Below are 72,089 nucleotides of genomic sequence, written 5' to 3'. Positions count from 1 at the left end.
ACTGCAAGCAGTTCTATTTGTCACCTATTGTGGGAGAGTTCTCGGAAAAAGAGCTCTGCTCCGCTCTGAGGCCACAAAAAGATCTAAAAGAGAAATCGAGTTCACGCTTGTACCGCCCATATTCCGAGTGCTGCAAGGACCACTTTAAGTAATTTTGAAAAATATGATTTTTGAAGGAAAATTATGGCTTTTTCGGCATGGTGTAGCTATGGTGCGCGGACACTAGAAAACAAGTGAATCATACCTTAAATAGTGAGATGAATAATTATTTTCTAATAATTCACTTTTTAACTATTACAATTAGCCGTCTTGTTGCAATTAGAGATTTGTAGCCGGCTCTTAGTAACCCATATCTGTGTTTGAAATTTCGAAAACGCGATTACGTTCGACACTGTGGCTCGACAAAATTTTGCGGCATCGTGCGAAAATACACGCGCTTTCAAAAGCATTTTACTGGGAAAATAGCCACTCCAGTGCACGCAACTAAGCGACAAAGCGATATTTTGTCGAGCTACTACGGCAAGAGTAATCGCGTATTCCAAATTCGCAAAACTGATATGGCGGATACTAACAGCCGGCTACAAATCTCTAATTGCGACTAGACGCCTAAATGCAATAGTTGTAAAGTTAATCATTGCAAGTTAGTTAACCATCTTACTAGTTAAATGATTCACCGGCTTACTGGCGTCTGCGAGCTCTAGCAGTACCTGCCGCAAAAGCCCTGTATTTGACTAAAAATGTTTTTTTTTAATTATTTAGTCTTCCTTGTAACACCCGTTATAATTTCTCGCACAACCCGATGAGGACAGACTGGGTACTAAAGTGAACGTTGTGTTGTCAGTGCGTGAAAAGATGACAAATCTTCGAGACATTGTTAGCCGTGACAAGAAAAGCAAGATACTGCGTTACTGGTGTTGTATCTTCGACATCTTATAGATCGCAACTATTAAGCGCCCATTACTGTGGTTGAGCGGCACCGGCGTTGTAACCGGCTGTGCCAACAACCTGCAAAACAGTGTATGAAATCAGAGCGATAGCGACGAGAACGCCAGAGAAAGCAGCAAAAAAAGGTGCAACTATTCACCCAAGACAACGCCAGGAGGAAATGAAGGGCGAGGGGAGCGCGACAGCGGTGGGTCACGGAACGCTCGGTTTCCGATGGTCACGGAATCGTTGCGCTTACAGGTGAGAGCCCCTTCTGCACTCTGTGGGTTCATAAATAAAAAAAAGCATTTCGGCCAGTCGCAAAAAGGTAAATAAATTAATGTTGTCTTTTGTCTCGTCTCTTGTTTTATTATACACGGTATTAATATTTTGCTACAACTATCAAGAATTCGCATAAAATGATGTTTTTTTAGTGTGATCACCGTTACGTCAACGACGAGAAGGAGATGGCTGAACATCTGTGAACGTGGGGGGGGGGGGGGTTATCACGAAGGATGGCCTCGGGCCTCTTCATCGCATTGATGGTCGGCTGTGCTCCACAGCTTTCCGGGTGTTGTATATTGGTGTTGTGTACACTCGGTATATTGCCATCATTGACCACCAGCTCCTTCCTCACGTGCTGGATGGACCCTACAGAGATGAAGAGTTCCTGCTAAAGCATGATCTGTCACCGATTCACACGGCGCACGCCGTGACCGCGCACCTCGAAAACATTGGACTCATGACGCTAGATTGGCAGTCCAAGGGCGCTGATATGAGCATTATTGGAAATTCTTGAAGCATTTTAAAAGCCAACATTTAAGAAATGGGCCTCCATAACACTACTCCTCATCAGTTCTGCGAGGCCACCAGCACATAGTGTGAAGAGCTGAATGCCGACAGCGACCTTGTACCTGCGCTCAACGACTCCCTGCCACGACGCATGTCCGCTGTGGTCGGCAATGACGATGACTTCACGGCCTGTGTGCGCCCATTATTGGTCACACTATTTTTTTTATTTCGTAGCATTTCAGCTAGAATGAAGCGCAGAGTAAAACTGTTTACGACCTCAATTTCCGCTGTTTCACTCACATGCAGGCAATGTGCTGCAATATTTTTGACATTATGAAAGAATATTTCTCACGATCCTCGAAAATAATGCGCCAGAGAGGCCGAGTTTTTAGCAGCTTCCCTTTGCGATGACGCCCCAATTTCTTTGTCTTTCCCCTTGAGGTATACGGGGAGCATTGTGATAACTCTCGCAAACTGCCGTGAACACGTCGTGCAGAGAAGCGTCACTGAAGTTTCACAGCGGACTTACACCTTCCCAATTTCTTTCTCCAAGGCTTCACTTCCGCTCGGAAGCATAAATAACGTAGTGTGTTAACTGCCTTTTTCTATGGGATGAAAAAAGTGTTTACGTCAGGGAGTAACAGACGAATGATCCATGTTCTTCGGTTTTTCACGTGATTCAGAGCGTTCGGTCTAGCTTTGTATTTTATTTCCTTGCTTGGTTTCTACGACGCTGATCTTTGAAGCGTAAAATGCGAGCAAAACCATTCGTCTAATCACGCTGCCTATTCGTCTCAAGTGTGATAATGTGGGGTGACGTCCTTAAGAAGGAACAGCCTAGCAGACGACGGGCCCTGCTGAGCGCGCTCTGTCGGCATGCGCTCAGCCTCAAACTGTTTCCAGCCTCGCCCCGTAATAACGTGCTAACGCCCGGAAGAAAGGCGCCGCTCGCAAACGCCTGTTAAAGATTTGGGCGCCTGTACTCTCTTCCGTCTGTATCAAAAAAGGAGAAAATGTAAGTTTCTGAGTACATATCGTTTCATGCTTTGGGCCATCTCATCCGTCAAGATGAGATCAAATTTTTCATAATAATTAAAAGCTTGAATATATATGGGCATATTTCCCGCCCAGTTAAGATTTGCGGAGTTAAAAGCACTAACATTTTAAGCCCTCATGTAAAGCCTCTACCCAATGGCCCTTGAGGGTCTATAATAAATAAAATATACATAAACATGAACGAAATTTCATAAGCTGTCATGCTCGGTGTACGGTTTGTAGAACTGAAACCAATTTTACTAATTGCCGCGATGATCGTCTGCTATAGGCTCCGTGCGGTGAAGTTTGGCGCGCGAATGGCGCCATCTGGTTAACAGCGGTGGCAAAAGGCGGGCGCAGCCAACGCAGCTCTCTGGTTCAGTTTGCAGTGAGCGAGGCGACCGGTAAGATGTGTCGTTCAAAGGCGGAAACAAACTTAGCGGTTATGTGTGTCGTTCAAAGGCGGAAACAAACTTAACTGTTATGGGTGCTCGGCCTCATAACAGCTATAAAAACACTGCACTCAAGGTACTAAATATATTTTTATTCTTTCCTTGAAGATTGTACTTGGTTGCTCATGCACAGTAGGTCAAGTGGAAATGAGTGCATTGCGGAACTGAATTCATGAGTGTGAACTAGGATGGGGTTTACACTGAGCGGGATGTTTTGAATGTGCCACCACTGGTATGGGTCGGGAGCTGCTTTATGTCTTTATATAAATGGAAGGAATGCACTCAGTGAGTCACAGGAAATGGTCTACCGTAATGTTCTTGAAGCTAGCATCTCAAGTTTTTCTTTGTTTGTTATGCTGATCTGTGGTTCTGCGAGTCAGTTTTGTTCCGAGTTTTATTTTCGTGCCTGTTTGTTTCCTGTGGGTGCGACGTAATATTTTGAGAGTGTTTATTTCGTTTTTCACATTTTTCACCTTAGCACTTTTGTATATATTTGTGTCACTTTATTGCCTGCAGTGCTTTAAAATTTTGTATCTATATTTGGCATTCCAGAAATGTACACTCGTGTTCTGGTTAAATAAAAAGTAAAATAGAGAGTGGTTCATATTTTCGTATACGTATTTATTGCATTTCACAAATTGCTAAACCCTTAGTTTGAAGTTAATCTTCATTTTAATGGGGTTTATCGTCCCCATCTAGCTCAGACTTGAAACGGCGCCTTAGTGCAAGGTTCCAGATAAATTTCACCACCTGGGGTTTTTTAACGTGCACGGACATCGTTCAGTACGCGGGCCTTTTGCCTTCATCAAAATGCAACCGCCGCAGCCGGGATCGTACCCCAGTCTTTGTGGTCCGCAGCTGAGCACCATAACCACTGAGCCACCGTGGCGGCTTTTCTAGAGTTAAGTATTTACCAGGAAAAAAATACGACCTAAGTAATTAATTTAATTGGTGCCTTCATGTAATTCCTAAAATTAAAGTCCTGTAACTTTGCAAGATACTCAAATGTTTTTTCTATGCTCCCCTGAGGGGAATAAACAAAGTAAAGCAGTGTCAATGCTGCAGGATGTATAGCATTATCATCTGATTTGCAGTAGTATTTGCGTTTTTCGCAATTCTAGCCGACCATTCACATAGTGGATGTCCCAGTGATTGTAAGTTACATAGATATGATTTCATTATCTGGGTCAATCAGTCTTTTCTCAAACTGTAAAATGACCTAATTAATCTCACGAAGTTGCACTGCGCTGCCCGCTGTAGCAGTGCCGTCTGGACTGCAACACGATCATGGTCGCTCGAAATCGGTGACCAGCCCAACCTGAGCGCTATTGAAAGCTAATGTAGCAGCGGTGACGCAGCAGTGGCGTAAAGGCTTTCATTGCGTTCAAATCCACAGAGAAGCAGGCGTTGACTCAGAATAGCAGCGCGGTCAGTGCGCGTCTGCTATGGGGCAGGGCTGACGCGGACGCAGTGAGCATGGAGGAATGTACAGCGCCACCACGGTCAGTCTTCTCGAGGGGGGGGGGGGGTCTCCCCTCGAGTCCGGCCGTCAGCGTATGGTTAACACGGCGAGTGCCGCGAGGCGGCGCTGGCGATGTGGCCGTTGCCGGCGCCCCCATACCAGCGCACGGAGCACATAGCTTTTCTGTAACTTTTGGACGTCGCGTAAACTAAAGAAAAAGCTAATCGATATATTGGTTTCATTAGCGCTATTTGTTTCATTCTGGCACCAGCAGCCTCCATCAAGCTACACAGCCCTGACGGTTTGCTTCTGAGTCGCGTAGTGGTGCTCTTGTACCACGCACAGTGGTCACTGGAGGAGAGCTCAGGGAATTGCAGATGGTCCTCTCATATTCAGAGCCTTTAAAACGCCAACGCTGCAATCGAAGCTACACTACAGGTTCAAGATGGGAACCTTGCGGGGTTTGTATTTGGGACCAATGCGGTATATTATTCGCACAAAAGGAACCTGTCCAAAAGGAACTGGAACATCATGCGTGCCGTGCTTTTCACTTGATTTCTTGGGTCTGTCCCCATCTCTGTGCGGCAAGATACGCGAATACAAGAACGAAATGTAAAAGTGTAACTGCGACAACTGTAACTGAAAAGCTTAAGGTAGCGAAATTTTGCACGAGTCTGATGATACTGATTAGTCTATTGGAATAGCATATATTCCGGATAACACTTGTCAAAAGGTTTATGCGCCTGTTTTTTAGACATGACCCCATTATGTTCATTTATTTTAAACGTTGTGATGATAAGATAAAGCAATCTCGAAAGAAAATGTTTTCTTGGTTATATATTGCACTTTCCTTCACATTTATTTCAGTCACCAGCCCAAAGACCTTTCCAATTTTCTGAAAAATTGAGGTCGTTAATATTAACACGGCAATATCAAGCTTTCAGAGATTTTATTCAATGGAGCCATCTTAAATGTTTTTCAGTTTATTACACGAGATACAGCCACATCAAATATGTTACAATTATTGCTCGAATAAGCTTTCAATTTCAAATAATAATGTAAAAAACATGTTTTATATTAATTATTAACAAACCGTTTCGAGCCACCTAAATGAGCTAGCCATGTCTTGTTAAGATTCCGACAGCAAATCATTTTTTTTTGCGCGGGGAGTTGTCGAGAAAATTTTTTCGTCCTAAAGACCCAGGATGATCTTCCATTTGTTTCCAGGTACGTGTATCAAGTTAAATAAACAAGAAGCCTAAATTAGCAGTGTCAACGTTTTAAATGCATGACGGCGTTTGCAAGAGATTGCAGCCTTAACGCTCTGACATACCTCAAAATTATGAGCAGAAACTCAAATAGCCCACACTTTTGATTTTATCCTTGCAATTAAACGCGTCGGATTTTCAGTTTGAAGTGTCCATGACAAATTCAGATTCATCGCAGGCCCGGTCCAACCCCCTCCCCTACATATTCTGTGCCCACTACGAATCAATCAGCGATACAAGCGTCCCAAGTAATCCACGCGTGTCCGAAACCGACCTCTTTGCAGAAGCAAGTCGTCTCCATCTCGCAGCGCATCAGGCAGAAGCTCGGCAGGAAGCCGATTTCATCCATCAGTGCACGCACCGCGGTAGCAGGGTCAGCATCGAGGATCCAGTAGTGCAGCACGAGCAGCGTCTTGTCCCGAGCCGCGCACCGTGAGGGGAGCCCAACGGCCACCATGTAGCGGCGGCTGAGCGAGAGCAGCATGGCGACTCGAGTGTCTCGCGGCTGAGCCGAACACTCGCGCGTAATGGGTCGAGCTTATCCAGTCCGGGTAGAGTCTTTGTAGCCCCAGTTACGCGTCGTCCGCCTTCAGCTTCAGACCGGCGGATCAGAAGCGCCTATATGAAAGAGCGCTAGACTTCAAGGGCGCCCGCTGTTGCTGCCACGAACACTCATCGGATTGGCCGGCTATTCACGTGACTTACAACCGGGGCTTCACATATTATTCCTTCCTATTGTTGGAGTTCTTTTTCTTTAACGACCACAACCGTTATTGGCAGTAGAAATGAAGAGAGACGAAGAACATGAACACTGCTTAGTTTATTATTGTTGTAATTATTTTGAAACATTTTGAGCAATTGTCAGTCGCCGCCTCTTTGTTGGCCATTTCTTCGTGGTGGGTACGCGCCATTATCCTCTGGTGGACAACAATAACAACATGCAGCCGGGAGATCTTCATATTAACTGTGCCCAGAAATGTTTTCAATAGTGTCGAGCATTTCTCTGTGTTTGTTTTATTATTCCAAACTAATTCTGTCGCTCAGCCTCCTTCAGTTTGTTTTTCTCGCTCATACGCGCCTCATTTCAGATTGCGCATTGCGATCACTTGAATCATACCCTGTGGCATTCCACACCAAGCTCTGGCCCGTTCTCCTTCGTCGGCATGCGACATATCTGAAGAGGCATGCAACAACCACAAAGGCGCCAGCAGGACAGGCAGCGGTTCAAGCTAGTTTAAACACTTGTGTTCTGCACCATTCATTTCAGATATTAATTAACGATGCGATGCCGAAATGTGAGCCTGGCATATTTGGCCGAGCTGGCTTTGGTATCAGAGTAGATCATCTGAGTCACTGCTGTGTTTAGCGTGATATGTACGTGTGTGTTGATCAGTATAGAAACTAGGGAGGTGCTGTGTGCATTAATCCGCAACTTGAACAAGTTATGCTTGTGGAGAATTTGGTCACCCGCAAACAGAAGTTCACCTCCTTTGGAAGCCCACACTAACCGAGGAGAAGGAAACTGCAAAACAAACCGCACAGGAGACATGAGCAAAGAGTCGCAGCTGCAGGTGTTATGAGAGCGACAAACCAGGCCAACTGAGGCTCAGTGGAACGCGGGCGAATGGAATGAGGTACAAGGCTACCACAAGCAAGCAAGAAACAATCTCATGGGACTGGACTTCTTGCACAGAGAGTACCTTAACTCTGTCAATCATCCAGACATTGCGGCACATTTATTTCACTTATGCTCAGCAGCGGTGTTTTGTGGCGATAGCTATATTACCGTTGCATTTCGAGCCTTTAGCGGGCGGAACGCAAGCCAGTCTGTGGTGGCGCCGCCACCCTGTGGCTGCGTCGCCACGCTGTCACGTGGTGCGGAGCACCTGCTGGCGCCGTGGCTGATCACGTCGTGATAACGTGGACCAAGTTCCACTCGGCCATCTGTAGCTATCGCGTCACACCAGGTTTAACCAGAGCTAAACCACCCCTAATTTTTTGGCTAGTACAGGAGGATGTAATAAGGCAGTTGTGACAAAGGTTGGCCGGTGAACAGATAGACGTGCATTGAGATTGAATTACAAGGCAATACATGTGGCCAGAGATTTTTTTAGGATACATAGAAATGGGAAATTTTATTTGTAGTTGGACATTCTTACAGACGGAGAAGTAAGGGCTGTCTTGGGAATTACTGGCGAGGTTTTTTCCTAAAAGTTTAGAAAGTAGTCTGTCATACCTCCAAGACCACAGTAAAATATAGTTCGAGATTGTTGTTCAAAATATCTTATGCCTCATTTTCACACAGTGACACCAGAGTTTACTCCCCTCGTCCATAAGGCAACGAATCAAAACGTTGTTTCTCTGCTTGTGGTTCTCAAACTTTCTCAGCAATGGTTTTATATCTTTTATTAACGTCAGCATACTAAATCTTTACCTTTATCATCGATGGCCGTGAGAGCGGATGAGACGAAGTTTGCTTTTTCGCACTGTACGTGGTTATCGAACAATACCTAATGTGTAAAATTAAGTACGTTAATTATATGGAGCAACTATATTTCACCCTTCAGCCCATTCAACAGGAGTTCATGTTATCATATCGCGAGCAAAATCAACATGCTCGTAATTTTGTTCTATAACCCAACAATGCAAAATTATATAAGCCACGAAGCACAGAAAAGCAAAAATAACCCTCTTCACTCTGTTTCACTGCAGCAGGCCAAAAGAGGCGCAGCGGATTCCTACGTTTAGCCTGCGTAAGTGCGGAGACATGCTAGTTAAGCGTGGCTGCATGCACGTTCCAGAAATTTTTGATTTCTTTCAACTGAAAATCCTTGAAAGTCCCCTCCGTTCAGATGCGTGCCAAGCTAGAAGGGGCCAACAACGGCAACTACAATTATTGCTGTCGCTTTTCCAACTTACGTTGCAGAGAGGAGCTGCCGGTAGTTGCCGTGAAGGTAACACGAAGAATAAAATGAAGACCATAGTTGAGGGCCAGCTGAAAAAGGCTGGCTCGCGCAGCTGTGTGCTTGGATTTTATTCGCGCCCGTCCTTCACAAGAAGGGCTGCCTGATACGCCATAGTTAAAGTCCCTGGAACTCCGCATGTAGCACAATAAGCGGACGGCGCCCGCGACACATTCAGCTGTATTTGACAAAAATGGTTCAGCGCGGTGCACGCGTCGTCAGCTAGGCAACAGGAATCCCGGCGCAGCGCTTGGTTCGTTCCCCGCAATGGCGTATCGATCATTTTGGAGCAAAAATTAGCAAATGAAAGTATTGGAAAATGAAAATGCAGAACAATAACAGATGAGGGATTATCTAAGCTTTGAAGGAATGGCAAGACGCGCAAACTGTCGCTTTATCGTGTCCCCCGGCGCGCACAGGTAACGAATACAAATAGGCAATTTCAAAGGTATCACACATCCTTTTGCTTCGATAACAGCAGCGCCATTGGCGTTCCCTGATACTGGTGAAGCATGCCATTTTAATAGATTCGCAAATGCACGCTCAGGGAACGTGACGCATATTCCGGCCTTGCTCCGCCGCCCGTCGTTAGTTCAGCCGGTACGTATGCAGTTATACATTCCCCGTCTCTTCGGTGGATGTGGACACACTTCCCATTCAGTGGAATGCATATTGTGCACCAAGCTGCCGTCTCTCTGTGTTTGTTTCCTTTCTTTGGGTCTCCTTTCTCTCTTATCATCTCTTATCCCGCGTCATTTTTGTTTAAAGGGGACAGGTCTAAGGAGCTCGTGAGGCGTACAAGCCAGCGTCGTCGTCGTCGGCTACGCCACAGTATAACGCTACCACGGCACCGTCCCGTCGTTAGTGCCTCAAAAATCGCGGCGGCCACCAGGAGCGCTGTGAGTGTGACCGCCGTATTTCGTCCTTGACGAAGCGGTGTCGAAAGTTTCTTTGCGCACGGGGCCTTCCAGGAGCAGTGGAGAATGATGGCATCATGTGAATGGTGTGAAGGTAAGCGCTATCGCGTGTCTCGCGTAAGAAGGAGCAGAAGCAGGGTAAAAAATTCGGCATGTCGTTATAGATTCATAATGGTTACTAAAGCGCGAGAAAGGCGGGCACACAGAAGAAAGGGCGCACACGACAAAAAGCGCTTTTGTTTTGTTGCCTTTCTTCTGAGTGCTAATCTTTTTCGCGCTTTAATTTCTATTATGGATCTTAAGTGTCTGCCAAGTTTTTCCTTTTCTCTCCAGTCTTTTTTTTTGCCTCCACCGCCCTGCGACTGGATGCACCGCTCACGTACACCAGAAGTTATGGTTCAGGACGCATTGCTTTTCGACTCTTTACGCTTCGCGTCCGCAACCCGGTCACTTTGCTCGTCCCTCTCGGCTGTTCAACGCTGCCCGTGTGAATTGGGAATCCGTTAGCAGGGAGCAGACTTCGGCCGTTCGGTGACGTCACGCACCTACACTCCACATCCATCCGCACCAATGTCGGCCGTCGAAATACCGCTTAACACCACCGGGAGGGACATCATTCTTACCATACGGCCCATTGGCTCGAACTGGGGACGCCACTAGAGGCATCCCGTTGAACACGCCCTGTCGACCTGCCAGGCGCCAAATGGTCTCTTAAGCCGCGCTTCTGAAGAATAGCCGCAAAGGAGGAAACCGTTTATGCATACCGAGCAAACAATCTCCGTCTCCACCGCCAAACGAAAACAGCAATATGCGTCAACGCACGGCGACTGGAAGCCGTCATGTGTCCGAAGGATGTGGTGGAGTAGGAGGAGGGCCTTTAATGGAACCGGAGCCTGGTGGTCTGCCTGGTTGTCGCAGTCGAGGCAGAGATTCTACCTCCCCTTTGAATACCTCTAATTTCTTCTGTGGGATGCGATTGAACGAGTTCAGCAGTACTGGTGCACGAATCAACCACTGCGCGGCGTTAAGGCCCCCTTTTAAAGTCACCTTGCGACGACTTGCAAGGCCTGGAGTCCAGAATACGCTGGATATCATTGTTTCATTGAGTGGTGCTGGTTATAATTTGTACTTGACGGAAAGAGCAATCTACAGAAAGTATCAGTGCAGACTTCTAGTTTACGTTCTAGAACAGCATTTGAAGCAAAGGCAGATCAGTAAGTAGGAAATTCGCAAGGAAACAGTGGCTTCCTTTCATACTCATTCATAGTGCTGTGGCACCTCAAAGACAAAGACGTAGACGGAGTGACGGCAACACAAGAGCTCTACGTAGACACCTCCGTCTAGTTTTTGTCCTTGTGGTGCCACAGCACTAAGAATCCGTAGCAACTCGTACAATGTTCAACCCATTTGAACTATTTTCTTTCATATTTGGGGGGTGCATGAATTAAAGTGCTAAGAACTGCAGTTGTCTTCTGTATTATAAGTCAGTCGGGAGGAAAATTGCAGTCGATAGGAATTAACGAGGCGAGTAACGGAAGCAATAATTTTTCCAAACTGCGCAAATATGAGTAGCACAATTGAGGAATTTATACAGAAATAAAATACTATGGCATGTGCTATATTACATAGATATGTCCAACACTCACGGAATAATTTTGAATGTCAGGAAAATTTAAGCTACAGGTGTACCACTATTGAAGGAAATTGTCCATTATTATGATATGTAGCAAAATCTTCCTTTATATTGTTTCCGTCGCTCTCTTCGAGCAGCTAAGACTGCTTCAGACGACCAATGGGGAACGCTTTTGAAGATAGCGAAAACGTTCATAGGAAAAACATGCAGCCCTCCCAATAGTATATCTCTGGATATATTGATTGTTAGAGTGAAATCTTTCAAAATTTGAAAAAAATTGCGTTCATAAACTTTGTCGCGCTCAAAAATGCTTCAGTTCAGAATGGTTGGTTATGACCTGCCGGCCATTCCAGAGTAGTGTTTTCTAGAATGCATTAACACTGTCTCAGTGTACTAGAGCAAGGGAAGAAATCCACGCGAGCAACATGTATTACGAAAGTTGAGATTTAGTAACGAGCCTTGGCATGCAATATCAATGATCAGCATAGAGGGTAATCTCACAAAAACCGCCTCCTAAAAATGAAAATTTCAAGGGTGCCGCAGAATTTCATGCGAAGACCCGACCGTGAGAAGAAATTGGTAAAATGGAGGATAAATTAAATAATGACCCAAGTGACGGGCATTCCGTTCACACTACATTTATCTTGGACAGGCGAGTGTTCATTGTTGAGTCAGATTTGTCGTGCTGAATGCGATGCGCCCAAACAGCCATTCGCTTGGTGCCTCCTTTCATGTGTTGTTTTTCATTGCTTTATTTCTCGTGTACTGTACGAGAGGCAGTGATAATTACTAGTGATTCCTAAATCACGAGCTTAAGCACACATGCCCTGTCGACCATCTGATCATGAGAACCCTACCAAAGGGATACGCAGGTAGCCAGAAACAATTTCAGGAGGGGACCCGGGGTAACTATTTCTATTAAAGGCAAGAGAAGGGTGGGGGCGGTGTGTGCTCGGGCAGCACATTCCAAAACAAAGCACGTCCAAGAAAAGCGGACGGAGTAGGTGCGGTAGATTTCAGGGGGAGGTCTGGAGCCCTTCGGGTTCCCCCTCCCCCTCCCTGGATACCTGCCTCCAGAAGGGTGCTACAAAGTGCAACCATTTCGTGCTTCCCCTGTGACAAGTCTATTTGCGCCCTTAAGACTACAAAAGCAGTTAGTGTGTAGAATGTCACGTTTTTCTCGCCTGATACAAGTGCCTATAGAGACATCAGTGCTATAAGCGTCCTAATTTGCCACCTGTTTTAATGCTGTGTCGTTGAATTACCGGATGTCTTAAAAACCACTTTATTTTTCTATTGATGTTGAGCGAACCGTATGCGCGAATCGTTTGTATCTGAGCTAAACATCTACCTCTGCAAGATTTCACAGGCGCTCTTTTCTAAAAGTGAATATATAGATTCATATTTGAACAGCGCAATAAAACAACTGAACACAAACAAGAATGGACACCACAAGCGCTGTCTTTTTTAACTAGATTTTTATTCACGTCAAACTTATCTTAAATACTAAGAACAAAAAACACAAATCAGAGGGAAAAACAAAACAAACAAAAGAAAAAAGACAAAAGATAATCATCATGTCCACAACGGTGACAATCGGCACGAGCGCAAAGCTACACATATTGGCCGGATACGCCGGCTAAGAACATCATCTCTTTATCAGTTAGTGTGACAGAAGGATCACTAATTCAACTATCTGATTCCAAGTAGATGTGAAAAGCCTCCAATATCTTACGCGTTAGGCTGTCATTTTGTTTGCCTAGGATGACAGTGTTAGAAAACAGAGGGATGCAAGTACCTTCTCTCCAGTGACGGGCAAGGTTACAAGATGACCCATTATCTCGGGACCTCTGGTGCTCACCTAGGCGAGCGTTTACGCAACGTGCAGTCTGGCCAATATAAGTGACCCCGCAAGTGCAAGGGATGCTGTAAACAACACCGACATTACAGGGCACAAAAGGCTGTTATGGTTGGTATGACGTGAATAAAAATCTCGTTAAAAGAGGCAGTGCTTGTGTTGTCCATTCTTCGTTGTGTTCCGTTGTTTTATTGCGCTGTTCAAATATGAATCAGTACCAACTCGCCCAGTTCGCAGCCTTAATGAATATATTGTTTCTACGTGTTTTACAACGCCAGTAATGTGGAAATGGCGTAGAAGCGCAAAAGGCAGGAACGCTGCGCGAATGCCTGCATTGTAAGGCAAAAAGCTAACTTAATTGTGGCGTGTTGGGAGCAAAGAATGCCACCTTGCTTCTCAAACAGTCATCTTAACGCTGAGATGTACCATCAAGGAGCCTAGTTCTTCCTTCGCGTCAGCGCGAATCCGATACAATCCAGAGTTCGTGCTTATGCAAGTGTTGACTGTTTTGGCTGTTTACATCAAAAACAGCCAGGGCCTCACGTTTACATGGCACGTAAAAGTTTTCTTGAAGGATAATCTATGCTTGGCGTGGAATCCTAGATCTAAAGAAGGATTGTTACCTCTTGACAGAACCCATTCAAAGTTCGTAAATAGACCGATAATTTGCAATTTCTTGAGAATGCTCAAGGAAATTCATGGCATCACATGATGTTTAAAAGCTTCCGCACCTACATTGAGCGGCAGTAAGAAGCAGAGTACCCGCCCCTATTGATTTAGGTTGTTTCTGTAATATTTATGCAGAGAGTGAAACGACTGCATTATAACAGATGTCCGGAAGTACAAAAGAAACTTGTACAGGTCATCCCTTACTTTCAAAAAGTGTATAATTGCATTATATAAGATTCAAATAAATATCTGGTTCAAGTTGTGTTTTCTGCGCCATCCTAGCTTTCGAAAATTTGCGTTATGAGTAAGCCAGAAGAAAGACCGGGTTGTACTATTAAACATCAAAATAACTTTATCATCAAATGTAGCCCACGAGTTGTGTACCAAATTCTTCTCAGCTTCGGTCTCATTTGCATATGGCAGACCAGTTTTTAACTAAAGAAGCGTGCCAGTGAGCGCTCGCGGAATGTGTGCATCTATCTTGGATGCTTCGCTGCACACCACTGCTAAACTTGCCAAGGGTATTGAAGAAGCGTAGCTTGTTGGGCCAGATGTGCATGGTACGTGGAAAACCAGCGGAAAAGACGCGTTCATAAGCAGGAGAAGTACACAGGATAACCTTGGTCATCTGCAGCAAATGGTTTCCATCATTTCTCTTTTGCTTTCCTTCATTTCACTTTGCTTCGGTTTCCATCATTTTTCCTCGGATTTCATCACTGATGGATGATGAAAATGATGGAGGTGACACTGCTTTCCAGCATTGTCACCTTGCAGCTCAACTTAGTGAATCTTATTGGCCTTCTGTTTGGAAAAAATTGCCAAGAAGGAAGGGCATCCGAGCCATTGGCACTGCTGCGACGTACCTACTTGGTGCCTCGGTTCCTCCGGATATTGACGCCCCTTGCAGCTCAACTTAGTGAATCTTATTTGCCTTCTGTTTGGAAAATATTGCCAAGAAGGAAGGGCATCCGAGCCATTGACACTGCTGTGACGTACCTACTTGGTGCCTCGGTTCCTCCGGATATTGACGCCCTGTTGAGGAAAGGCCCTAAGTATGCCTCAGAACCTACCGTAAAAAAGCACGAAATCCTGGCCTTACTCCGCCGCATTCCAAGAAAATCACCCTCCGAAGAATGAGATCTTTGCTTGGCAGAATGTATCGACTCCCTCCAAAAGAGCCGACCTAATCACGCTTCGAGCCAAGCCTAGCAAGATACGTCGGTGAGTATTTCCATAGCCAGGACCTAAGTTTATCCATGTAAGATAAGGAGGGTGGTTTCGTGGTCATGCCGAACTGCCTTATATCCAAGAAGGCTCACGAGTATATCACAAAGAATTTCAAGCCTGCCAACACTAAGCCTGCTCGGATAAAAAGGCACGCCCTAAAGCTCTTGGAGACTCTAAGCTTTGACCGTTTGCAAATGACGTAGAAACAAAAGAAAACGCTAACGCGTAGAGAATTTTTCTTTTTACACGTATAAAACCGGCTGCCCTGTTAGGGCCATTGTTACATAGGGCAGTTCGTGGCAGAAAGCAGTCGGCCAGTTTTTGAAACGACCATTGGACCCCTTGGCACCTGACGGCTGCTTTGGCGTCCGGACCTCGATGGACGTTGTGGAATACTTATCCACTAACTTTATGAGTGCAAACTGCGTTTTTTCCGTGGCCATTGAAGACCTCTTCTATTCAGTTCCCCAAAGAGATTTGCTAGTTACTCTGCAGGGTCTCATCGCAAACCGAGGTGCGGTGGCCTTTTAGAACAGCTCGGGCCTATTGGTGAACTCCTTTTTAGAAGTTTAAACTTGCCACCTCTATTCTACTCTGGTAGAACATGAAAACCGCAGGTACATTTAGAAGCAGGGCGTTCCAATAGGCTCGTGTGGAGCTCCTGTTTTGTGCCACGTATTTTGTTCCATTTTGACAACCTGTTGCATGACAAGATTATTGACGATCGGGTAGTAAATATTTTTAGGTATGTGGATGATTTATTAATATTCTTGAAACTAACTTCCCATGAGAGGGCCCAAACGGCCGCAATTGACATCTTGTCCTTTTTACCGATACCTGTCCTGGCATGAGGTTTACTCATGAGGTGCCCCTTGATGATTCAATCAGGTATTTAGATCTTATTCTCATCTTCTCTGACGAGAGCCACGTTTGCTGGAGCTGCTTTCTTCGGACTAAGAAAATCCTGCTGCCTTACTCCTCTTCACATTGAAAACATGTGGAGAGGCGTTGCCTACCTTTGCCTCGGTAATGCCCTGAGGAGATATTGTTCACACAGTACCCAGAAGAGTTTCTTAGGGAAGCTTGACCCCTTGCAGTCAGCGGGCTGCCCTGACGACGTCCTGGTATATATTGCTGAGATTTTGTCCCGCAGGTTTAAGTCACTGCACATATCTAATATAGATGAAATTCCTTGTGAATAAACTAGACCTGCTGTTATGCCATACTTGCATAAATTCTCACATAACGTCATCAAGGTTGGCATGAAATGTGGTGTTAAGGTTGACTTTCCTGCATCCACAACTGTCGTTACTCTTTTTCCCTATCTCTAAAACAGCTGCACAAAAAGGAAATGTAATATTTAGCACCACAACATATTCAACAAATGCACAAGAGATGTTGTTTATCGCGTCCATTGTCCTGCGGAAAGGCGTACATAGGTCAAACTTGTCAATGCAATAATGAGCAAATAAGGCAGAACCACACTTCGCTCCAGCCAGGCAACATAGCAAATCTCGCAAAACATTGCAACCACTCTAACGACTGCACCCCTTTCTCCAAAATGCCAGAATCATCGGCCGCAGAAAAAAGCAGATCAATCGTGAAAACTTAGAAGCCTTTAAAATCAAGCAGTTAGCCACTGAATTCTTCAGCGACAGCTCTGTCAGGTTGACGGAAAAATAGTACAGTTTCATGAATGGGACATATGTTTCCAATTATCTTCTGCCGCTCAATCAATATTTTCTTCCCGCTGTTTTGATACCGTGTGTGGTTGCTATCGCGTATGTGCGCCCTGTTCTGTTGTGTTTCAAGGGTTGTCCTGTGTACTTCTGCTTGTGAGCTCGTCATTGCCAAGAGCGTCGTGCGGAATAAGATCAGACAACTTTTTTGAAGAACTGTAAAGGAAAATACAGGAAGAAATAGTTGAGGCTTTTTATCATCAACAACGCGGGAAGGATGAGCGTTAGCAGGCCACTCGTGTTATCATTGACGCGGATGCGGCTTTTCTTCAGGCGTTCCTTGAGGCATTGGACTTCTGAAATTTCGTGTGAATTTTTCGTCGTCATTAGCAGTGTTTTATTTGATATAAGCTCTTTTAGGTGCATATGCTTCGTTTATTATTGCGTTTCGCGCATGATGGGCATAGCTGCCTATGTTCCATAAAAGCCAACCAAGCACAACACTTATTACTTTAAAGCTGAGACGATTTCTCGAAGGATTTAAGCTTTCACGTGGACTTTTTTCCCTAATTCTTGTTGGTCATTTTTTGTTTTTGCACTGCCGCTTGTTTTTTTAATGCAGGTGTCTAGAAAAAATTTGTCATTTTGTCTTGAACAAGTGCACTTATTTGACGCGCGGATCAATTTGCGTTACATGTTATTTTGCGCTCTCTCTCTTATTCTTACGACTCAGTCCAACACGTCTGTTTTGATTTGTTTGGAGTGGCGGGATCTGTTGTGCAGAGTTGATTTCCTGCCCGTCAGCAGCAGAGTCAACAGGCTGTACGATGATTGTTGTGTGTGTGTGCGTGCGTGCGCGTGCATGCGCATGCGTGTGTGTGTGTGTGTGTGTGTGCGTGCATGCGTGCGTGCGTGTGTGTGTGTGTGCGTGTGCGTGTGCGTGCGTGTGTGTGTGTGAGAGAGAGAGAGAGAGATAGGCTGTTGTGAAACGGCTCAGGTGCTTCATAAAAATTCAAGGATTTGGGATTATAAACTGCAGTTGAAAGTTCGCGTCGGTCCCGTTGTTTTGTTGTACCATCCTTGTCCCTTTTCCGCCGTCTTGAAAATACACTTCAGCTATCAACCGAATCCCAAACAAAATATTTCTTCCGCATTCAGTGACGCCAGCCCAGCGCGAACCCGAGACACCAATCCCGAACCCGACCTAGGCCAGCCGATTCAGGCCCGGACCCGCCCGAGCCTGCTACTTTATCACTCTGCTGCGCTCCGACCTTGACCGACTAGCAAGACCCGGCTCCGACTGTGGCCGAGCCTGTTCCGGCAGCAGCTGAATAGGTAAACTGCCCACGGAGAGAAAGTATTCATCTGCTACACAAGTAAAGAAGTCGCTGGAAAGTGCGCTGAAATCGCAATAGCGTTTGATAAAAAATGGTAGGAGTTGCGTTCCTTTTTACCCCTTTCTCTTCTTTGTCGTCAGCCCGAAGGGGAAAGGTAGAAGTTGTTTGATGCCGACGTCTTGAGGTTCTAAACTTGCTCAGTCACATTACTCGAGGAACTTCAGGAAGTAAACTGTTTAATCACTTGTAAAATATTTAAGACAGAACGGAAGGTACAACAAGGAGAACTATGTACATACTGATTGATACGCAGAGTGACCAGACAAAATCAACCCCCGGTCCCACCAAAACGTCTTCTTTTAATTCCTAAGTCGCCGACCTCAGTGGGGACACCAACCAATTAGGTCAAAACATAAACTCATCCAATCAAGGACCGGGGAAAGGAAAACACATCCAATAAAACACATGAGAAAGGAAAACACATTGAACAGGAGACAGAGGAGAGTAAAACATGCCCAATCAAAGACATGTCATTGTCACGAATACTACAGTAATTCCTCTCTCGGATCATTTAATCCTCCCCCGCGGGGCGGCTTGTTTACTTGCTTAAAGAGCATGCGAGGGCCGCACAGATCGTCGAAAGCCGTCCCCGAGGGGCCACTTATACCCCTGTCACACGGGCACTTTCGATCCTCATTGAGTCAATGCTCATCGAACTCAATGCAGATTGACGGTTGTCACACGGCCACTTTCAAGCGCAATCGAGCTCGATCCTGCTTGACTCGATGCCGATTCCTCAAGAGTGCATGAGGTTCCAAGCACAATCGAAAACACTCTCGCTCTCATGAAGCTATAAAAATAAACACAAGTTAACAAAACCAAACCACAATTGTCGTTGTAATTGATTAAAATGTAATACAGAACATTTTTCAGGTTCTATGCCTGCTTATATGCAAACATTTGAAAATAATCTCTACACCACGCTCCAAGCTTCGCCGTCAGTGTAAACAAAGATGGCGTCCTCCTGCTCGTCGGCGCGGAAACTGTGGAGCGAGCGCGAGACAGCCGCTCTCATCGACTGCTGGCAGGACCGCCTAAATAATTTGCGGCGCCAGAGGAGAAACGCCGCAGTCTATGCAGAAATCGCGGAGGCGTTGCGGGCCCTCGGGTTGCATCGCACAGCAGCAGAGGTGCGTCACAAAAACCTGGCGCAGATACGCAATGTACCGATTTGGCTACGGATTTGGCTGCCGCTGCGCCCGACTGCACAGTGTTGCCAGACATCGCCATGTTATGGCTGTCGGCGGAACATTTGGCGCCACCTAACACACATGAGGGAAACTTCTCAATGAGCATTGAAAATGCCCGTGTAGCACCGGATGTTTCGAGCGTGCTTGAAAATCTCGGTGCAGATCGAGCTCAATGAGGATCGAAAGTGCCCGTGTGACAGGGGTATTAATGCGCCACCGCTCCACAATTCTTCTTGACGCCCCCACATGCACAGGAAGTGCCTGGCAGTCATATGAAGCTGATAAGCGCTCGCAGTGAGCATGAGGAACGCGTCTCCAAAATTGCCTCCTGGCCACACACTGAACGACCGCCGCCTGGGACATGGCTTTGGGCAGCGTCGCCGCGGTAGAGATGAAAGGCGTCGCGCGTCTTCGTCGCTGCTTCTCGGAGCAGGGCGGTGAACAATGGGGCCCGGTCAAGCTGGGTCGCCTGCGCACCCCGCACCCCCCTCCAGCGCCGTCCGCTTGACTCATTAGTTCCATGTGGAGTCAAAAAAGAAAATGAAATCGCAGCGTACGCACTCTTGTCCACACACAGGCGGCGTTCCGTACGTGTTTACTTGGGGCTCCGGATGTGCCCAACCCAGCCGCGCACGATAGTAGGGCAAACGCAAAATGAGAAAGTAGTTACGCGCGCTGGCCTTTTTGAACACTGATCTTTGAATAGTCCGGATGCTCCGAGATCGAAATGGTAAAGGTTAAATGTACTCGCAATAAAATATGCCTTAGTTTTAATCGGCAGGCGATGTGTAAATATTAAAACCTCGGTAAAGGCGTAGCAATGACGTTTACTTTTTTTTAATGAGCATGAATTCGCTTGTTCAAGAAATGACTGCACTGACTGCATTTCTGTAGAAATATGAGCGTAGTTTTAAAAATTGTTACCAGATATACCAATGGTAGCTAATACATTATTAAAATAAACGATGATCGTTATTGAGTTCCAGTGATGCGAGAATGTGATTCCACTCGTCAGAGGTCCGACGACCAAGGCTAGCTTTATTGCTGGGCATGCTTGCAGTTCTGTTATAATTAAATACAATGAACCGAACATCAGTATTTTGGACCATTTCAAGTCAACACGTTACGTTCTTCTGATATGGATCCCATGTTTGTGAATTGTGCAGTAAAAGCGTCAGAGATGAGCGAGATGCTTTTCCGAAGTTACGGCGAAGATATCCATGTGTTTTCTTCGCGTTGTTAACAGCATGTGTAACATGAACAGTCCAGGTAAAGTTGTTAGTAATGTGAACACCAATTTATTTAAAAGAGTGTAGAGTCTAGAGTCATGCCATTGAGGTCATACAAGGGCAAGTCATTACTTACTCGACACACACGCTTGAACTTACAGTCGTTAGAATTCATTGTGGCAAGATGATCTTGAGCTGATCTTGATCGTAACGCTCGTGGTTTGTATTCAGAGAAAACCGTAGGTGTGAAGTGCGAGCCTGAACGGTTGTTGTGGAACGCTACAGAGGTGTCCGTATTCGGTCTCGCACCAATTGCGCCTTGCATTTGGAGGAACCGCCTCGTTAGGCCTTGCTTTATGAGTGCCGTCATGTGGTTCCAAGAGAATATGAGCAATTTACTGCGGTAGTGGTTTGGTGTGGTGACTAGTGCAAAATTTTTCACATCGTATTTCGACAAATACCACGCGTCTCTGTTTTCCGCTTCTTCCCAAGCCTCAGGTGCTGAGCGTGTGGGGGTCTACGTCCTTCTTGGAAAGCCCCTTTCAGAAGATGAGTGCTTGGCAGATCAATAATAATCATCACCATCAGCCTTACTACACCCACTGCAGGGCAAAGGCCTCTCCCATGTCTCTCCAATTAACCCTATCTTTTGCCAGCTGCATCCACCCTTTGCCTGCAAACTTCTTAATCTCATCCACCCACCTAACCTTCTGCCGCCCCCTGCTCCGCTTACTTTCTCTTGGAATCCACTCCGTTACCCTTAAGGACCAGCGGTTATCTTGCCTTCGCATTACATGCCCTGGCCAAGCCCATTTCTTTCTCTTAATTTCTACTAGGATGTCATTAACCCGCGTTTGTTCCCTCACCCACTCTGCCCGCTTCCGATCTCTTAACGTTGCACCTATCATTTTTCATTCCATGGCTCGCTGCGTTGCCCTTAACTTAAGCTGAACTCTTTTCGTTAGCCCCCACGTTTCTGCCCCGTAGGTGACTACCGGTAAGATTATGCTGTTGTACACTTCCCTCTTGAAGAAAATTGGTCAACTGCCACTCATGATCTGCGAGAGTTTGCCATATGCGCTCCACCCCATTCTTATCCTTCTAGTTATCTCCCTCTCGTGATCCGGATCAGCTGTCACTACCTGCCCTAAGTAGACGTATTCCGACACAATTTCTAGGCTCTCGCTGCCAATTGTGAACTGTTGTTCCCTTGCTAGGCTGTTGAACATTGCCTTGGTTTTCTGCATGTTAATTTTTAGACCCATCGATCTGCTCTGCCTGTCTAACTCATAGATCATGATTTGCAGTTCACCTCCTTTGTGACTCAGCAAGGCAATGTCATCCGCAAATCGCAGATTATTTAGGTATTCTCAATTTATTCTTATTCCACACTGTTCCCAATTCAGGCCTCGAAATACCTCCTGTAAACATGTGGTGAACAGCATTGGCGAGATCGTGTCTCATTGCCTGACGCCCTTCCTTATTGGAATTTTATTGCTGATTTTATGGAGGACTATAGTAGCTGTGCAGTTGCTATATATATCTTCCAGTATTTTCACATAAGGCTCTTCTACCCCCTGATTACGCAAGGCCTGTATGACTGCTGAGGTTTCCGCTGAGTCGAATGCTTTCTCGTAATCAATGAAAGCTATATACAGAGGTTGGTTATATTCTGCGCTTTTCTCTTTCACCTGATTGAGAGTGTGAATATGATCTATTGTGGAATATCTTTTACGAAAGCCTGACTGATCATTTGGTTGATTAAAGTCTAACGTTGCCCTGACACTATTAGCGATTACCTTAGTAAATACTTTGTAGGCAACCGATAGTAAGCTGATCGGCCTGTAATTTTTCAAGTCCTTGGCGTCTCCCTTCTTATGAATTAAGATAATGTTTGCAATCTTCCAAGCTTCTGGTACAGTCGAGGTCATAAGGCATTGCGTATACAGGGTGGCTAGTTTTTCTAGCACGATGCCCCCTCCATCCTTCAACAGATCTGCTTTTGCCTGATCCTCCCCAGCTGCTTTTCCCCTTTCCATTGCTTCTAAGGCTTTCTTTACTTTATCTTTCGTTACTGGCGGGATGACGCATTGCTGTGCACTGCTGTCTTTCTTATTAACGCTCTGATTACATTGTCTACTGTACAGGTCGGTGTAGAACTCTTCGGCTACGTTAACTATCTTATCCATATTGCTAATGACATTGCCCTGCTTGTCTCTTAATGCATACATCTGGTTTTTACCTATGCCTAGTTTCCTCTTCACAGTTTTTAGGCTACCTCCGTTCTTTATAGCATGCTCGATTCTCTCCATATTAAACTTCCTTATGTCGGCTACCTTGCGGTTATTTATTAACTTTGATAGCTCCGTTACTTCTATGCTATCGGTAGGGTTAGATGCCCTCATGTTTTGGCGCTTCTTAATCAGATCTTTCGTTACCTGAGATAGCTTCCCGGTATTCTTTCGAACTGTCCTACCGCCTACTTCTACTGTGCACTCCGTAATTATTGATGTCAGATTATCGTGCATTGAATGAACATTAAGATCATCTTCCTCAGCTAAAGCCGAATATCTGTTTTGCAGCGCTATCCTAAACTCCTGTGCTTTCCCTCTTACGGCTAACTCGTTAATGGTCTTCTTCTTCACTAGCTTCTTCCGTTCCCTCTTCAAGTCTAAGCTAATTCTAGACCTTACCATTCTGTGGTCGCTACAACGTACCTTTCCGAGGACGGCCACTTCCTGAATGATGCCAGGTTTAGCGCATAGTATGAAGTCGATTTCATTTTTAATCTCACCATTGGGGCTCTTCCAGGTCCACTTCCTGTTTTCTCGTTTGCGGAAGAAGGTATTCATGATCCGTAAATTATTTCTATCCGCGAATTCGACTAATAACTTTCCCCTGCTATTTCTAGAGCCTATCCAATAGTCACCTACCGCGTGGTCGTCAGCCTGCTTCTTGCCCACCTTCGCATTGAAGTCGCCCATCAGTACAGTGTACTGCGATTTTACTTTATTCATTGCCGATTCTACGTCCTCATATAAACTTTCAACGGTCTGGTCATCACGGCTGGATGTGGGTGCGTAGGCCTGCACCACTTTCAGCTTGTACCTCCTATTCAGCCTAATTACTATAGCTGCTGCCCTCTCGTTAATACTGTAGAACTCTTCTACGTTGCCAGCTATATCCTTATTAATGAGGAATTCTACACCTAGTTCTCGTCTATCCTCTAACCCGCGATAGCACAGTATGTGTCCATCCTTTAGTACTGTATACGCCTCACCTGTACTCCTAACTTCGCTAAGCCCTATCACATCCCATTTAATTCCCGCTAGTTCCTCAAACAGCACTGCTAGGCTAGCCTCACTAGCTAAAGTTCTAGCGTTAAACGTTGCCAGGTTAAGATTCCAATGGCGGCCTGTCCGGATCAATACTACTTACGTGCTATTTGGTTTGGTTTGGTTTGTGGGGCTTGACGTCCCACAGCGACTCAAGCTATGAGGGGACGCCATCTTGGAGAGCTTGAAATCTCGCCGGACTGGATTTCTTAAACTTGCACTGACATCGCTCAGTACACCGGCATCTAGCATGTGACGGCCGTGGCCGGGATCAAACCTGCATCTTGTAGGTCAGCAGCCGAGCTCTATAGCCATAGAACCACTACGGTGGCACCGTGCTGTGAATGCGAAAGCATTTTTGTGTGATCGTAAGCTAGTACTATTTATTAAGCAGGACTGATGTCTGGAGATGCAGCGATGGCGTAAAGGTAGAGCATCCGCCTCGCGTGCAAGAGGACCGGGGTTCAAATCCTGGTGCCGCGCAATTCTCCACCGGGTTTCAAAAAACAAAAAAAAATCCGCAACTCGATGGAATTGCATAACCAGGCCTGGAGTGCGACCTGATCTCGGTGACCAGAACCGACAACGCACTTTCTCACCAGAGCAGGATTTGGCCACCCTGGTGTAGTGCTTGGCCACAACCTTCTATGATCAAACCAATTAACCCTCGGCCCTCAGTCCCCAGCGGCTGCGGAGCAACTGACCACGGAGGCGGTCAGACCGGTGACGCAGCGGTGGGTGCTAAGAATCTCTGGCTCCGGACAGGCCGCCATTGGAATCTGAACCTGGCAACGTTTAACGCTAGAACTTTATCTAGCGAGGCTAGCGTAGCAGTGCTGTTCGAGGAACTAGCGGAAATTAAATGGGATGGGATAGGGCTCAGCGAAGTTAGGAGGACAGGTGAGGCGTATACAGTACTAAAGGATGGACACATACTGTGCTATCGCGGATTAGAGGATAGACGAGAACTAGGTGTGGGATTTCTTATTAATAAGGATATAGCAGGCAACGTAGAGGAGCTCTATAGTATTAACGAGAGGGCAGCTATAGTAATTAGGCTGAATAGGAGGTACAAGCTGAAAGTGGTGCAGGCCTACGCACCCACATCCAGCCATGATGACCAGACCGTTGAAAGTTTCTATGAGGACGTAGAATCGGCAATGAATAAAGTAAAAGCGCAGTACACTGTACTGATGGTCGACTTCAACGCGAAGGTGGGCAAGAAGCAGGCTGACGACCACGCGGTAGGTGACTATGGGATAGGCTCTAGAAATAGCAGGGGAGAATTATTAGTCGAATTCGCTGATAGAAATAATTTACGGATCATGAATACCTTCTTCCGCAAACGAGAAAACAGGAAGTGGACCTGAAAGAGCCCCAATGGTGAAACTAAAAATGAAATCGACTTCATACTATGCGCTAAACCTGGCATCATTAAGATGTGGCCGTCATCGGAAAGGTGCGCTGCAGCGACCACAGAATGGTGAAGTCTAGAATTAGCTTAGACCTAAGGAGGGAACGGAAGAAGCTAGTGAAGAAGACCATTAACAAGTTAGCCGTAAGATGAAAAGCACAGGAGTTTAGGATAACGCTCCAAAACAGATATTCGGCTGTAACTGAGGAAGACGATCTTGATGTTTATTCAATGCACGATAATCTGACATCAATAATTACGGAGTGCGCAGTCGAAGTAGGCGGTAGGACAGTTCGAAAGGATACCGGGAAGCTATCTCAGGTAACGAAAGATCTGATTAAGAAGCGCCAAAGCATGAAGGCGTCTAAACCTACCGATAGAATAGAACTTAACGGAGCTATCAAAGTTAATAAATAAGCGCAAGGTAGCCGACATAAGGAAATTTAATATGGAGAGAATCGAGCTTGCTCTAAAGAACGGAGGTAGTCTAAAAGCAGTGAAGAGGAAACTAGGCACAGGTAAAAACCAGATGTATGCATTAAGAGACAAGCAGGGCAATGTCATTAGCAATATGGATAAGAAAGTTAACGTAGCCAAAGAGTTCTATAGAGACCTGTACAGTAGCCAATGTAATCAGAGCGCTAATGAGAAAGACAGCAGTGCACAGCAATGCGTTATCCCGCCAGTAACGAAAGATGAAGTAAAGAAAGCCATAGAAGCAATGAAAAGGGGAAAAGCAGCTGGGGAGGTTCAGGTAACAGCGGATCTGTTGAAAGATGGAGGCGACATCGTGCTAGAAAAACTAGCCACCCTGTATACGCAATGCCTTATGACCTCGACTGTACCAGAAGCTTGGAAGAAGGCAAACAATATCTTAATTCATAAGAAGGGAGACGCCAAGGGCTTGAAAAATTACAGGCCGATCAGCTTACTATCGGTTGCCTACAAAGTATTTACTAAGGTAATCGCTAATAGAGTCAGGGCAGCGTTAGACTTTAATCAACCAAATGATCAGGCAGGCTTTCGTAAAGAATATTCCACAATAGATCATATTCATACTATCAATCAGGTGATAGAGAAATGTGCAGAATATAACCAACCTCTATATATAGCTTTCATTGATTAAGACAAAGCATTCTACTCAGTGGAAACCTCAGCAGTCATACAGGCATTGCGTAATCAGGGGGTAGAAGAGCCCTATGTCAAAATTCTGGAAGGTATATATAGCAACTGCCCAGCTACTATAGTCCTCCATAAAGTCAGCAATAAAATTCCAATAAGGAAGGGCGTCAGGCTAGGAGACACGATATCGCCAATGCTGTTCACCGCATGTTTACAGGAGGTATTTCGAGGCCTGAATTGGTAACAGTTGGGAATAAAAATAAATGGAGAATACCTAAATAATCTGGGATTTGCTGATGACATTGCCTTGCTGAGTCACTCAGGAGGTGAACTGCAAATCATGATCAATGAGTTAGACAGGCAGAGCAGATCGATGGGTCTAAAAATTAAGATGCAGAAAACCAAGGTAATGTCCAATAGCCTAGCAAGGGAACAACAGTTCACAATTGGCAGCGAGAGCCTAGAAGTGGTGACGGAATACGTCTTCTTAGGGCAGGTAGTGACAGCTGATCCGGATCATGAGAGGGAGATAACTAGAAGGATAAGAATGTGGTAGAGCGCATATGGCAAATTCTCGCAGAACATGTGTGGCAGTTTACCAATTTCCCTCAAGAGGAAAGTGTACAACAGCTTAATTTTACCGGTACTCACCTACGGTGCAGAAACGTGGAGGCCAACGAGAGGAGTTCAGCTTAAGTTAAGGACAACGCAGCGAGCCATGGAAAGAAAAATGATAGGTGTAACGTTAAAAGACCGGAAGCGGGCAGAGTGGGTGAGGGAACAAACACGGGTTAATGACATCCTAGTCGAAATCAATAGAAAGAAATGGGCTTGGGCAGGGCATGTAATGCGAAGGCAAGATAACCGCTGGTCCTTAGGGTAACGGAGTGGATTCCAAGAGAAAGTAAGCGTAGCAGGGGGCGGCAGAAGGTTAGGTGGGCGGATGAGTATACGAAGTTTGCTGGCAAAGGGTGGATGCAGCTGGCAAAAGATAGGGTTAATTGGAGAGACATGGAAGAGGCGTTTGCCCTGCAGTGGGTGTAGTAATGCTGATGATGATGACTGATGTCTGGAAGGCCTTTCCGGGAGGGCCATCAGTTCAAGGGCCTTCGGGTGAAAGTCATTAGGAAAGACTACACGACATACCTGCACATATAAGCTTCTCTTTAATCAAACCACCACATCCCTAGCGGTTTAGCAAAGATTTCCGTTCTGATGGCGCCTGTTCCTGCTCGGTTGCCATCACTTCCTGTCTTATTGCGCCGCTTCCGGTTCCGGGACTATAGTAACGTCACAGAAAATTGTTACTACCCTGAAATTGAAACCCACTTATGAAGAAATAATTTTTCCTTTCCTGGCGATGTAAGCATTGCTGATGACGTCAGTAGCTAGGTCACATGGGTTTTCTCGGTCCGTTTCTCATAGACGGTCGGTCAACGCCAGATTTTAACCGCGAGCCATATTAGGCTTTTGCCTTAAAAACTTGCCGTTTAAGTTTAGCATAATTATTATATGCCACTTAGTAATTCCCACTTTAAAAGACATTATGGCATGACTGCCTTTCTGAAAAATATTGCAAGGCCTTCAAGCCTCTATTGAGTCCCGTTGACTTAAGATGGAAATCCAAGAGAACCGCAACCGACAAATAGACGCCACATAGGAAAGAACACATGTACACGAGCTGTATGTACTGTAAATGGCGCTCCATGCTTTCACAAACTGTTCTAAGTTGAATTCGCCAGCTATGAATGAAAGTCGGATGTTATTGGAGTGGCAAAAAGTTATAAGTTTGATTTTAATTTTCATCCGTTTACATGGGAATGGCGCCTGGCTGTTCCCCATCCCGGCTTAGTCCCACAAACAGACACGCATACAACATAACTTTTTAAAAATATATCTGATTTAACGTCACGTTCAAAATTTCAACACTTTCTTATAAGATGTACTCGCCACATGTTGACGGGGGTGGACATCATAGGTGCCCTGAAAAAAAAAAGATGGAAATATCTCTAAAGTTGTTCGTGTACATGCACTGATATGTGCCTCGATTCCGGTCAGGGTCCCCAACAACGACAGCAGCGTCATTGGATCTTGCATATGACACTTACCGGGGTTTGTCTAAACCAACATCGATCTGTGACGTAATAATATATGCCTATCCCGGTCTTTTATTTGCATTCTTTGGCGCCTGAGAGGTATTTCTATTAGTGGTCTTTTAAGATTATAGCCAAAGTAAGCACAAGAAGGTACTTTGCACAGTTGAGGTATACGTTATCAAAAGCCTTGTTAAACTGAGATAAAAGAAAACTGAAAGGAACTTAGCAACGCATGTCCACCTGTAAATGGAAAAGAAGCAACCTGAGAAATGCATGCGGTGTGCTGAAGCAAGACCAAAGGGAAAGAAAAATAATTCTGCAAAAAATACATAGCTTGCAAACAGGACCAAAAAGAATGATATAGTTTAATGAAAGCAATAATTGTAAGCTATTCAAGCCGGATAAATAAGGGAAGAACGCCAGATTCATGATAAAGAATTTGTTTTGCCGCCAAAAGAAAACCGAGGCGTAACCGGAAGTCCAGCCTCCTGAAAAGTTCAGGAGAGTGAAGCCTGTACACAACACTGCCTGATAAAAGGACGCGACCAAACTCAAGGATGGGACGTACGTAAAGCGTAAAGGCCATGGGCCATTTTCTGTAAGCTGTCCGTTTTCCAGCGCCAAATGAGCATTCATTTAGTCGTCTGTCTTTGGTCAGTCTAGCCTGAGTCCCTTCGTTACGTTTTAGTTCATAAAACCAAGCAAACTTTGCCATTTCAATAGTGAATTTATTTTCACAGCTAGCTTCCTGATCAGCATCAATAAGCATTGAGTCCTTCACAGAAAGAAAATGAACTTCAGGGGCATCCACGCAAGATATCAATCATTATATTATTCAACGTTTTGAATTTGACGAAATCCACATAACAACAGGGGCTGTTGGTTGCGCGCTGCCACATCGCAGGTCAGCCACAGCAACCGGCAAGTGGCGGGGGTAGCGACTAACGAATGGAAACTTCCCGGCACTGCCTAGCGTTAGTAGCCCCAAAACAGTGGCGTCTCCTTACAAGCCCAAGAGGCGCATTCCAGTCGTCGTTCTGAGGAAGTTTCCTTGGTATGCAAGGGCGAAGAGCCTGTTTCAATGGGACACTTGGATTGAAATCATCATTTCTCATTAAACCGTGACGGATACCTCTATTGTTCGCGGATTCGAATAGCTGCTCAAAATAACCTATTTGAATACTCCATTACGAATACGCTATTAGGAGATTGTGCTAGACATAGAGAGGCGGCAGTTGCTTTTCCCGACGTCTGCTTAGTGCAACTGTTGCTGGGGTCGCCGCCTCCTTGTTTTCTGCTAGAGGGCACAAGTTCGCCCAAGGAATAGATGTTTATTACCAGCGTGAAAGCCTGTGGTCTACAACCGCGACTGCCCTCACCACCACGTCACATTTTCAACATCATGCAAATAAATAATTATTATAGGGGAGTTTGTATCGTAAACCTGCATATATGCTATGAGGGCCGCCGTAGTCGAGGGCTCTAGATTAATTTTGCCTCCTGTGGTCCTTTACTTCTTGCGCTGACATCTCACAGCATACGGCCGTTTACGCAGTTGGCTTTCGTATAAATGCTGGCCGCTCCAGTCGGGGTTCTAACCCGCGTCCTTGGGGATCAGCAGCCGAGCGCCACAGCCACTAAGGCTTTTGGATAGTTAGACACATGAAAAGCGGCACAAATTTTACCAGTACGAGAGCAATTGAAAGCACTGTTCTCAGCCTGCCTATGAGGCACGTCTCACTGTCATATCATGGCATATCGTTGGAGGAAGCACTAATCAAATCACTAAAGTTCAAAAAGGCAGGGTCTTGTCTCAGTATTGTTCCTTCCGTGGTCATTGGCCTAGGCATGTCCGGGCGCCCATTTACAAATCGTAACTGGGAAAGCTTATGACTTCTGCAGAACAACGGGCAGGTAAAGCGAAAAAACTAGGTTCGCAGCACTGCTCTATTCGGGCCATTCTGTTGAGAAATGGCACCCGTGAAGATATTAAGAAGTGGGAGATGATATATTGTGCGTTACAGAGAGGTACACGGGTCGGGTGGCGCTCTTCCTTATGCGCGATGGCAGCAGGAGGTAAAGCAATGCGGAGCAATCCACCCTTTAATGACAATCTCTAGGGCAACAGTCGAAGGACCCTGCCATTCTCTCTTTCCGAGCGGCAGTGCTCCTTTGGTTAACATATATGTATTTAACATTTCCCTCTCTTTATTCAACAGTAGCTGCAGCGAAATCTGGTGGAGTGTTGGGTACGTGGCACTGCACTCCCTCGGCCTGCTTTCCGGACGCTGCTGCGGAAGGCAGTCCGCCTGTGTGCACGACATGCGATTTCTGCAAACGTTTTGACCATAAATCTTATTCTCAGCTCGAAATATATTCACACTCAACTTATGACATTTTTCAACATTTTCTCATTAATTTTTTTCTCCAGAAGTCTTTAGCCGAATGCCAGCAGTTCGCACACATTGAACCTGAAGCTTGCTCTTTTCTTTCTGTCTTGATCGGCCAGAGGCCGGTTGCTGCGAATCACGGAGCCGCGGCCGCACCTTCTCCCGGCGGCACACGTGGCCTCGCGCCGACCTAGTGGCGCCACCAGGTCCCCTAGCGCCACTGCACTCGCTGCTGCAGGAGTTACGGGTTGCACTGGGGCATGGACCGCCAAATCAGGTGAGCCCAGCGGCAGGATCGACGGCTGCTCTTCCCCAGGAAGCGGATGATGCTGCTGCTCCCTCGAACCCGACGGCGTCGAAATGTGGCGTTTTCAGGAAGGAAAGGTGCCCGTGTACGCACACTTATGAATATTCTGAAGCCTTATTTTCGTAGCAACTCGACAGGAGAGTTACGGTTGTTCTTTCTTTATCCTGTGTACGAAACGAGAATACAGGGGGAAAGTAATGCGGTGGAAGTGCATCTTCTGTGAGCTAATGGATAAATTACTACACATGAGCCTTCAAATGGCGTCCGATATTGCAAACTGAGCCAGAGGCCATTGACAAAACTTCACCTGCGTAAGAAGTGTCAAAAGCAGGATGTTACGTTGTTTTTTTTTACCGCAGCCTTCATTGCAACAAAGCAGGGAGAGCCTACCGAGATCTTTCTTGCCGCGCTGGCTGCAGACGTAATATACTGACGCAATGCAAACATGGCGCTGCAGTTCTTGGCCTGGTTTGCCGCAGGAAGCTTAGATTTTTCCCCTCTTCAGGGTAACGGGCTCTGCTTACACATGTTGGAGGTACCTTGCAACCTGGCTCTTATTTACAGATAGTGCCACGCGCGCAGCGTTTTATAGACGCACACCATACATTAGTTGTGTCTTTTGCATTCTTCCTGGCTGAACACTTGTGTTGCTACATTTGCTTTTGCCTTCAGTGAATAAGAAGTGGAGAGGAAGATGAGTGTGATCAGTAGAGCTTAAGAAAGGAAAGGAAAAACTGCAACGCAGTGGAATAGCTTCAGTGCTTCAGTCTTCAGTAGTCATAAGCAACCTCTGTATCTACCTAGACGAAGGTATATCATTCCCTGTCGAGACCAAGGTTCACCTATAGATTCATTGCGCACCAATTTCCTATGACACAGCGCCAAGGTAATAAGAAAACTGGAATTTCTGACAATATGCGACACGTTAGAATATTGTCTCATAAAATCTCTGTTGCATGCTGCCAGAAAACAAAGACCGCGCTTCTTTTTTTACTGCTACAAGGTTCTCAGAAAAGGTGAAATTTTCTCAATATGATATCAATAATATTCATCGTCAGTTGGGCAGTTTTACAATTCGTTCTTTGAACAGCGTTTCAAAGCTGTCCGTCACTCACCCGGAGTTGGTGTCTTCTGCGGTGGCTGATCACAACTAGTAGCGTTGGCGAGCAAATTCGCTATAGCATTACGCACCAACGTGGCCGTTTGCTCGTAGAGCCAGTCGTGGATAATGGCGGCAGGAGATGGTGCCGTCGGCAACGAGTTGCCCACCGCGTCCCGCGCCAGCACCTCTTGAAAGCCACGCATACCTCTGAGCAGTGACTTGGTGATGCCCAGGCGGCGGTTCTGTAAGTCAAAACTGAAGTTTTCGCACCGCCTACATATTAAAGAGCGCCTGTGTTTTAGGCGCGCTACACAAATAAAATTGGTTAGGAAAGAATTAATATCCACACAGCCTCTCAAGTTCGAAGCTTGTCTGCAAACGTTGTCTTCAATGACATTTATAGAGTGGAAAGGTAGAAAGTCTTCGCCGACGTGCAGAGGTCGGAACGACAGCGTAATATTTGGTGATACTTGGGGCATCAATTTTCGCAGCATTACTGCACACATGGAAGAACATGGGACGATTGTCTCAATGGCTTAATTGAGAAGTTTTCAACGCGGATGGCGATAGCCGCAAAGATAAAATCGCTCGCATGTAGCAATGAACAGGTCGTTGGTGCCTCCGGTGCTAGTTACCACTTGCATCATTCCTTCCGCACAAACTGCACCAGCTGATGTAAACGGGTGTAAATCACAAACGAATGACCACTACACTTTGTTCTCATGTGCTAAGCATAGTTGCGTTTAGATTAATACTAGTTAATGGTATACCAAATACCAAAGAAAGGCTTATGGCGAATGCCGTCGAATCAAATCGAGAATGGCCTTTGGTGCAGGCAAAGTGTGTTCCTTGAAAATCATTCATAGACGGTTTTTAAAAACATTTCTAAGCTCCTAGTTAATTTTCCCCTTCAAGTGGCGATGAGAGGAAGCACCTTGTTCATGATGAAATCAGGGTCTCTTGATGACTTGGTGGTTCTAACTCGCGAACATTCACGTTACTTAAGGAAAGCAGAAATTTAACCATTAATTTACATCGTAAATAAAACAAGTAGAAAATAGCAAAGATGAAACTATTCACAAGGCTAAACCGTTGGTCAGACAAATACAGCCGCGGTTTAACCCAGAGCGCTTACTTTACCCTGTAATGCATGATGAAACAAAGATAAGTTCAAGCAAGGTAATCACAGATTGGGGAAAGAATATCGATTTGACAATGGGCAGGGAAAGGGAACCCGAAACTCTGCAATTGCCTCGGCCAGCCAAACATTTGGGAAAGGACAGGTTGCAATGAGGAACACGAAAAGCACACACACCATTGCCATTCCCGACCGCACAGAAATTACTACATTTCTAACCTTGGCATCTGCTTTCTCTTCTAGACAAGTGCATATGAGACAAGCGTTTGCCGAAGGAACGATCTTTCAAGACGTTCGGTTCCTTACAGAAAAAAAAAACACAGTCGTTAAGAGAATCAGCGCTTCACGGTCACATGATCCTACGAGGTGCCTCTCCCGCATACCCGAAGCTTGGCAACCCTATCGTTCCACACTCAGGTCGACCCCCATGCCGGCCTAAGCTTCTTCAAGGCTGGTTATGCCCGTGATGTCGCGAAGAACACAAGGACATCCTCGGTAAGTAGAGGCGGTGGGGACCGGACGGGTCACTATGTGAGCGACGCGCTGACCACAATACAGCCGCCACCCAGTTCCGGTAGGGTATCCGTCTGACCCTAAGCGGCTACACAAATGCCGCATTGCTAGCGACCACGAGAGTGAATGGCGCCACGGAATGTTCGGCGAACTTCACACTCGTGCTCGTTCTTAGAAACCTAAATGTGGTTAATGCTCCACTGTGACCACCCTGATCCCAGATGGGAGAGAGCACATCATTCCATTGATGTATTAATAAATGACTATCACGTCTCCAAAGAAACTGTTTTGCTACAATAAATAACCCTACAAATGGCGTTGGAGCAGAGTCCATGATACTGTAATTAATGTCTAAAGAAGCACTTTTATTATTACATCAACTTTAACACGGACATTCAGAACAAACCTTTCGCAACAATCATCAAGCCAGGTTACTATCAAATGAAAAATCTCATTAGCATGGCAGCAACCCCCCACCTTAGAACAGTAGTTACGTGCAGCGCTTTCGATTTCAATTACAAGGTTCACGCCTGCGCAATGCCTATGCCTCATGCAGTTGGCGAGAAGTGGACGGAGTGATGTTCTCTTTTGCTTTGGTCGTGGCATCAATGCACAGGATGAGGGTGCGTGCGCGAAGCGACGTTATTATGGCTTTGGGACTCTCGATTGCTGCATGCCCAAGGACTGCTTGCCGCGCGGAAGAAGTGATTTTTGCTGCGGAGTAAATCTGGCTGCGGGATACTCGCCGAGGAGGGTCACTACCAGCCAAATAGAAGTACTTATATTTATGTCTTAACAATGCGCCATAAATTAAAAGTATAATCCCCGACGTACAGAGAAGTGCACCGTGATATTGAAAAAACCCTCAGGCACGACTACTTTTACGGTAACCGTTTATTTGTACCCACACCGTATAATTTGATAACTGCTTTGCTTGCAAACGATTCTCAGCGCATAGAAATAAATTTTGGGCTCAATAGGCGGACTATTTCGTGTGCCAAACATTTCGGTATATTGGTCTCATTTATCTGTCTGGTCGCTCGGGCAGAAGAATTAAACCTAGGTGCATAATGGTTAAGACAATGAAGCCATCTGGAGCGCCACGAAGTGTTCTGATTATGATAATCATGCGAGATCACTAAAGAAATTAGTGCACCACTGCTTTGGCATTTTATACGTTCTCAGTAGAACGTTTACAACCGGCAGATACAGGAAAGTAAAGTCGACGACATACATTTAAATATAATCTTTATCGCGAACTTCTTCAGCATAATAACATTATTGACAAGACATAGAAAATTATGCTCTAGAATGAAGCTTTTATCTCTTTACTCTCTTTTTTACCGTCGTTCATTCCTTTGAAATCTCAGAACACGACCGGCCTTCTGCCTGATCTTGTGGCAACGCAATTAACGTGCTTTTCTTTTTATATTTTAGCGCCCTTTACTGCTGCGATAATTTGCGTATTAATAAATTTCACGTAAGAATATGAGACCTTTTGTTTCGTGTGCGTCACGATGTCTCCAGGCGTAAATCTCCATGTGTTAGGCTGCCCGGGAAACTGTGCAGAGGAGGTGTGTGCTGTGTACAAGGGTATCACAGTAAAGTCTGTCCTGTGGAGGCCGTTAGAGCCTTGATGCGCTGGCTTGCACTCTTTGCGATGGACAGAACTATTTTCAAAGTGTATATAGAGATGTTGAACTGATGCGATATTTCGTGGTATACCTAGCCGACTGCCAAGAGTTGATACCAGAGGCCCCACGTCGAAAATACGCAGCCTAGCAACCTTTACGTCAACGAAAGAAAGAAAGCCTTTGTCTAGGCTATCATGGGATAGTCAGGATACTCATATCCCGCCTATTCCGGCCCTTTTAAAGCTATCGCAGGCGTTTTTAAAGGCAGTAAAGCAGTGCTCACGCACTTTTCTTTGCGCTCCCAGAGCCAATGCTGACAGTCTCTGCTTGAATTAGCCTATTCAAGCCTACTGTTGACACGCTGTAATTGAAGCCAGTTTGCGAAGCTCGCGATTCCTTGTCACTCTGGCTTTGAAAAACCCATAACGTGGCTCCGCCTCCTTGGGCGCGGACTCCTCGGCACTTCCGGGAGGACCGAGGGCGAGGGCTGTGCCTTAGGGAAAGCTGGCGGTGCAAACCACTCATTGCGGCCTTACAATCAGTAAGTAGATATTTCCTCACCTGGGAAGTCCAACACGGCAAGAATGGCCTTCCTTCGTACAGGTGGTAGGCTGTGGAGCCGCCGGGTGAAAGCTCCTGCAAAGCAGGACAAAGCTTGTGCGTGGGGGGCGTGTGTAAGTACGTTTGATCTTCGTTTTTGTTTTTAGCTCCCAAGCATAAACGCCGAAATTCGTCAGCGACGCCTGGCTGCAGCTGAAGAAGACAGAAAGAAGAAAGGGTCTTTAGGGCACTCTATGCGTTCAGCGAATGATGGACAATAACTACGTTAATAAACCGATGCTGTGCAAGGTAGAACAAATATGCAAAATGAAATTCATTAACACTCGCCAGAAATCTCAAGGGCAGTATAAAGCTTCAGACTATGCAGGCAGACGCGCAGTGACTGCTTGCAATACCATTCCTTTTTGTATTTCTTCGTAGTTGCGAGTGGCGTAAATGCAGTTATATGTATGGGGCATAATTAAAAAGGAACTACCGGTAGTGTGGAGAAAACGGACCGTTTTATCAAAATGATGCTATCGCTACAGAGAACAAGGCATAGTTTCTTGTGTAAGCGGGTCGAAGAAGCCGTCAAAAATGTTTATATGAGACATTTAAGTCTCATGCTTAGTCCAACCGTATCATGATTTTTACAAACACAAATGGCCGCGAAGAAAAGAGGAAGAAAAGATGTCAGGTGGACAGGCCCTGCCTGATTGGGCGCAGCGCCCGGTTGACGTCGGGTGCTAAGGGACGAATGTTGTAAACAAATAATGAAATTAATATAGCTTAGTCTAAAGATGGTATAAAAGATGTCTTGAAGAATGGTTGCAATACTTATGCACTCTTCGACCGCTACGCGTATGCGCCGCATGCAGACAATTATAGAAGAAATTAGCAGCAATGATTCTCTTCCGACGATGTCATGAGTTGCTGAATTTATAATATCTTAAAGGTATTGCACAGATAGATTTTAGTTCTGGCTTGTTATTCTGTTTGTCATTTGCAATCAGTCACCGTGAGGACTCGGAAACAATGCTGCTCTGTATCTCTAGAAAAGAAGTGAGTTTCCATTCAGTTACGACAGGGAAGTAACAGGCCGCCTTAAAAGCTTCCTCGACTCCTGCCCCGAATGTTAGACGCAATACCGGCGCTACATTCTGCGGCCACCGCAGGTTTGACGTTAGCCGACAGACTGTCCGCCGCCCGGTGTACAAGTTGTAGGGGAGAAGGAGCAAATTATGCTGTCTTGGAAGCGCTGTTGTGTCGAGGGAAGTGGTAGCGTTTTTGGTATTTTGTTCCAAACTTTCGAGGAGGACACATTGGGTTCAGACTTCAAACGCGCGTAGCCCTTCCCCGTAGAACTGATGGAGCATCTGATTCATATCAAATGGCGCAATGTGAAAAAATAGTATCCCGTTTACGCTATAAAAAATGAAAATTCAGATTTTTGCAAAAAACAGCATAACAAAAAAATAGTTGAAATCCCTAGATGTTCTACAATTTGTGAAAATACTTTTTTTGAGTTAGAGGAACGCTTTTTTCAGCATAGCATTGTCAGCGGCGTAGCGCCTAAATATACAACTTGGACGGGCGAACGTGCAGGCAGATTAACCAAAATTGAGTAGCTAACTTAGCTAACACAGTAAGTGTCATAATTTATTAGTCGGGTGTAGCCAACCGTAAACATTACCAATATGTTTTTATTTCGAACCCGCAGTTACCCTCGACGTGCTCTTCTAACTGAAAAGGACTCTTTTTAAAAATTTCTGAACATTAAAGCTGAAACATTAGATATACAAAAAGTATCCAGGAAGATGAGTGCCTGGCGGCTAGCCGTATGTGCGCAAGAGTTTGGAAGAAAACAACATGAAAATTATTAGAAAAAGGATGGACAGCTGGGCGATTAGGTAATAATTCATTTTGAGTGCACAGGGCGAACTAAACGACGAACGAAAGCAAGCATACAACGCAGACGAGCACTGACTCGCAGAAGATCAAACATTTATAAATGAAAATCACGTGACACGGCAGAGCATCCAGCAATTTGGCAATTTGGCAAGCAATTTCGAGAAAGTACAACTATCACCGCTCATCTGACGTGTGCAAAAGTCCAATCATATCCTAGAAGGCCTAGACGGTCAGCTGATCTATATGGATGACATTTTGGTGCACAGCAAGAACAAAATGGAACACGATAGCCGCCTTCGTGACGTACTCATCCGGTTGCAACAGACGGGAGTGACCCTCACCAAAAAAAATGTTGTTTTTCTGTCAAGCAGGTAACCTTTCTCGGCATAATTTTAAACGGCAGCGGGCTGCGCCCAGATAATGAAAATATTAGGGCTGTCAGCAAGATGCCCCGAACTTAAAGCGCAGCTGAAGTTCGCTCCTTGATAGGCATGATGAATCGCCTCGCAAGGTTCCTTCCTGACGCTGCGTCTATGTCGGCGCCTCTACGCAGCCTCTTCAACAAAGACAGCGATTGGCCATTGGAAACCCTACAAGAGGACGCCTTTGAGATGATCAAGACTACTCTCAGGTCGAACAGGTGCATTGCAAGGTACAACCCCGTGTACCCGACAATAGTGTCGGCGGATGCGTCTTTTCAAAGACTTGGTGCTGTTCTACTCCAAGATCAGCTCTCAGGTGAAAGACGTCCTGTAATATATGCCTCTAGATCGCTTACGAAAACTGAACAGAGGTATTCGCAGGTCGAGAAGGAAGCTTTGGCTTTGACTTGAGCAGCGGAGCGCTTCGACGAATTTCTGAGAGGCCTCACGTTTATGTTTGAGACAGGTCTCAAGCCCCTCCTTCACTTGCTAGGCCGCGATCCCCTTGACTCTCTTCCACCTAGAATTAAAAGGTTCAAGATGTGTCTCATGAGGTACTTGTTCACACTTACACACGTCCCGGGCAAATGGACCGCTACGGCGGACACCATTTCTCGGGCTAGAAGGGTGCAGACGGGACTGGACATCGTAGAACTGTTTGAAACTGATGTCTCGGCATACGTGGACGGAGTTGTCTGATATGCGTTCTAAGATAACATACTAGACCGTATACGCTCAGAGCAGTCAATGGATCCAGAGTGCGCCTCTTTGCTCGAAGCGTGCGTGCACGGTTGGCCTGAAAAGGGCCGGTTACCACAAGTTTTTAAACTGTTTTGGGCATATCGCGGCAACATCACGGTGCGCAAGAAGCTACTGCTGAAGGACTGCCTACTAGTAATTCCATAAGCGCTGCGGAAACAAATGCTGCAACGAGTCCACAAGGGACATCAGGGCGTTGTTCGCTGTCGCGCAAATTGTAAAAGATTGGCCTGGTGGCCAGACATAAGCCAGGAAATCGCAAGAATCGTAGCCAACTGCCCAACCTGTGTGCAAGAGCGCACTCAATTTATTGAAACGATTATCCCCTCTGAAACAAAGGAGCTTTCATGGAAAAAAATCGGAGTGGATTTACTCGAGATGAAAGGAGGTGTCTATCTTGCTGTTATCGATTATCTCTCCAGCTATCCTTAGCTGGGCATGTTGCATCGAGAAACATCGTCAGAGGTGGTCATCCAGCCTCTGAAAAGTATCTTCGCCAGGCACGGGATCCCGAAAACTGTGATATCGGACAATGAGCCACAGTTAATCTCATTTGCTTTCATTTAGTTTGCAAGATTCTACGGCTTCAACAATGTTACGACGAGCCCACGTTACCCGCAGGCTAACGGGGAAGCTGAGCGCATGAGAGGGACTCTCAAGAAGGCTGCTGAAGAAGCGCAAGAACTCTATATTGCCTTGCCCCCGCCCCCCCTCGGGGGGGGCAATTCCCCCCAAGTACGAACCCGCCCGGGGCGAACCGGCTATAGTCCAGCGCAACTGGTAATGAGCCGTTGCTTACGCTTAAATGTGCCATGCATGCCATCCGCGATAAAGCCTCGAGTAGTCGGCGCTTCTTGGAAAAAGCAAGCCGAAAATCCCGACAGAAACAAAAGCTGTATTTTGACAGACGTCATGCTGCTAAACCTCTTCCCAGTTTATCTCCAGGTAACCAGGTGTGGCTGCGAGACAGGGGCGCCCGAGGCAAAGTCCTTCGTCCATCTTTGACACCAAGGTCCTAGTGGGTCCAGACTGAAGGAGGAGCCATACGCCGAAACAGACATCATCTGGTGATGACCGCTGACGAATAAACCTGCCCCGCACAGGTCGGCCAGCGTCAACAAAGCAGCCAGCTTACAGAAACAAGAACCAGCGACGTGATGACACGAGCTGCTTCTGCTTCTGAACTTCAACACCAGTGCAAAGAACGACGCGATACGGGCGCATTATACGATCGCCGAAAAGACTCGGTATCAATGACTGAAAGCTGAAGTGTATTTTGTGTTTCTTTGTGGGCATACACAGTGCTTCCAAAACGGGAAGATGTGACAGCCACCGTGATAAGCACTGTGCGCGCGGCCGTCCCACTGATACGCGCTGAGATATGCGCTATGCCTTCTTTCCGTCACTCAGTTCTCACATAAGTCTTGTGACCGTTCTGGCTGTATACATTGCGCGAAAGAACATTAGAAGGGGGGGGGGGGGGGGGGCATTCCTTTGTCACCACCACAAGCGTCTGTCTAACTGGTCTGAGTTTTACCATCCGTAAGAACTTTCAAGAAGTTGTCGAGATAACGGAATCCGGAACCTGTAACAGTACACTATGTTGGTTACAATGATGACACGAGCTCCGTAAACGACAGCAAGTGCAAGACCGCAACAGCATTCTTTACAGTTTTCGGGTGTCCAGAATAATAATTTAAGATCTGTTCCTGAAACCTTCGAGAGTACAGCCAACATAAGTGGACGCTCCAGAAAAATAACTTAATAAATAAAACTGGAGAGAATCATTCAAAAGTACGTCAAAGGTAAACGATAAACCATTAGCACACTCTCGAGAGAAATTCAAGATGTCTAACATTCTCCTGTTGAAGTTGTCTTTTTCAATCAGCACCAAGAAATCAGTCACAATTCTGAAGATCTTCAAAGCCATTCCACCACTATGATTACTATTTTGTCTGTCGATTTGGCTTCAAAAAATATTGCTCATTACAGACGTGCCACCTTCGATCCAATACAAATTGCCTTTTTCGCACGTAGACGTCAACCCTCCAACCTACATGAGTTGATTTTAAACTCAAGGATAAGAGTTCAAGAAAGCTGTCAACTGGCACCCTGCACTGGCCCATAAATCCAACTTCATTGTTCTCCTCAGTGATGCATTTTTTCACCGCTCCCATTTGGACGTTTTATTGTTAACAGTGCACCGTGCAACCATATAAGAGATTCTGAGGAATAATGCAAGGCGCGAGCTCGACGCACGTGTGAGACCCAAGCGGCGATATTCAATTACGCAGCCTAGGGCCCTACTTCGCTCATGGCAGCCGACGCTGCAGTTTATGCGACTAGAGGAGATTGCCAGGTGCGCACCACCGGCTACACGCTGCTCTCGCAAACGCGGAAATTGAGTTGCATGCTATCCTCGTAGGTCTCAACGGTTAGGAAGTGCTTTCAAGGAAAGGCCCAGGCTTAGTTCAGGGCAGGACAGTAGCAATGTATATAGAAGTCACTAATGTCTCTGACAAACACTCCAAGGACTGGCACGACAGAGCATGACACAACATCCGCGTGTCGAGCGCTCCGCCGGGATTTTGGTGCCAGCGTGTGCGTAGACCGGGTGCCTGCGCAAGTGAGTGCTCTCGGCAACAAGGCTGTCTATGCCTTGGCGAACGAGGCTCTATAATCGCTGGCTGGCGTCCTATCCTCCGGACACGCGTGCCACCCGCGATGAGACCTTCATGGGCTTCGCGTAGCACTGAAGGACCTTCACATGTTACCTAGCTGCACGACAACCCCATAAATTCATGTCCACTTTTGGGGAATGGTACTTCAGCTGAATAAAAATATTTGGGGTGAAATTATTAGAAGCAGGAAGGCGTTCCATTACTGTAACGAATGAGTTTATGCGAAATAGATTACTTAATGCGGAGAAAATGACTTTAGGGGCAAATAGTTAGAAAGTTCGATTAAGAATGAAACATGGGCACATGGTTGAAAAAGAAAGTTTTACATGCCGAATAACGCCTTCCTGTTGCTCCGTCGAAACATAGAAGGTTAAGAAGAACCGCAGAACACAAACTCAAGCGCAGTGCACGTTAAAGAACCCCAGGTGGTCGAAATTTCCGGAGCCCTTCACTACGGCGTCTCTCATAGCCTGAGTAGCTTTGGGACGTTAAACTCCCAGAAGCCAAACCGAACTCAAGCGGAGCTGTTCAAACGGGAACTCTAGCAGGCGTCCACTTAGAGGGGAAAAGAGGCGGAAGGACAGAAGCAAATGATCAGTACTTTCTGGTTCAGTACACAACGGACACGAAGTGATGTAGTACAATTTTTTGGTGATTTGGTGCACACGGTGATCCATAACAGCGTGACAGACGGGACAGCGACGAAGGGACATAACACAGAGTGCTCTGCGTTGTGTCCCTTCTTCTCTGTCCCGTCTATCGCAACAAAATTGATCATCACAAAGTGATGACCACCAGATCAGATTTATGCAAACAGCTCCGAGCTAAGCGGTTTGTTTTCTGAAGCGCTTAGTGATGTTCATTGTTCTCTTTAAGACTTTGGCGACTTTTCTCTGTTCTCACTCCTTGACAGAAACAAATATCTAGGTTCAGAAAACAACAGCTTTGCCGCATTGAAGGAGGTGGTTTCAAACATTTTTTTTTTAAACAGCACAGAACATTTGTTTGCTCCCACTGCTATTTTAGAACCTAGACCTGTACACGCCATAGCAAAGAGAGTCAAAGCGTTTCGTTTCACTTTAATAGTATAGTGCCGGTAGAGCGATCATTTAGGAAACCATTACTCGCAAGCCAGACGGCACACGCTGCAAGCTCTGGCCTCACATTAGCTCTGGCACGAATTTCATCTGCCGACCAATTTAACATTCTACGGCGCCAGTAATGTGTATCCCCTTTGCCCACTCGCGTCCGCTTGCGTTCTCTTGCGGACTTGCGTCCTCTGAGTCGGGTCCGCCTCTACCTGCGCAAGATAGCAGCCAATATCTTCTGGCAGATCCGCAACACTCTCCGCACCTCTTGTTCATCCAGTTTTTGGAATCGTAGGGCACCACCAATATAGAACACTGCGAACTGATGTAACCTCAAGAGTGCTTTTGGGGAACGCTGAAGCCATGAATGCGTGGTCGTAACACTATGGAAAGGAGAAAATTGCGTACAGTGAACTGCGATGTACTTCGGGAAATAAACCTGTTTATTTTTCACTACTGTTTAGGAGGAAGGCACAATGTCGAACGGAAGCTCAGCAATTCGTTTTGTGTGCAAAGTTCATCGTCGTTAGCTGCATGAATGAACCGAGCAAATCGTGCGGTTTTGTTGACATGACAGAACCCGTGGCTTGGTTGTCCCAACGTAATTCTTGCTAATCGGAGTAATAATAGAGGTTCACTTTGTTTTTCTGGTACATGCAACATAGTCTGTTTTCATCTATGAAAGTTTCCTGCTTTAGCAGCAAAACACCTTCGGCACCTTCGTAACACTCAACCAGCGCCCGTCAGCGTGAAGTCCTTTAACCCTGTTTTGCTTCCCAGAAAGGTAGAATCCTGTGAAAATCCAATTTCAGGCCCCCGCTGAAGTCCAGACAACATAAGGTCATGGTAGCCCTGTCGTGCCCTCTGTCACACACCGTGAACTCGTACGCAGCTCCTCTTCACGCAGTGAAGTCCGCAAACATATCACACATCCGTTTTATCAGCCGCGACCTTCGAAATACAAACCGATGTAAGACCGGAAGCGACCGCCCGTTCGTCCATTCACGTTGCTCTGGCTGAGTGATGCGGAAAAGGCTGCTTACTTATTAAGAGGGCCCGAGGTTCTTGAGGAATGCATATTAACCCAGACTACCGCGATGATAACACTAAGGATGGCACCCACCGCCACAAAAAAATCCACCAGCGCTTGGCGGAGGTCCCACGAAAGGTGAAGAGCTCCCCCAGAAACCTCTTGAACTGCGTGTCGTCGTCAATCGCGCGGCGGAAGTCGTCTATACTTCGTCCGAGTTCAATGTGCACGCTAGAAAGCTTGGAAAGTTGCCACGTCTTCTGGATGGAATGTGAGAATGTCCTCTTTTTTACTGCTGCAACACCGCAACTTTTAAATGCGAATGATGAACAAGCCAGTTGAAGACACATTAGCGACTAAATGAACGAGACAAAGAAAGCCCGAAGTTAAAACTGCAATTATCTCTGCGAAATTTTCTTTATAATTTCATTGTTAAGTAACAGCACTTAAATGCAGCTCATTCCGCTCGAAGAAAAAAAGGACAGTTGCATATTTTTGCAGTGAGTACTGCGAAATTCTGAACTTTTTGTAGGGAGAAAGAATGGTGCAATGGCCAATAATTGCTTGAATGCTGAGTGCGCGCGTGCCTGCATTGATGGCGGAAAGCAGCCTGGAAGAAACATCTCTTAAATCAATGCCCAGCAAATTGGTTGGATTATAAGTACGTTGCATCAAGCCTTAAGCGCACTGTCTGCCGCGCTAAGGACGAGTGAAATACAAGTCGTTACGATTTTCTTTCACATTCGGGAAATAGACTTGGTTTGTTCAGTTTCATGAGGAGCAGAAAAGTGATTCCACCTGCTGTCAACATTGAATCCCCCTTCAGTCCCCTGCTTACAACGCCAAGGCCCTAGAGGGCATTGCATGTCGTCTAGAGTGTCGATTTATATTTGCTCTTCCATCACCAGCTATTGGCCGCAAGATCGAGCAGAGTAGCCACATCTCTGCGACAAGGCGAACCCTCCATAGTGTGGGCAGCCCGCTCGCGTCGTCTGCTAGTCGGCAGTGTTTACGTGGGCGCGTACGCCAGACATTTCTCTTGGCTGGTGTTTGTTTTGAGGTTTTAGGGCACTCCTATTTACTTGTCTGCCTCTTACCCTGCAATATAGAAAATAAGTGCTTATATCCATTACGTAATGCTGGATTATGACATCCTCCACCTGTTTTCAGATTTGCGATTCTTTGCCGCGCGGAGTATTAACCGCAGAAACGATGACGTTAAGTTAGACGTCAAACCACAACGATCAGGTCGCTGCCATATATACAACTGGGTGCAGCGGCCCATCGATTGTACATTGCCGTCAGCAGTTTTAATTGGGAATTTTATGCCCTCCATCTCCATGATCGAGTTGAGTTTTTCTTCTCGTGGTTTTCATGGGTTTTTAAAGGAACCTATGTATTATTTATTACTGTTAAACTTTCATCTATTGCGCATGCGCCATACTACAACATTGACAAAATTTTCCCAATAAAGCGGCGAAAGCGTTTGAGATAGAGAAAGCGAAAGACGAATGGAAAGACAGGAAGATAAACTATGCAGCGCCCGGTATACTACCCTACACGCGGGATGGGGAACGGTAGAGAGATAGAAAGAGGAGATAGCAAAGAGAGATGATCACTTTTTCACATGTCTGTTGGCCATTACTTGCAGGGCACACAGGGCACACACTGATTGTGCGCAATCCTGAACTTTGTACTGTATCATTTAAGAACTTGATAAGTGCCTTCAAACCTGTGCTCTGCGATGAAGGCTTGCTCCAAGGACCCAGCATCTTGCTTATGTAAGGGGCCGAGGATATAAATGGCGGAGTGTTGCAGCCAGTAGTGCACGCTCAAGCTGAAACCGAGGGCAGTTACAAAGTAGCTGTTCTATAGTTTCGTCGCACCCACAGACCTTACACGCGGGAAAGTCTGCCATTGTGATTAAGTGGGGGTAGCCGTTTGTAAACGCCACTCTCAGCGACAGGCGACACAACAGTGCAGCATCGCAGCGTGAGAGTTCGGACGGAGGACTGAGTTGAAATAAGGGGTCTAGGCGGTGCAGACGGCATGTGGAGTTGCCAGGAGAAGACCATGAAGCTTTAATGGTCGGCGTCGATAAGCTAGAGTTTTTCGTTATGCCCGGAATTGTATGGCGCACGCATGGCTCCCACAGACACCATAGCCTAGAGGTAGGCCGTGCTGCCAGGATGAGCTGTGATGGGATGGACGACTGGTGAACTGCTCTAAGCATTGAAAACGCTGTGTGTGGTCTTTTATCTGCCACTAACACAAGGTGGTCCTGGAAAATCCTTGTTAGATGCCGTATCTGGATCAGCCGGGTACCAAAGGTTATATTCGTCGAGAGCGGGTAGTCCTGGGCAGTTGCAATGGTAGCAGCTGTTGATGCGCTGCGAGGGAGACCTAGGCATGTGCGAAGTGCCTGACCTTGAACAGTTTGGAGGGGCACGCAAATTTGTCTCTGTACAATTTGGCTCTGTACAATTGTAGCATTGATGGAATCGACGAGCCCCTAAATTTTCCGCCAAAAAATCTGAGCAGTTGTGTGATAGAGATTAGCTTTTTCTTTAAAAACCTGCAATGCGGGCTCCATGAAAAATTCTGGTCTATAACAATTCCTAAAAAACGATGAGAAGCACGATAGGAAATGACATGGTCGTATAGTTAGCGGATAATGATTCATATTTTTGCGCGTAAATCTCACTATAGCGCACTTCTCGGCTGAGAAGATCAGACATTGCTCTCGGAGATAGGAGCAAGTTACGGTTGCGGACCTCTGATGTCTTGATCACACCTGGAGACGCGTCACAGAGGCGGCCCAGACGCGGATGTCGTCGGCATGCATTGAGATATGGACGGTATTAGGTAGGTACACCGGGAGTCTTATAAGTGTTAGATTAAGCCAAGCAGGACTGAGCACTCCGCCATGGGGCACGCCCCGATAGGTGTAAAGCACGGCTGTGGAGCCATACTCCCACATAATAAAGAATTTACTTTTGGTCAGGTAGCTTTGGATCCACCTATACATCCGTCCATCGATTCCAACATCCTCCAGCGCATTAAGGATGGCCTCATGTGTCACTTTATCGCATGCACTTTTGACATCAAGGAAAAGTTCCACGCACATGCGCTTTGGGCGTTTGTTTCTGTACTGTGGAGACAAGACCAACGACATTGTCTATTTATGAGCGACCCGTCGAAAACCCGCCATAGCATTAGGATACACGCTTCACAAAATTTCCCTTCATAAGTGCTGGTTGTGTAGAGTGCAAGGAGTAAGAGTTACTCGTCGCACGAATACGAAGACAATCGCTTATTTTGTAACATCGATTTAATATGCGGAAGGTTTCATTGATAGTACCTCTTTTTTAAATGTACCCCCCCCCCTAGTTTGTTTTGTATAAAACTGACACTGCTGAATTACACTGCAAAGTAATCTCCAGTCCCTCAAAGCTCCTTTCATACGCCTAACTGCAAACAGACACAAACATTGATCTGAAGTGTCTTCCAAGCGCGTAATCTGTAGCTTGCATATCAGCGTATAGAAATTAATCGAAGCTCCTAAGTTTAGGTCACCGTAATACTCCTGTCACACCGCCAGTTGTCATTTTAAACGTGTGTTACTCGCGTTCAGAGTCATTCCCGCAGTGTCACACGATTAATTTTACTGAAATTGACTGCAAAAGTTCCAGCGCCGAAGTAAGTTTGGGGAGCTAACTCCACTCGGCTGAAAGTTGAAACATTCCTCACACGGTACAGGTGCGAACAGTTAGCTTTGCTGGGAACGAAAAATCGTGCGCAATGTCTGCTTCCGGACAAGAATTGCTTTGTGAGTAATACGCCAGAGAGGAAGACCGCTCGACTGTGTCGACAACGCCAGGTTTATGCGGCCGCTCTCGAAACTGACAATGCCCCCAGGCAAGCCGAGAATCAGGCTAAGGCTGCAGAAAAGTGGCGATCGCTTCGGCGAGGTGAGCAGAGAAAGCAGCGAGAGATTCTGATCGCGCTGCACGGTTCGAAGAAGAAAAGCGGCTCAGTGCCTCTGCACGGGAGGCAGCTAAAGGCAGCAGATAAAGAAAGAGCAGTGCTCAGTGCGAGGAAAACAGTCGGGGAAATGAGGCGGCACGTCAGTGTCCTGGATACTCGATTACATTCGCCCCAAGATGGCGGAATATTATTGCGAAGGAGAGCGTACCTGGAAGCCGCTACCATGCAACCCAAGAAGAGATTATGAGGGGCAATGCAAGTCGCGAGCTCGACTCACGTGTGAGACCGAAGCGGCGATATTCAAACACAGAGCCTCGGGCCCGTCTTCACTCGCGACAAGCATCGCTATCCTTGACACCGCTAGAGGAGATCACGAGGTGTGCACCGGTTGCTACAGCGCTGCTCCTGCAGACACAGAAATTTACTTTCAAGCAATCCTCGTAGGAGTCTACGGTTAGAAAGTGCTCGCAAGGAATGAGCCATATTGAGTACAGGTCAGGACAGTAACAGTGTAAATAACGGTCACTGAGGTATCTGACAAGCACTCTCAGGACTGGCAAGACAGAGCATGACTTAAAAGTCGCGTCTCGAGTGCACCACCGGGATTTTGGTGCAACAAGGGCGTTGACTGGGTGACAGCGCAAGCGGGCAGTGTCGGCCACAAGGCTGCCTATGCCTTGGCGAACGAGGCTAAATATTCGCTGGCTGGCGTCCTTTCCTCCGGATATGCGTGTCACATGCACCAAGACCCTCATGGGCTTCCCGAAGCACTCAATGACCTTCACCTGTTACCTGCAGGACAACCGCATTGACTCCACTCCACAGTTGGGAATGGGACTTGCAGACGGTTAAAAATCTTTGGGTGATGAAATTATTAGAAGCACGAAGGCAATTCATTACAGTAATGAATGAGTTTATGCGAAATAGATAAGTGAATGCGGAGAAAATGGCTTTAGAGGAAAATAGTTAGAAGCTTGGGTTAAGAATGAAACATGGTCGTGTCAAAGAAAATGCAAGAAGAATAATGAAAAATTTTATGACGCGAGCCTATTATATTCTAAGGAAAACTTTTGCATGCCGGAGAACGCATTATTGTTGCTGCGTCGAAATATATATGATATATAGGTAAAAAGGAAGACTGAAGACGAACCACAGCGGAATAGTTTGAAAGGCAGATATAGACGCCGCGTATACTTTGAGCAGAAAAGCTGCGGAAGAATTTGTAGGAAATGATCATTATTTTCTGGTTCAGTACAGAACGGGCGCAAAGCGAAGGCTATTAGAACAAAGTTATGCTAAGAGCTCCAAATTTCACCGTTTTTTCTTAAGCTCGTTGTGATGCTCATTGTTCTCTCTCAGATCTTGGAGACTCTTCGCTATTCCCACTCATTGACAGAAACAAATACCTCTAGTCCCAAAAAACAGTACCCTTGCCACTTTTAAAGAGGCGGTTTTGCACCATTTTGTTTTCAAACAGCGGAGAACATTTGTTTCAAACAGCACAGAATATTTGTTTGAAATTGCACAGAACAACCTCCGTGGTGTTCGGTCTAAGTAACTAAAAATCCTTCCATTACAATCCTAAAACCTACACCTGTACACCCTATAGCAGAGTTTCAAAGCCTTTTGTTACACTTCTATGGTATTGTGCCAGTAAAGCGATAATTTAGAAACGATCATTCGCAAGCCAGGTGGCACACACTGCCCGCTCTGGCCTCACGTTCACTGTGTCACGGACTTCATCTGTTTAGAAATTAAACTCGCTATGGGTCAGTAATGTGTATCCCCTTTCTCCTCTCGCGTCCTCTTGAGGACTTCGGTTCACTGCGTAGAGTCCGCCACCACCTGCGCTAGATAGCAGCCAGTGTCTTCTGGCAGATCCGCAATACTCTCCGCAACTCTTGTTGAGCCAGCATTGGCAATCGTAGGGCAGTACCTGTCTAGAAGACTGAGAACTGATGTCACCTCATGACTGCTTTTGGGGAGCGCTGCGGCCTTGAATGAATATTTGTAACACTATGGAAAGAAGAAAATTGCGTGCAGTGAACTTTGATGCACTTGCGGAAATAAACCTGTTTATTTTTCACTACTGTTGAGAAGTTTCTGGCTACTGCTGTTTTTCACTGCTGTTTGTTATCACTACTGCCATGACACTAATCATAATCAGCCTAACTGTGCGTAGGACACTATAGAAGTCTCTCTCCCATATCTAATTAACCATGTCCTGTGCCTGCCGCTCACTATCTCCACAAACTACCTAACCTCTTCCAACCTACTAATCTTCTGACATCGTCTTCTGTGCTTTTCTGCAATTGGAATCCAGTCCTTTACAATTAACGACCATCGGATATATTCCATTTCGATTACATTCTCCTGCCAATGCACATTTCTTTATTTGAAATGGGAAACGACAAATTCGAGTGAGCTGCTTGGCCCACTTTTTTCCTTTCACCTAATGTTACACCTTTCATTTTCTATTCCATGCCTGCTTGTGTTGCCCTCATTTTAGGTGCGCCCTATTCGTTAGCCTCCATGTTTCTACCTTAAGCACCGGTACCATAAGCAGCGGTAAGATGCAGCGGTGGTACAGTTTCCTCTTGAATGGCGCTGACAAGATGTCATTCATGATGTGATAATTTCTGCCAAATACACGCCACACCATTCATATTCTCCTTATTTCACTTCGTGCTCCGAATGTGGGGTCAACACTAGCTAAAGCAGGAGTATTCCTCTACCACTGCAACGTTTTGTTGCCTTTTGTTACCTGCTACGCTATTCCGAGGCTGTTGAACATTGATTTTTGCATGTTACTTTAGACACACTAGTTCTTATTTTCTTCAAGGTCCCATCATTCATCTTCCGAGTCGCTTATTAAAGCAATGCCATCAGCTGCCGCGGATGTTATTAGCCTATATCCTCAGCAATTCTCAGTACGTATGTCAGAGTACAACATGTTGTCACGCGGTGAAGATTACTGGAGATATTGTATCTCCCTGCCTGACGCATTTCTTGATTTGGGTATTATTAGTTTCCAGAAGTATGCTTCTTGGAGCTCATAAATAGAGCGAATATAAGATTCCAATCAGCATTCTTTTATAAATTTACCAACAGTAACCTAATAAAGAACATTTCCATACGCAGCCCAAACAGACTTTTGGTCGCAGACAGCTGCAGTCGCCTCGGTAAAGCAAACGCATTCGATTAAATGGATAACATCATTTTGGCGACAAATTTGCGTAGCTGATGCATTAAATCGGCAAAAGGGGCATGATATCTTGGACAACATTCGCTTGAGTGTTATTTTGTTGTTGCTTATGAGGCGCAAATGCTTAAAAGCTCATGAGTTAGTAAATAATACCAAAAATAAATTAAACATATATATTATACACACATTTTCACACACACAAGTGCTCCTTGCGGGCTCTGAAGTAAAAGTCGAAAGAAGCGAACATTCGAATGGAGGCGTCTTTGGCCAGCTCCGATTGCGCACTCAGATCTTAGCGTGGGTCCTCGTGATTCTGCGCGAGGACGGTTTTGGAAAATTCGCGCATCTGGGGCGCCCACTTCTCTGGGATGTTCTCCAGCGAATCGGGTGAGTCAATGCTGAAGCGCGTTAGGATGACTTCCGCGTCCGGGTAGGAACGTCACCGCTTCCGGTCGCTCTCTGTCCTCCTGCCCTGTGTCTCACTGGCTCAGCTAATCCTGTTTACCTTCGACGTCCATGTCGGCGACAATGTGTCCGCGGACGGTATACTGCGAACAAATCAGGAAACTGTTCTTTACTAAAAACTATCAGGAGGCACCCTTTCCGGAAGGCACCGTACTCACTATTCTGTTCCTGGTTACCGCCACCAGTGGTCGTTATTACTTGAACGACGAGCTTCGAGGAGGCGTTAGAGTTTGAGGCTGATATTCCAAAGCGACTGGCATATTTAGAGCAAGCCGATGAGCCATTCTTAGGCGTCTGGAGTGTGGCATCACGGGTTGAATACACTGCTTGCGAGGTGTAGTTCGCTGCCAGCTTGTGAACCAGCAAACCGATCCCTGGAGATTCCAAGAAGCCTTCCATGAGGGCATGCTGAAGCAGAAATAGTCTTATAAATAGAGGAAAAGAATAAAAGTCTAACTTGGCATGATCATTGATGCGTAACCACTCAACAGACATTGTTCAGACCAGCGGACATGTTGCGCGCCCATGGGGATTTTTTTTTCCACATGAGTAAAAAATGGCCCTGTTCAACGGGATTCAGGATATTTATGACCTAAGGCTGGAAATCTGGACGTGCTTTCTCCCATCTTTCCTTGATTGTTGGCTGTGAAACATGGGCAGGAGATCAGCTCTTATATACCTAATTACTACTGGCTCTTTCAGCGCCGCGTACTACCTAGTTTTGCTTGCGCAAAGCATGAAAAAACTACCTGCTTGAACATTTTATTATCTTTTCAAATGAGGTACAGCGAAATGAAACAACAAGCAGTTCTATTCCTCAGCTATTGTTGGAAATTTCTCGGCAGTAGAGAAGCTCTGCTCGTCGCAGAGGCAATAAAAAGATCTAAAAGAAAAACCAAGTTCACACTTGTGCCGCGCATATACCATGTGTTACAAGGAAGATTTTAGGTTATTTTTAAAATAAAAGGATTTTTGCGGAAAATATATGGATTATGTGGCATAGTATTGCCAGGGTTTGCGAGCACCAGAAAATCGGAGAATCCACTTAACTACAAAGATGGCTAACTATTTTTCAATAATTAGATTTTGAAATAAGATTTCGGAGCCTAGTTGCAAATAGAGTATTGTGGCCGGCTGTTAGTAAACGCCATTCCCGGTTTTTGGAATTTTGAAAACGCGATTACCTCCGCTGCTATGGCTCTACAAAATCTGGCTGCATCGTCTGAAAATACATGGATGTTTAAAAGGATCCATGCACAGCAAATGCTCTAGTGCGCGTGACTATTCAAAAAAGCCAAACTTTTTGAAGCTACAGCGGCGAGGCTAATCGCGTTTCCGAAATTCCAAAAGCTGGTATGGCAGATACTAACGGCTGGGTACGAATATATAATTGGATAGACGCCCAAATCTAATAGTTGGAAATTCACCATGGGAAATTAGTTCACCATCTTACTAGATAAGATGATCCGCCGGTTTACTGGCGTCCGCCAACCCTGGCTGCAACACGCCGCAAAAGCGATGATTGACTCAAAAATAAGACTTTGGAAAATTACAATGTCTTGCTTGTAACACCCGGTATAATTTGTGGCACAACCCAACGAGGGACCGACTCTATACTAAAGTGAACGCTGTGTTGTCAGTGTGTGAAAAGATAACAAAACTTTGAGATAATGCTAGCCATAACATGCAAATCAACGTACTGGGCTGTTGGTGTCGTATGTTGGACAACAGTTAGATCGCAGCTGTTAAGCGTCCGTTGCTGTGGTTGAGCGGCACCGGCGTTGTAGCCGGCTGTGCCAACAACCTGCAAAGCGGTGGATGAAAGCACAGCGATAGCGACGAGAACGCCAAGGAAAACAGCAAAAAAAGAAGGTGCAGCTATTCACCAAAGACAACGCGAGGAGGAAATAAAGGGTGAGGGTAGGGCGACAGTTGTGGGTAACGGAACTCTCGGTTTCCGACGGCTGCTGCGAAACACGCCGGCCGACACCGCCGTTCTGCGCTGCAAGTCACGTGTGCGCCGTCTTCATACGGTGGAAATACGCCGCCTGTTCTGATAACATTTCATGCCGCGTATCACCGTCGTCCGGTGACTTTTTTCATGCGACAGGCGTTACACAAGGGAAACAAGGAGTTGCCTGAAGGAACTGCTACACAAGGTTAATTAACAATGGTCTGACCGGTCATGTGGACATTTGCTTCCTAGGCTGCAGTTTTTCGCCTGTTTACAGCTAATGTCGAGCTAAGAATAAAATTTCCAACAAAACGACTAGGGATATAATCGAGGGTGGGGCAGAAAAGGAGGACAAAATTGGGAATTCAGTAAGGGAAATCCCCCGCCTTTTTAACGACCTTTAATGACGAAAAAGAAATAAAAAGAAGATAATGATTCCTGGCAGTCATGCGCCACGATATTATAACTTGTTTTATACTATGAAATTTTGTTTCGTTCCTTGCGTCTTGAGACTTAGCATATAACAGGTGTTATTTCCCTGACAGCGTCTTACTTTCAGCTACCTCATTCTCTGCTTTTTATGTCGTGCCTTTTTCCGCGTAGTTTCGTCAGTCACAGATATTCCCTTCCCTCTGCATCAAAAAAGGAGAAAATATTTTTAAATTTCTTACTGCACATCATCCACCTAATGCGTCCAGATGAGATCGAATTCTTCCTTATAACTAAAGGTTAGATTATGTACGAGCATATTCTCCACCGACGCAAGATTTGCAGAGAAAAAGGAGTAACATGAACCTGAATTTAAGAGCTCTCGAGCTGGGTATATGGTTTGTACAGTTCAAACTAAATTTACTAGGCTCCGCTCGGTGGCTCAGTAGTTAAGGTGCTTGGATGCTGACCCGAAAGACGCGGGTTCGATCCCCGCCGCGGCGCCGAATTTCGATGGAGGCGAAATTCTAGAGGCCCGTGTACTGTGCGATGTCAGCGCACGTTAAAGAACCCCAGGTGGTCGAAATTTCCGGTGGCCTTTACTACCGCGTCCCTCATAACCTGAGTAGCTTTGCGATGTTCAACCCCCATAAACCATAATTTTACTAAACGCCGCGATTATCATCCGATATCGCTTTAATATAACTATTGGACGGCAAGTAAAGCAGGATAATGCATATTGACATATTCGTTTCATTAGAGCGATTTGTGTCATTCTTGCACAAGCAGCCTCCAACAAAATAAACAGCCCTAACAGTTTGCTTCTGAGTTGAGTAGTGCTGCTATTGTAGCACGCAAAGATGTTGATATCAAAGGTCATTGGAGGAGAGCTCAGGGAATTGCCGAAGGTCCTCTCATATTCAAAGCCTTTAAAACGCTCACGTTGTAGTCCGAACTACACTAGAGCTGCATCTTTATGACAAAGGTGGAATGTATTTCACACATAAGGAACCAGGCCAAAACAGACAGGAATAGCTTGCGTGCCATGCATGTCACGTGCTTTCTTTGGTATGTTCCCGTATCTCTGCGGCAAGACACGCGACTCCAAGAATGAAATGTAAAAGTGAGATTGCGACAACTGTAACTGAAAACTTGAGGTTGCGGACATTTTGCATGGGTCTGATTATATTAAGTAGTCTGTTTGAAAGGCATAGATTCCGGATAACCAACCTTAAAATATTTATACGCCGGTTTTTCATGCATGCCCCATTGTTTTCATTTTTTTTGCATCGCAGTGATAAGATAATAAAGAGCATGTCAAAAAATAATGCTTTCTTCGTCATATATTGCACTTTCCTTCGCGTTTATGTCGTTGTCGGCGCCCCAAAAACCTTTTTACATTGCTGAAAAATTTAAGCGGTTATTATTCACAGGGCTATATCAAGCTTTCAGAGTTTTGATTTAGTTGAGCCATCATTATTGCTTCTCAGTTTATTACACTGAATACATACATTAAACAAGTCCTGATTATTGCTCGAGTAAGTTTGAAGTTTCAAGTTTATTTTATTTACATCATAGATGTGGGTAGGCCCGGGTAAAAAGTGATCGCAGATCACTTGAGAGACCCCCGGGCCCCCCCTTTACATGGCATACAGCAGGAAATATAGTGAAATATAAGCTTTCACTTTCGTGGAATAATGTACTTAACCTACTTTATATTATTCATTAACGAACTGGTTAGAGCCAGCTAAATAAGCTCGCCTTGTCTTCTTAAGATTCCGACAGCAATTCATGTTTGCTTGCGCGGGCAGTTGTCGACAACATTTTCTCGTCCTTAAAGCTCAGGATGATGTTGCAGTCCTTTAAAGGTATGGGCTTCAAATTAAGTATTCGAAAAGCCTCGATTAGCGCCGTCAATATTCGAAATGCATCAAGGCGTATGCATGATATTACAGCCTTAACGCTTTGACAAACATCAATATCATGCACATGAAAGCAAATAACTTTCACTTTCTATTTTTATTCTTACGTTTGAACGCGCTTGCTTATCAATATCTAGTGACCATGACGACTTCGCATTCATCGCAAGTCCGCCCTCAACGCCACCCTACATTTTCTGAGGCCACTACGAATCAATCAGCGATAAAAGTCTCCCAAGTAATCCACGCGTGTTCGAAACGTATCTCTTTACAATAGCAAGTCGTCTCCATCTCGCAGCGCATCAGGCAGAAGCTCGGAAGGAAGCCGCATTCATCCATCAGTGCACGCAACGCGGTAGCAGGGTCAGCATCGAGGATCCAGCAGCGCAGCGCGAACAGCTTCTTGTCCCGAGCTGTGCACCGTGAGGGGAGCCCAACGGCCACCATGTAGCGGCGGCGGAGCGAGAGCAGCATGGCGACACGGGAGTCTCGAGGCCGAGCAGAAAACACTTGCGCGTAATGGGTAGGGCTTATCCAGTCCGGGTAGAGTCTTCGTAATGCCAGTGATGCGTCATCCGCCTTCAGCTTCAGACCTGCGGATCAGAAGAGCTTTTTTGAAGGAGCGCTAGAAACAAAGGCGACAGCCGTTGCTGCCAGTGACGTGCATCGGATTGGCCTGGAGTTCACGTGACTCACATCCGGGGCTTCACCTAATATTCCTTCTTATTGTTGGACTTCTTTTTCTTTAACGGCCAAAACCGTAATTGGCACGAGACATGAAGAGAGACGAAGAACACGAACAGTGCTTCGTTTAATATTGTTGTAATTTTTTTAAACGTTTGAGATCCTGTCAGTCGCCGCCTATGTCTTAGCCAAACCCCCGAGGTGGGTACCCACCATTATCCTCTTGAGGAAAACAACAAAAACATGAAGCCGGCAGATCCCCGTGTTAACTGGGCTCAAAAAAGTTTTAAACAATGCCGCGCTCTTCTGTGTCCTTGCTTTATTATTTCAAATCAATCCTATGGCCGTTTCTCTTTCAGGTAGTTATTCTCGTTCACATGCGCAGAGTTTCAGATTTTGCCTTGCGATTACTTTAATAATTCCCTCTGGCATTCCACACCAACCTCCGGCCCGTTCTTTTTCGTTGGCACGCGCCATAACCCAAGAGGCAAACAACGATCACAACAGCGGCCGCAGGAGTGTCTATTATTGCATGAGGGTAACAACAACAACAACAGGATTGGCAGCTGTTATAGCTAGTCTATACTGTTTTTTTCTTCACCAGTCCTTAGATATATCATTAAAGGTGCCATGCTGAAGCTGGAGTCCGGCATATTTCGCCGTGTTGGCTTCGGAGTCAGAGTAGATAAGCTTAGTCACTGCTGTTTAGCGAAGCATGTGCGTGTGTGTTGATCAGTATACAAACTTGAGAGGCGCTGTGTGCATGAAACCGCAGAAACCGCAACCGGAAACAGTTATGGCTGAGGACAAAATTGGTCACCCTCAAAGAGAAGAAAGCTAAAGATCATCGCCTTTGGAAGCCCCAAATAACCGAGGAGAGGGAAACTGCAAAGTGTAACTGCACACGAGACATGAGCAGAGAGTCGCAGCTGCCGATATTATTAGAGCCAAAAACAAGCCTAACTGACGCTCACTGGAGCGCTAGTGGGCAGAATAATGCACAACTCTGACACAAATACAACAAGAAGCAATCTCATGGGACTCGATTTTGTGCAGGGAAAGTGCCCTAACTCTGTCAGTCAACCAGACTTGGCGGCACATTTTTTTTTTTCACTTATGCTCAGCAGCTGTATTTTTTGGCTAGCACAGGAGGCTTTAATATCCCAGTTGTGATGGAGGTTGGCTGGTGCACAGAAATACGCGCATTGAGTATGTACAAAGCAATAGCTCTCGCTAGAGGTGTTTGTAGGATTCATAGAACTGAGATATTTTATTTGTAGTTTGCCATTCTTATAGACGGAGAAGTACGGGCCGATTTGGGATTTACTGGCGAGGTTTGGTTTCTTCCTAAACGTTTAAAAAGTAGTCCGTCATACAACACCTGTCTCCGGTCAGATGAATTTCCACTTTGTTGTTGAAAATGCTTTTTCTCTCATTTTCACACAGTGACACTAGGGTTTCTTCCCTTCGTCCGTGAGGCAAGAAATCAAAACGCTGTTTCCATTGCCGTGGTTGTCAAACTTTCTCAGGAATGGAATGGTTTTGAAGCTTTAAGCAGTATCTTACATCTTTTTCTGAGCCTCCGCTGTCTTAACCTTTCAAGGAAGAAGTAATTTTCATCTGATTTTATTTGAATTGATTTAGTTAACTTCACCTTTATCATCGATGGCCCCTAAGTACATATGAGGCGCAGTTTGAAGTTTGGTACGATAATGCGTTCATTCAATTTAGAAACCGTATTTCATCCTTAAACACATTGAACAGGCGTTCATGAAATGTTCTTTTGAGTCCGAAATCTGCAGGCTTCTGATTTTGTTCTACATCGCAACAATACAAATTTAAGCAAGCCAGAAAGCACAGAAAAGCAGGAATACCACTTTGCAATCGGTTTGAATCCGGGAGACGAACAGGGGCACTGTCGACTGCTACGACAAAGCTGCGTTACGGAGACAGGCGAGATTATCATGACTGCAAGCACGTTTCAGGAATTTTCGGCGGCTTTCAGCTAGAAATCCTCGCTAGTCCCCTCTGTGTACATGCGTGCCAAGCTGCAAGGGGCCAAAAACGGAAAATACAGCTAACGATGTCGCTTTGCCAACATATGTTGAGGAGGAGCTGCAGTACTTACCGTGAAGGTAACACGAAGAAGAATATAGAGACTGCAGTTCGGGACCTGCTGAAAATGGTTGGCTCGCGCTGCAGGGCGTTCCGATTCTGTTCACACCGCTCCTCCACAAGAAGAGCTGCCTGATAAGCGAATGTTGAAGTCACTGGAAATCTGCAGGTTGCATAATCATCGGACGGCGCGCTTAACGTTCAGCTGTGTTCGTTCATAATGGCGACAAAAGCGCGACAATGTTGGCTCACGGAAGAAAGGGCACACACGACGTAAAGCGTTTCTTCTGTGTTGCTTTTCATTCGAGTGCTCGTCTTTCTCGTGATTTAATATCTATTATGGATCTTAATCGTCTGCGAAATTTTTACTTTGCTCTCTAGTCTTCTTTTTTTGCCTTCAATGTCCACCGACCGGATGCCGTGCTCACCAACACCAGAGGTTATGGTTTAGTCCCTTTTGCTTTTCGACCCTTCCCGCTCGGCCTTTGCCGCCCGGCCGCTCTGCTCATCCCTCTCAGCTGCTCACCGCTGCACGTGTGAACTGGGAATGCGATAGCTGGGAGCAGACTTCGGCCGTTCAGCGACGTCGCGCACCTTCACTCCATCTCCAACCGCCCCGATGTCCGCCGTCCGACTACCGTTTAATCCCACCGGGAGGGACATCATTATTACCATAAGGCCCATTGGCTATTTGGGATGTCGTTTCTGCTGAAGGACTAATCCCAACATAAAAACGTAACAACTGTTTATTCAGTTGGCGATGGCAGCGAACAGGCATACCAACGCTACGCCCGTCTCGGTAGCGGAAGGAAGAAAGCCCTCTGCCCAGCCGGGCAACGTGTTTTTGTAGCCACCATCGGTGACGCAAGCCTCGGGGGACGCAGCGGTGGCGCTGTGTTTTATCGGTAACGCAGTCCAGCGTGCGGCCGTGTTACACTGGCCCGGATGATAAAAGGCGGAGACTGCCCGGAAATATGCGCAGAGTGTGTCGCCACATAATAGCTCCCCCCCCCCCCACCCCCGCGGAGTGGAGAGCCCTGAGAGGTTGGAAAAATCTGTGGAGCAGCGTACCCGATCTCCACAGCGAATAGTGACAGAAGGAGGCAACGATGTCGGGGGTCGTGGATGGACGCCTGTGGGTGCAGTGGTATTTACTTGTTCGGGAGAATCAATGTAGGCTGGATTCAGCCGGTCGATAGAGACTCGGATGTCGTTCCCGTTAACGCGCTGGGTGAAGGTTTTGTCGTCCCGATGATGTATTGTTTAGGGCCCGTTGGAAGATGGCTGGAAAGGCCTGCGGAGGGTGACGTAGCAGAGAAAATTGCACGTGCACGTTGCAAGATCCTTGAACACGAAAGGAGAAAAACACAGTGGTGAGCTGCAAGTGACGGGCGGAGGGCAGTGATGGTGCGTCGGAGCCAGGTGACGAAATCGGTGTAATCTGGCGTCGCACAGGTGGATGGCGGTGCAGCAAGAAATGCGCATGAGAGACGAAGAGGTTCCCCGTAGACGAGCTGTGCGGGTGTACCCTGAAGGTTCGGCTTGAAGGTGGCGCGAAGACATAGAGCGACCGCTGGGATGTCTTCGAACCAGGTTGAGTCTGGGTGGCACATGATGGCTGCTTTCAATTGTTATCGGAAACGCTAGATAATCCCGTTGGCGCAAGGGTGGTAGCTGGTGGTCCTGGAGCGCTCGAACCCGATCGTAAGCCCGAGGAGCCTGAAAAAGTGCGATTCGAATTGTCGTCCTTGGTAGGTGGTGACACAGTGAGGGGACTCGAAGCGAGCAATCCAGCAGGCGATGAAAGCCGAGGCGACATCTTCCGCAGTGATTACCTCAAGGGGCCACGCCTCTGGCCATCGAGTTTACCGATCGATGGCGGTGAGGCAGTAGCGACCAGAGGGCTAGTCTAAGGCTCCGAGCGCTGAACTGCCATTCCTGGTGACTTTAGCGCACTGACATTGAATGCAGGAGCGCGCCCAGGTGCGGCAATCCCGCTGCATGGAGAACAATACATAGCGGTCGGCCACGAATCGTGTTGAGGCGCGTATACCGAGATGGCTGATATTATGCTGCTGGTTGAACAGTCCGCGGAGATGGGAAATTTGCACGTAAGGCCTGCTTCGTGCTGTTTACATGTCGTAGTAGATAGTCGTTGTCGATCCAGGTAAGGGGACTTGTTGCAGCTGTAGTGAGGACCCGCCCTCAAGAAGTTCTTGCAGATCGGCGTCCGTAGTCTGGGCTTTGGCGAGTACGACAGCTGTCGGAACCACATCATTATATAAACTAAACGTACTAAGCCGCATACTTTACAGAATTGCATCTAATCTCGCCTACGGAACCAGCTGTCTTGATAAAGCAGTAATATCTAGTATGGAACATATTTAGATGCTACCTGTACACAAGCAATTTATTTTTGACATATTGCGCAAAAATTTCCACAGCGTCTTATAAATCGATAACAATAAAGTACGGTCTCTCCATCAGTCGAAAAAATACGTAATACCACAGATTTACACTAATTATGGAAAAAAACCCGCAGTCATTTTGTTCCTTATTACTTCAGATGCAAACCGCCCCGAGCATTAATGGATTAAAACAACTTAACAAGTTTCTTCGATCGTGGTTGAATAGTAATGTTGAGTGACAAATTTTTAATCTATTTTTTTCATGTTCTCAGCGTGACAACATGTTTTCATGTTCTCAAAGTGACAACGGTGGAATGCTTTCTTGTACTCCACATTTTTTGTACATATGTTCGCCTCGCATTCCTGAAGCAATTTCTGAGCATGTCTGGTTCGAGCTCTTTTGTGTTTTTGTGTTTCCATTTTATTGAATCACGGAATCAATTTCTGAGTCTGTCTTGCTCCAGCTCTTATTTGTTTTTCTATTTTATTTACTGCTGAGTCATGTACTTCACACCACGGCTGCCCAGCCACGCAGACAAGCGAGAACGCTTACGTGGGCTGGAGCATGTACTTGCGAATTGAAGTGAATAAAAGGTAATATTATTATTATCATTATTATCATTATTATTATTATTATTATTATTATTATTATTATTATTATTATTATTATTATTATTATTATTATTATTATTATTATTATTATTATTATTATCTACGAAGAGCTGATAGCTGCCACATGTGAAAACGCGTCGGCGGACCACGTTGTCTTTCCCGCTGACGTGTTGGAGGTCGGTGGTAAACTGGGCAATGAACGAGAGCTGGTTCTGCTAGACCAGCGAGAGTTTGCCGCGGCGTTAAGAGAAGGCGCAGGTCAGAGGTTTATGGCCGGTGTATTAAGTGCAGTGCTGTGCTTCGAGGATATGGCGAAAGTATCGAACTGCTTCCTATATCGCCAGAAGTTCTCTGTATTAAGCTTGCGAAGTCGACGGGCGGGGGTCGTGGCTTCGTTGGTGGGACTGGCCACCGAAGTGGTCGTATTCCGAGCTCAGATTTTCTTGGAGAAGAACGCCAATGGATGTCAGGTGTTGTATACGCGTTGCATAAAAGTGACGCCGACAGCGAAGCTTGAGGCGTCCGTGAAGAGCCCTAAAAAGAACGTCTGGCACAGGATGAGTGAGAAGTGTGGCGGTGCAGAGGGCAGCTTTGTTGAGTCGAGTTCCCTCTGGTGAAACTTCATGGCCGAGGAATTTGACGACAGAAGTGCCGAGCGTGCTCTTTGGGAGATTGTCGAGAAGGCCGTGGCCATCGAGGGGTTGGAAAAGTAGACAAAGGTGCGTTTGGTGTTCGTCGGCGTTACGTGAAAGGGTAAATAGGATAGGTCAACAGGAATAGGACAATACGATAGACGAATCATAAGTGAGGCTGCGAACGACTTCGTCGATGAAGCGTTTAAAGGTTTGTTCAGCGTTACTCAGGCCAAACCTCATGAAGGGAAACTCTACCAAGCCGAAAGGGGTAATGATAGCAGTTTTCGGGGCGTCGTCCGGATTGACGGGTATCTGTGTAGGCCTTCACCAAGTCTAGCACGGAGAAAACGTGACAGCCATAAATGCGATAGGCGAATCCTGTATGTGGTGAACGGCGTACCTATCCGGACTGGTGCGGGCGTTGAGGGGATGGTATCTGCCCCCCCCCCCCCCCCAGGGCCTCCTGCCTTCGGTCTTCTTCGGGGCGAGGTGAAGTGGTGAGGTTCATGGGCCGTCGGAGCTTCGAACTCTTCTTTGGCAATGCTCATGAGATTCGTCCGGGGCAAGGTGACGGGCGCGGCAGAAAACCGGAGGGGTAGGTGCATGGGGTGGTCCGGATGTAGTGCACAGTGGTGTTGCTGCACATCATGTGGCAACCCGCTAGGGCTCGTCAAATCGGGAACTTCGGCGCAGATGGCGCGGTACGGTGAATGATTTTCAACACCGATTACTTTGATGCTTAGTTAATCGGTAGTCGTTCGCTGTCCTGGCTAAGAATGTCCCGTTGTCGCGTCCATGAGGCAGTCCTGGCGGCAGTTCCGAAGGAGGTTGTAGTGCGCCAAGAAGTCAGAGCCGATGATTGGCTCCATGGCGCAGGCGATTACAAGATTCCAATGAAGGCCAGGGCGTAGATTTCAACATGGACTTGCAGGCATAGCGAGCACAAGTCTTGATTTTGGACCGGCTTGCTGCGGTGAGCTCGAGACTTTGGAGGACGGGTGACTTGAAGATGGGCTCGTGGGTTGCAGCAAATGTCGGAACCGCTGCATTGTAATTTGGCTGGTGACGAAGGTGCGATGGCCTTAAGACTGGTAGCTCGCAGCCGTGTCTGCAAGCTGGATTTGGCGTTTCCCTTATGTCCAGCAGAGCAGGGTGCTCGACACTGTCGTGCTCTGTCCCCGAAGTGTCGATGGTAGAAGCACCGGTCGTCGTCATCAGGCTGCTGCGACGGATTCTGTCACTGGTTTGCGGGTGGCGCGTCGGCAAATTTTGATCCAAGAGTCGTTGAATGGAGCTGAGCTGTCAATTGATATAGTCGACACGGCGCGCAAGCTCTGTGGTGTTCAGCGGTGCTGCGACCGCTTTGAAGGAAGGCACCTGCGGCAAAGAGACCTTGATAACGCTTTCCCGGCAAGTTGGTCGATAGGTAGCGTCAGCTGAGCCTGCAGAATTGCCTGGACGTGCGGTGGGAATCATTGAAGCCAAAGTGTTCTCAGTAAAGAATCCAGGACTTCCATGTTGCGAAAGCACGCATGTGGCGGAGAAGCTGCGATGGATTTCGCTCGGCAAGTTCTGCACACTGTAGTTGTTGCACCTTCTGGTCTTCCAAGAGCGAAAGTTCAGTCCTGCTGTGTTCGTGATGGTTGGCCGTTGGTCGGTTGGGAAGAATATCTCGGACCTCGTTGGCGTAGCGGGCATTGAGGTGGCGAAGACCTAATCGTAGCGGGTCCGGATTTGCGTGATGTTCGCGAGGGAGAACTGAGCATCAAATTGGGTGAACCATACCTCAGGTGAGTCGGCACAAAACGGCGGAAGTTCCATGCATGTGCTGCCACACGGAAGCGTTGAATGGCCGTGCCGTACTTCCTGAAGCTGTTGCTCCTGCTTGTCCATGGCGACGCGTTATTCTCCGTTGTCCGGATCACCAGATGTGAGATGTCGTTTCTGCTGAAGGAGGAATTCCAAAATAAAATCTTTAGAACTCTTTATTCATTTAGCAACGGCAGCGAACAAGCATACCAACGCTGCGCACGTCTCGGTAGCAAAAGGAAGAAAGCCCTCTTCCCAACCGGGCAGCCTGCTTTTTACCCACCGTCGGTGACGCATGCCTCGGGTGACGCAGTGGTGGCCCTGTGTCTTATCGGTAACGCAGTACAGCGTGCGGCACTGTTACATTGTCCCGGATGATAACAAGGCGGAGTCTGAGCGGAAATATGCGCAGAATGTGTCGATACCGCTATAAAGGCCCTAAATGCAGCAAAAGTAACGAAAAAATTTGAGCTTGCCAGCTTCCCTCGTCTCCTAGCGCACCGCTTGATAACCGAGCCTCCGATTGACCTAGGCACCATGGTCACGTGTTAGCACGCGCTTTTTGGCTCCGCAGCAGACGTCGGCGCCATTGTCGTGGAAGAAACCGCGCTTCGTTTTCGTTTTGTGCGACAGAGTTTTGGCGGGAAGCATTTTTCGAGCTTTGGTTGTGTATACTCGTTGCGGCGGCGCCCACCTTCTGTTTCGCTTACGGGTGCTTCAACCGATGTGGCAACGAGAAAACGTTTTTCCTTATTCAGCCCAAAAAAATTAGCACAGGCTTAGCTCCCCTATGTCAGGATATGCGTAGCCTGAGCTACTCTTAGCCACTGAGCGTCAATTACCGCTGAGCAGCAATTTCGCTCTCCTCCATGGCTATACCACACTGGCTAACACCCCGCTACATGTATACCTCCACTGACACCTCTGCGCATGCACACAAAATGAGAGGCGCTATGAACCGGCTCCGGCGCAGCGTCAGACTTGCCTACTGCGCAACGGAGGCGCACAGCTGGGCACGCGCCGGCGCCAGTGCGTCTGCCGCGACTATGAAGTCACTCCTCTTGAATGCGCAGAGCCGCGAGACGCGCGCGTTGCGGCGGCGGCTCCGGAGCGCCAGCTGTATGCCGTGTGACTTCACTGCTTCTGGGGCATGCGCAGCACGGCTCTCCAGGAGCCACGCGAAACTGCTTAAACTCGGCCAGTGTAGCTCACGCTACAAAAGCAATGCAGCACGCCGAAAGGTTTGGCTTCGCAAGATAGGCCAGGAAAACATTGATAATATACAGGCTCCGCGCATTACCGATTTAAGTGACCGTTCTTGATTTGTCGCGCTTTTTTCGGAGGATTTGGTGCGAAGCGCAACAGTCTTAATTCTGTTTGGAATGGCTGTAGATGGATTTGTTCGCTCGCGGGTTACGAGCGCCGTGCTTCTCACTGTCTTAACCCCGCCAGTCACGCTGCTGGCTCTGCTAGGCTCTGCAGGTGTACTTTTGATGTCACGGGCATTAGGTGGAGTATTGTTTTGATTGTACTCGGACTCGGTCGCGGGCTCGAATCATAACTTGCGATTCATGTTGCTTGAGCTGCGCCGTTTACGAGGCTCGCTGTGCAGGTCTAGATTTCATGCTGCGCGCATCGCTGGACGTATTTGTTTTGTTGCATTGAGACTCCTTTTCTAACGAACTCGAGACTAAAGGGGCGGATCTCGCTGTTTGAGTGAAGCTCTTCATGCATCTCGCGTTGCAGGTCTTACTTTCATGTTGCGGGCATTGCTGACCGTATTTGTTCTGATAGGGTTCATATTTTTTCATGTTGCGGGCAGTGCTGACCGTATTTGTTCTGATAGGGTTCATACAAAAATCAGCGGTTACTGTACCTAGGCACAGTAACGGCATCTATCGCTTCAATACTCTATATCTCCATGGGCAATCCTGGAGAATACAATCGAGGACCTCCGTTAACTTAGTTACATTCATTTTCTCCTAGTGTTCTCAATTTTTGCATCAACTTCCTAAACGAACCACGTTTTGCTTCAGAAAGGGCTTACTAAGTTCGAGTTTTGGATTTTCAACGCTTGATTTTTTTTATTCTGCTCCGACCGAAAGCAATTAATTAACTGCGGCAGTCCTGACTGCTGCGTGTTATGCATTCAAGTTACAGGAGGTAAGACAATGCCTCTTATCAGTCATTATTGCATGTGGTGACCCAAGATGACATTCACAGAAACAAGCAACATTCTATTAGGTCATGCAGAGCTGTAGCTGCGCGCGAAGCAGCGTTTAAAATCCTTTTTTGATTGCTACTAGTAAACTCATACAGTTAAGCATACATAAAAAATATTCTGAAACAACCGTGTTACAGTGCGCTAATAGGGCACCGTATTCACCTATTTACAAACGATAAGGAACTACAGTCAGTCGGATCATTTTAACGTTGGCCTGGGAGGTGTCTGAAGTATAGTAACTCCAATACAACCGCTAAGCTATCCTGCCCGAAAAAGAATTTCAGATGAGCAGGCACCTAGGCACAGCCGTGTGCATAAGGAAACGCGGATTTGACAGAATATATTATGAAGGCATTACACCTCCTTCGCCCAAATAAAGACTAGGCCGCAAGTCTAGTCTGATGTCAGTGCACTCCCTCTTGGCGGAGTTAAGTTTTGAATTTCATTGGACAAAAAGCGCTGGTCCAAAACCAACACTCCGAGGATGTTCACTGGTGTAGCGCGAGCTCGCTCGCGCATGCAGCTTCCACCGTGTGCACAGTGACCAAAGCGATTGCAGTGCAAAATGTTCCGATAAAGCAGTTCAACATGAGTCGAGGCAGTTGTTTGGGTAACTATAACTCTTGAATTGCCCATGCAATGATCTCATTGCGGCTGAATGAAATAGAAAAGCTACAAACAATTTATTCGGCCGCGCCATTCACTGCTCACCAAAGCGCGAGCATTGAGAAACAACTCTTAGGATGGGCTGCTAGCTCGGTCACGCGCACCACCTCCACCGCGTGCATTGCAGTCAAAGTGATCGCAATAGGAAAAAAACCGGTAAAGCAGTGCAGCGTTGCTCGGGGCAGTTGTTGAGTACATAGTTTTTTTAAATCTCCTATGCCATGATCTCATTTCAGCCGCAGCCTAGGCAGAAAACGCACGCGCTGTCCACTGCACGCCAAAGGGTATTGTGAGCGTCTGCTAGCTTCCGCTTGCCTAGGTGCCGCCACGTAGGCGCCCGGGAGGAGCCGAGAGGAGGCGTTCCGGCACAAGAGGAGAACGGAGGAGATGTCGTTACTTTTAGTTAATCGGGGGGCTTTCATTGACTAGAACTGGGGACGCCACTAGAGGCGCCCCGTTGAACATGCCCGGTGAGCCTGCAGGCGCCGAAAATAGGTCGCTTAAGCCACGCTTCTAACAAATAGCCACCTTAGAAATGAACAGTGAACTGTGATAGAATGGACGCCTGGTAAGCTGCTATAACCTTTGAAGGCGCGGCGTGTGGTCTTTGATCTGCCACTGACACAAGGTGGTTCTGGGTATGTGCGATGTGCCTGACCTTGTATAGTTTGGAGGGCACGCACATTCGTCTTGCATGTGCTTGAAAGCACTGCTTCACTATACCGCAAGAATTTCGAAAATAGGGCGGTGTATAATAGCAGCATTGATGAAATCGACGAGCCCCATGATTTTCCGCCAAGAAATCTGTGCAGGGGTGTGATAGAGTTCAGCTTTTTCTTTAAAAACCTGCAATGCGCGCTCAATGAAAAATTCTGGTCTATAACAACGCCTAAAAAACGATGGGATGCACGATAGGCAATGGCATGGCCGTCAATAGTTAGCGGATAACGAGTCATAATTTGCGCGTAAATGTCACTATAGCGCACTTCTCGGCTCACAAGATCAGACATTAGTCTCGGAGATAGGAGCAAGTTACGGTTGCGGGCCTCTGATCTCTTGCTCGCACCAGGAGACGTGTCACAGAGGGGGCCCAGACGCAGATGTCGTCGGCATGCACAGAGATATGGACGGTATTAGGTTGGTATTCCGGGAGTCTTATAAGTGTTAGATTAAGCCAAGCAGGGCTGAGCACTCCGCCATGGGGCACGCCCCGGTAGGTGTAAAGCACGGGTGTGGAGCCATCTTCACATATAATAAACAATGTACTTTTGGTCAGATAGCTTTGAAACCACCTATACATCCGTCCATCGATTCAAACATCCTATAACGCATACAGGAAGGCCTCATGTGTCACTTTATCGCATGCACCTTTGACATCAAGAAAGAGTGCCGCGCAGATGCGCTTCTGGCGTTTCTCTTGCTGTACTGTGGAGACAAAACCAACGACGTTGTCTATATATGATCGAGCCGTAGAAACCCGCCATGGCATTAGGATACACGCTTCAGTAAATTTCCCTTCATACGTGCTGGTTGTATAGAGTGCAAGCAGTAAGAGTTACTCGTCGCAAGAATACGAAGACAATCGTTTTTTTTTTGTAACAGCGATTTAATATGCGGAAGGTTTCATTGATAGTTCCTCTTTTCTAGATATAACCCCCCCCCCCCCCCCCCCTTAATTTAGGTTTTGTATAAAACTGACACTGCAGACAATTACACGTGAAAAGTAATCTTCCGTCCCTCAAAACTCCTTTCACACCCTAACTGCGCACAGACGCACTGATCTGAAGTGTCTTCGAAGCGCGTAATCTATAACTTGCACATCAAAGTCTAGAGGTTAATCGAAGCTCCTAAATTTTGGTAAGTGTAATACTCCTGTCACACCGCCAGTTGTCATTTTAAACGTGTGTTACTCGCGTTCAGAGTCATTCCCGCAGCGTCACACGATTAACTTTACTGAAATTGGCTCAAATGTTCCAGCGCCGAAGTATGTTTGCGGAGCTAACTCCATTCGGCTGAAGGTTAAACCATTCCTCAGACGGTGCTGGTGTGAAGTTAGCTTTGCTGGGGAGGAAAATTTGTGTGCAATGCCGGCTTCCGGGCAAGAATCGCTTTGTGAGTTACACGCCAGAGAAGAACACCGCTCGACTGTGTCGACAACGCCAGGTATATGCGGCCGCTCTCGAGAGTGACAATGCCGTCAGGCGAGGCGAGAATCAAGCTAAGGCTGCAGAAAAGTGGCGATTGCTTCGGCAAGGTGAGCATAGAAAGCATCGAGAGATTCTGATCGCGCTGCATGGTTTGAAGAAGAAAAGCGGCTCAATGCTGCAGCACGACAGGCAGCTAAAGGCAGCAGGTAAAGAAAGAGCAGTGCTCAGTGCGAGGAAAACAGCCGAGCAAAGGAGGCGGCACGTCAGTGTCCTCGATACTCGATTCCATTGTCCCTAGATGGCGGAATAGGATTGTGAAGGACAGCGTACCTGGAAGCCGCTACCATGCAACCACATAACAGATTATGAGGGGTAATGCAAAACGCGAGCTTGACGCACGTGTGAGATCGAAGCGACGATATTCAAACACAGAGCCTCGGGACAGTCTTCACTCGCGGCAGCCATCGCTATCGTTGACACCGCTAGAGGAGATTACGAGGTGCGCACCAGTTGCTACAACGCTGCTGCTGCAGACACGGAAATTGACTTTCAAGCAATCCTCGTAGGAGTCTGCGGTTAGAAAGTACTCGCAAGGAAGGACCCATATTGAGTACATGTCAGGACAGTAACAGTGTAAATAGGAGTCACTGAGGTATCTGGCAAGCACTCTCAGGACTGGCACGACAGAGCATGACATTAACGTCGCGTGTGGAGCGCACCGCCGGGATTTTGGTGCCAACAAGTGCCTTGAATGGGTGCCAGCGCCAGCGGGCAGTGTCGGCAACAAGGCTGCCTATGCCTTGGCGAACGAGGCTAAATATTCGCTGGCTGGCGTCCTTTCCTCCGGATATGCGTGTCACATGCACCAAGACCCTCATGGGCTTCCAGAAGCACTCAATGACCTTCACCTGTTATCTGCAGGACAACCCCATGGACTCATGTCCACAGTTTGGGGAATGGGACTTAGAGATGACTAAAAATCTTTGGGTGTTGAAATCATTAGTAGCACGAAGGCGAGTCAATACAGTAATGAATGAGTTTATGCGCAATAGATAAGTGAATGTGGAGAAAATGGCGTTAGAGGCAAATAGATAGAAGGTAGGGTTAAGAATGAAACATGGGCGTGTCATAGAAATTGCAAGAAGAATAATGAAAACTTTTATGACGTGAGCGTATTAAATTCTAAAAGAAAACTTTTGCATGCCGGAGAACGCATTATTGTTGCTGCGTCAAAGTGTAGATGATGTGAAGGTAAGAAGGACGACTGAAGACAAACCCCAGAGGAATTGTTCGAATGGGAGATATAGACGCCACGTATACTTTGAGCAGATAAGCTGCGGAAGAGAACAGTAGGAAATGGTCATTAGTTTCTGGTTCAGTACAGAACGGGCGCAAAGCGAAGGCCATTAGACCACATTTATGCTAATAGCTCCGATTTTCACGGTTTGTTTCTTAAGTTTGTAGTGATCTTATTGTTCTCTCCCAGATCTTGGAGACTTCGCTATTCCTACTCCCTGACAGAAACAAATACCTCTAGTCCCAAAGTACCCTTGCCGCTTTGAAAGGGGCGGTTATACACCATTTTGTTTTCAAGCAGATGAGAAAATTTGTTTCAAACAGCACAAAAAATTTGTTTCAAATTGCACAGAACAACCTCCGTGGTGTTCGGTCTAAGCAATTAAAAATCCTTTAATTACAATCCTAAATCCAACACCTGTACACCCATAGCAGATACCCAAAGCATATCGTTTCACTTCTATATTATTGTGCCAGTAAAGCGATAATTTAGAAACGAAAATACCAATCCAGGCGGTACACATTGCCCGCTGTAGCCTCACGTTCACTCTGTCGCGGACTTCATCTGTTTACAAATTCAACACGCAACGGCGTCAGTAATGTGTATCCCCTTTCTCCTCTCGCGTCCTCTTGAGGACTTCGGCCTCCTGCGTCAGGTCCGCCTCCACCTGCGCTAGATAGCAGCCATTGTCTTCTAGCAGATCCGCAAAACTCTACGCACCTATTGGTGAGCCAGTATTGGCAATCGTAGGGAGTACCTCTCCAGAAGACTGATAACTAATGTAACCTCGTGACTGCTTTTGGAGCGCGCTGCGGATTTGAATGAATATTTGTAACACTATGGAAAGAACAAAATTTCGTGCAGTGAGCTTTGATGCACTTCCGGAAATAAACCTGTTTACTTTTCACTACTGTTGAGAAGCTTTTCGCTTTGCTGTTTTTCACTACTACTTTTTTTCACTACTGTTTGTTTTTCACTACTGCCACGACACTAATCATAATCAGCCAAACTATACATTGGACACTGCAAAGGTCTCTCTCAAATATCTAAATAACCATGTTCTGTGCCTGCCGCTGACTATTTATCTCCACAAACTACCTGATCTCTTCCACCCTCCTAACGTTCTGGCGCCACCTGCTGTGCTTTCCTGCAATTGGATTCCAGCCCGTTACCATAAACGACCAACGGATATATTGCATTGAGATTACATTGTCCTGCCAATGCACATTTCTTCTTCATTTGTAATGGGACACGACAAATTAGATACAGCTGCTTGGCCCACTCTTTTCCTTTCACCAAATGTTACACGTTTTATTTTCTATTGCATGCCTGCTTTTGTTGTCCTAAATTTATGTT

General features: G+C 46.4%; 1 long non-coding RNA gene across 1 annotated transcript; it reads right to left on the bottom strand.

Moving 5' to 3' along the window:
* Window positions 1-28,473: 28,473 nt before the first annotated feature.
* LOC144103430 (uncharacterized) lies at window positions 28,474-36,405 on the bottom strand. The gene is made up of 3 exons (XR_013308295.1): window positions 36,308-36,405; window positions 32,475-32,703; window positions 28,474-28,549 (listed from the first exon to the last, which is right to left on the bottom strand). It is a non-coding gene; the product is annotated as an uncharacterized LOC144103430 (long non-coding RNA).
* Window positions 36,406-72,089: the final 35,684 nt, after the last annotated feature.

This window comes from Amblyomma americanum, chromosome 1 (genome assembly GCF_052857255.1).
Source record: "Amblyomma americanum isolate KBUSLIRL-KWMA chromosome 1, ASM5285725v1, whole genome shotgun sequence".
Classification (NCBI taxonomy): domain Eukaryota; kingdom Metazoa; phylum Arthropoda; class Arachnida; order Ixodida; family Ixodidae; genus Amblyomma; species Amblyomma americanum.
Note: the sequence above shows the minus strand (reverse complement) of the source record. Positions and strands in the feature narration are given on the sequence as shown.